Here is a 55,426-nt window from a genome sequence, read left to right on the forward strand (position 1 = left end):
TAAGAATTTCCAGAGTTTCTTACATTTAAATTAAGCAATCAGAAAAGACACAAAGTTACTAGAGCAAAGGAATTACATCAGGCTAAGGGGGAAATGAACTTTATTTTAAACAAATGCAGGAGTGAAAGACATTACATAGTAATTGAAAAATGACCATTTTATGAAAATGTTAAAAGAGTTCCCTGGAGAGAGCTATGCTCTGTAGAGGACTCAATTTGATTTTTTAGAAAACCATTCCCTTGTCAATAAAGCTTCAGGACAGCTCTTGTTGCTCCTAATGCCAATCCACTAGAATCATTAAAGGGCTTCCCAGGCGGTGTTAGTGGTACAGAATCTTCCTGCCAATGCAGGAGATGTAAGAGATGCAGTTTCGATCTCTGGGTCAGGAAGATCCCTTGGAGAAAGGCATGACAAGCCCTCCAGTATTCTTGCCTGGAGAATTCCATGGACAGAGGAGCCTAGCGGGCTATTGTCCACGGGGTTGCAAAGACTCAGATATGACTGAAGCAACTTAGCACTCAGCAGAGCCATTAAAGTCTCTCCTACATAGAAAATCCAGAGCTGCAACTGTCTTGATATATCAAATAATGTTCTAATAGTTTTTCAGTTGGAATTATCACTGCAGAATAGAAGTATGGTCTTATAATTGGTAATAAACTCTCGGTACAAGTGAAGGAGAGTTGTAATTTGACATGAGGACACACCAATCCAGGGGCAAATCCACGTTTGCCAAGACTTTGAAGGTTATGATGATTATAAATGTGAACACAAGTGCCTGCACTGAAATGTCACTGCATGACTTGATGGGGCCTCTGGCAGGCTACCCCGAATTGTCACTTTGGCATGTGGATGATTTCCAGTCGAAAACAATCAAGGCTCAACAGACTCAAGAAGAGCCTTTTATCCCTTCCTCTGCTGCATTAGAGAATTTAGATAGAGGGCTTGTACCAGAGAGAGAGAGAGAGAGACATTAGCAACACTAATTTTTTCATTGGGAGGCTTATCGCATGATTCAACAAATGTTTGTCTACCAAACATTTGCTCTTCCCATCTTTCTGCGAATTGCTGTCCTTCCCTTTCAAGTGCCAGACCCCTACACTCCTCTCCTTAGCTCAAAGTTGGCCTATAAGCCTCTATTCCCGGGCTGCATGGGAAGAGTCTCATATTTGGGGGTTTCTTGTATGTATGAAATTAAGTCTGTTCTTCTCCTGTTCATCTAAGTCAATACATTAGCCAGAGAACCTAAGAAGGATGTCAGTCTATCTAAACCTAGAAGCTATCTAAAATATGCTTCTATTACATCTTAAATATTATCTTTAAAATTAAAAAAAAAATTTAAAGTTCTCGAAGAAGATGTTCAGGCCTCTAAAAACAGGTTCACAGACTCTGAGGGTCTGTTCGAGAAACACTGAAATACTAGGGCAGAGGTTTGCACACACGTGTTTACTCAGCGCTCTCTCTTTTACTGTAGGGTCTTGGGCAAAGTGGCCTAACCTGTCTGAGGCAATTCCTTCACTTTGAAATTGAGAACAGCATGTGTCTCATGGGGCTGTTGGAATTAAACATAGCTATGCCACGCCTGGAACGATGATAGAGCAGTAATGCCAGGGTAATTTTTTTTTTTTTTGGCCATGCCATGTGGCATGTAGAATCTTCCCCAACCAGGGACAGAACCCACACCTCCTGCAGTGGAAGCGAGGAGCCATGACCGCTGGACCACCCGGGAAGTCCAGCACGTGGGATTCATAATAAGGAGAATAAAATCAGACCAGGCTTTGTACTTCTGGTTCATGTGACCGTGGGCAAGTGACAAAAGTGAAGTTTGTTGTCCTTTACCTGACTGAGGAGTGTAATCAGTCTCCTTGTTTTCCTTATCCCTGACTGAGGAGTGTAATCAGTCTCCACCCTAACTGGCTTGACAGCCGGTAGAAGTAACGCCCGGTGCTGTGCTTCTGCCAGATCCCCTCACCCTTCGCTTCTTCCCTGTCTCCCCACTTCTCTCTCTTTGCTCCCTCCAACCGCTTTACCCCTGCAAAATACACTTTCTGAGTGTTGCCTGGATTCCACACGAGCATTCAGTACTTTGTATCGATGGTGTTTTCCCTTCTTTTTTAAAGGTATTTTTTTGAGTGATAACTAGAACATTAACTACTTGACAGTTTTCTCACGGACAGTTGTCAACTACTCTAGCTGGTACACTAAGCTAAGGACATTGAACCCACTGGATGCCTGAAAGGAGAAAAAAGAAACAGGAAACTTCATTCTGCCTTTCCACTCCTAAATATATTGACATTTCACAACTTTTCCTTAGTCTATCATATTAAAAAAAAAATCACTATTACATACTTTCTTGTAAGTCACTTTGTAAACTAGTTATCTCTGTAAGTTTTGAATGTTTTAACACAATAAAGTACTCCTGCATTACTTGTTTCATTAAAAATACATCTTTAAAAAAATCTATTACAAAAGTTATGCCACATCTTTTTGGAAATCTGAAATGCCAACTTGAATAGTACCTGTTTATGAAAGGTAAATGTTGATGGGACTTCTCTGAAACACATAAAATAACAGAAATTAATGCCATTATTTAATATTTATCATTTTAAATCTATCATCTATCAAGGTTATATGTGAAATTCTTCTCATGTGATCAGCTTTCTGTTGAACTTTGGTTTTAAAAACAGAGACTGTTTCATGAAAGACAAATTTATGCGACAACTGTACTCTAGCATTTGGCAAACACACAGGACAAACAACATACTGCTTTTGCAATAAGGCCAAGAATCAATGGCCTTTGATTGCCTGTGTGTGACTCTAAAATGTGCAGCTAGGCTTCTTTCGTGCGTGGGGAAGTGGGAAGAAAAGTACACATCACCCAAAAGGAAAAATCTGGAGTGCGTAGCGCTGGGTTCCAGTCCTTGTTTCTAGCTAGTTTTGAATGCCGGATACACAGATATAATAATCCATGAGGACCTCAGTTATTTATTTTTTCCAGCCTGTTGAGGTATAATTGGCAAATAACAATTGCATATATGTAGGGTGTACACAGTGCTGATTTAATATGATTTAATGTATGTGTATGTTGTGAAATGAGCACCACACTCAAGCTAATCACATCACCTCACATAGTTGCCATTTCTCGTGCGTGATGAGAATACTGAAGGTCTACTCTTACAGCAAACTTCAAGTGTATTAACAGTATTATTAGCTGTCATCACAGTGCACACTAGATCTCCAGAATTTAATCATCTTATAATGAAGTTTGGATCCTTTGACCAACATTTCCTCACCTCCTCCACCCCCCAGCCCCTGGCAACCCCATGCTATGTTCCGGTTCTACGAGTTTGACTTTTTCAGATGCCACATGTCAGTGAGCTCATACAGTTTTTCCATGTCAGTGAGATCATACAGTTTTTGTCTTTCTGTGTCTGACTTGTTTCATTTAGCACAGTGTTCCCCAGGTTCATCCTTGTTGTTGGGAACAGCAGGATTTCCCTTTGCATGTGTATATGTGTGTGTTTATAAAGAGCTGATAATATTCTATTGTGTGTGTGTGTGCGCACACCATATTTTCTTTATCTACTCATCTGTCAACAGATATTTAGGTAATTTCCGTATCTCGACTGTTGTAAATAATGCTACAATAAATGTGAGACTGCAGATATCTCTTGGCGGTACTAATTTCAGTTCCTTTGGATGTATACCTAGAAGTGGGATTGCTGAATAATATGAGAGTTCTAGATTTAATATTTTGAGGAACCTCCATATTGTTTTCCATAATGGCGATACCAATTTACATTCCCACTAATAGAGTACAGGGGGTCCCTTTTCTCTACATCCTCTCCAACATGTACCGTCTCCTCTCTTTTTGATGGCCATCTTTAAAGGTACTAAGTGATATCTCTTTGTGGTTTTGATGTTCACTTCCCTGATGATTAGGGATGTGGAGGACCTCTTTATATTGTTGTTGTTTAGTCACTAAGTCGTGTCTGACTCTTGCAACCACATGGACTGTAGCGTGCAAAGCTCCTCTGTCCATGGGATTTCCCAGGCAAGAATACTGGAGTGGGTTGTCGTTTCCTTCTCCAGGGGATCTTCCTGATCCAGGGATTGATCCCCAGTATCCTGCATTGGCAGGTGGATTCTTCACCACTGAGCCACCAGGGAAGCCATCTCTTTGTATACCTGTTTGCTATTTGTAAGTTTTCTTTGGGGAGAAAAAAAAAATGTCTATTCAGGTCCTTTGCCCATTTTTAAATTTGCTTATTTGGGTTTTGTTTGTTTGTTTTTTGCTATTGAGTGGTAGGATTCCTTATGCGTTTTGGATTTTAACCCCTTATTTTAAAATTGCTAATGTGTAGAGGTTGGATTGTCACCCTGCTTATTTAACTTATATGCAGAGTACATCATGAGAAACACTGGGCTGGAAGAAGCACAAGCTGGAATCAAGATTGCCGGGAGAAATATCACTAACCTCAGATATGCAGATGATACCACCCTTATGGCAGAAAGTGAAGAGGGACTAAAAAGCCTCTTGATGAAAGTGAAAGAGGAGAGTGAAAAAGTTGGCTTAAAGCTCAACATTCAGAAAACGAAGATCATGGCATCTGGTCCCATCACTTCATGGGAAATAGATGGGGAAACAGTGGAAACAGTGTCAGACTTTATTTTGGGGGGCTCCAAAATCACTGCAGATGGTGATTGCAGCCATGAAATTAAAAGACGCTTACTCATTGGAAGGAAAGTTATGACCAACCTAGATAGCATATTCAAAAGCAGAGACATTACTTTTTCAACAAAGGTCCATCTAGTCAAGGCTATGGGTTTAACAGTGGTCATGTATGGATGTGAGAGTTGGACTGTGAAGAAAGCTGAGCACTCAAGAATTGATGCTTTTGAACTATGGTGTTGGAGAAGACTCTTGAGAGTCCCTTGGACTGCAAGGAGATCCAACCAGTCCATTCTGAAGATCAGGCCTGGGTGTTCTTTGGAAGGAATGATGCTAAAGCTGAAACTCCAGGACTTTGGCCACTTCATGTGAAGAGTTGACTCATTGGAAAAGACTATGATGATGGGAGGGATTGGGGGCAGGAGGAGAAGGGGTCGACAGAGGATGAGATGGCTGGATGGCATCACCGACTTGATGCACATGAGTTTGAGTGAACTCCGGGAGTTGGTGATGGACAGGGAGGCCTGGCGTGCTGTGATTCATGGGGTCGCAAGGAGTCAGACACGACTGAGTGGCTGAACTGAACTGAACTGAGAGGTTGGATAATTCCTTCCAACTCAGCCAGTTGTCTTTTCAGAACAGTGGGTTAACTAATTCCTGAAACTGTGATCTTGTTAACTTGAGAAAGATTAGAAGATAGGGTCGGTCCAAAGGGCAGGGACCATGATAATTTATAGATTACTGAACCCCAGAGCCTGTGTAGGTTTTATTGATACCCAATAAAAACCTGTTGAGTGTTAAACAGCTGAGGGCTTACCAGCAGGCAGATTTTTATTTTCAATTCAGAGCTAGCTCTACTGACAGTTCTAAAGCTATAAATCTAAAAATTAATAATTGGTGCACATTTGGGGGAACTACAAAGGGGACTAAATTCTTCAGTGACAGCTTTCATTCATGTAAGGGATGAGGATTTTAATATTCCAGCCTACCATCTACAGGTTAGATCGTTTTATGACTTATACCACAAGCTCCATACATTAAACAAAGGTCTTTTTTCAATGGAACAGATGTCTATAGTATTAAAGTTGCCCCTCCTAACAATAACTGACTTCTCCAGTGCATTCTGACACTCTTTCTTGCTCCTTCCCCCTGGCTCCTACTGCCATCACCACCTGCATGCCAGTGGCAGTTTCGGGGTTGGCGGGGGCGGGGGTGGGGGGGTCAGATATAAGACCAAGGCCCAGGAAGAATTAAGGAAAGGCAGGGATGTGTCCTTGGTCCACGCTACTCTCAGGCTGACAAAGTGCCGCCTCAGCTCCACCCCCCAGTGAGCCAGTTTAACTTGATGCTCTATAATAAAGCTGCCCAATGGGCTGGTCATGCTCCAGAAAGGGTGGGGAGAGTTACAAAAGCCAACGCTGCCCTTAGTTCAGCTCAGCCAGTAAGCAGTGGAGGGGTTGTTTTCCTAAACTCAGTTCTCAAAAATATGAGAACTTCTGCCATCAGTATTTAATAATACTGTTTTGTCCACAATTTTCTGTTTTAGAGCTTAAAACATTCATGTCAAATATCTTTGAGGTTGGTCACATATTTGCAATTCTTTCAGTTCCTAGCCAATGGAAGTTGGAAGCTATTGCTGTAATTTTCCCAAGAAGCTTACCTCATAATCACACCCTATCTTAAATGATGTTTGGCAGCATTGAGATTGAGAGTTCCAATATACTTACTGTTTTATCAAAAAGTAAGTCATAATTAGACATATTATAATTTTTTTCCTTCTTTATTTTCCTGATATGTGCCTTCAGAAGTGAGGTTCAACACCATGGAACTTGGCTTCCATGAGTATTAACCTGGACCTTACTCACATCTCATTAGCTATCTTCTGAAGTGACTCGAAGACAGCTATTATTTCTTTTCATAAACAAGTCACAAATTGAAGAATCTTGATATTAGTAATAGTCTTGGTTTTTCTGTTTGGATGTTTCACTTAGTAGACGTGGAAACCATATTCTAAAAAAGTTAAATACTGATTTACTGCAGACCACAATGCTAGGAGATGTCAGAAATAAAACCCAAGGATTTTGATTTCCAAATAAGAGTCCATTTTTCTTTACCAGTGATTCTCAATATGTGGTCCAGAAATTTCTGTTGATCCTTGAGGGCCCTGTCAGGGGGTCAATGAGGTTGAAATGATCTTAATAATACTAAGATGTCATTTGCCTTTTTCACTGTCATTTTCTCATGGGTGTACAGGGGAGTACTCCAAAATTTACATAATCTGATATTGCATCAGACGGCATGTAAAAGCAGATATGAGAATCCACTTGTCTTCTATACCAGACATTAAAGTATTTGCAAAAATGTAAAACATATTCTAATTTTTTGAAAATATGGTTATTTTTTACAACAATATGTCATTTACGTTAACATATATTGGGCTTATTGTTTTTATTTTAAAATAATATTTAAATATTTAAAATTTATCAGTTATAATTTCTAATCATATACACATATATATTTCCAACATTAACAAAAGAAAGCTCTTTGGAGTCCTCAGTAATTTTTAAACATGTAAATGGGTGCTAAGGTCAAAAGCTGGACACCATGCTGGTTGAATAAGTATTGAGCAATACAGGACTGTAATGTCTCCAGAAAGTATCCTTTTCTTTTTTTTCAGAAAGTGTCCTTTAAATTGAATCACATTGAAATAAGCCAGACAAAGACAAATATCATATGATAGTGTTTATATGGGGAATCTAAAACAAAATGATTCCAATGAATTTATTTACAAAACAGAAGTAGACTCACATAGAAAACAAACTGATGGCTACCAAAGGGGAAAGGGGAAAGGGATGGGGAGGGATAAATTAGAAGGTTGGGATTAATAGTCATACACTACTATATATAAAACAGAAAACCAATAAAGACCTACTGTATAGCACAGGGAAGTATACTCAATATTTTGTAATAACCTATATGGGAAAAGAACCTGAAAAAGGATATATATATATATATATATATATATATATATATATACATACACACATACATATATATATAAAGGACTTCCCTGGTGGCTCAGATGGTAAGGAGCCTGCCCGCAACTTGGGAGACCAGGGTTTGATCCCTGGGTGGGGAAGATCCCTGGGAGAAGGAAATGACAACCCACTCCAGTATTCTTGCCTGGAAAATGCCATGGATGGAGGAGCCTGGCAGGCTACAGTCCATGGGGTCGCAAAGAGCTGGACATGACTGAGTGACATATCACTCATATATATATCAATTATTTACATTACTTTTCTGTACACCTGAAAGTAATACAGCATTGTAAATCAACTGTGCTTGAATAAAAAAAAATTTAAAAATAAAATAAGATAAAATGCATCACATTGTTTTGCTTTTTATGAGTTGTATCAGTCAGAACCCCTGAAAAAAACAGCACACTCTGAAGGGACAACTGTGGAAATTTTCATGAAAGGAGTATATAAAAAGGGGGAAGCATCTGTGACTGCAAGCAGCCTGTGTGCCATTCTTGCTTCTGAAGAGGCAAAGAAAAAGAGTGGTTTTTGGAACCAATTATACCTATAGCTGTAGGACATGGCTGTTTCCAAGAAATCAAGGAATCATGGCAGGGTAGGCAGGCAGTGAGCTTGCTAAGAGTGGATCCCAATTTTGTGGGATTCGAAGCTTATATGTATAATTTTCACTATCTCTATAAGGAAAAGAAAACACACTTAAGTATAAAAATCAATCTTTGTTTACAATGGTAAAAAAAACCACAACTTACAAACTTGAATAATCAAAAAAGTACCACAAAAACATTACAAAATCCCCCCCTCCAAAGCATAATACTTTATTAACAGCCTGACATATCTCTAAAATACTTTTTTTTTTCATTTTGAGTGCATACTTTTTGATCACCAAAAGAGGTAAAAATTTTCAATAGAGAGAATAGAAAGGTAATTCAATCTTCCTTCTAGCATAGTTTTCCAAAAATCTGTGTTTGTTATTTATAGTTTAGAAAACTTTCATTTTGACTTTATACCTTACTACTGATAATGCCATTTAAAATTGATGAATTATAGGATATTCCCTGGTGATCGAGTAGTTAGGATTCCACACTTTCATTGCCGCAGCCTGGGTTCAATCCCTGGTCAGGGAACTAAGATCCTGAAAGCCATGCAGGAAGGCCAAAAAAAAAAAAAGAACCTTAGCTTAGTGGAGTGAGGACAGGTAAGGCAGTGATGGGAGATAAAACCAAGTGACAAGACAACAAAGTGCTGGAGTTTTATAGGCGAGGTGAGAAAAGAGGGTCAGATGTTGGCAAGAGGCTGAGCATGGGTTTCTGTGCATTAGAAAGAGAAATCAAAGGCTCAGTGATGCTCGCCAAACAGAGGAAAGGCTACAGAGATACTTGGTATCAGAGTCAGACATAAGTCTGCCATACTCTAGCTTGTGAAACTTTATGAACAATTACTAACTACACACGGAAGAGACTGCAAGTCAACTGTATTCCACTAAACTCAAGTAAATAATCTCCAACTCAATGTCTCCTTAGCAGGATGCCAAAAATAACCACAGTCACTCCAATGACACATGATAAGAAAGGTAAGGTGGTGAAGGGGAATTTGGATTTGAAAAGATGATGGTTATATCAATTGTGGTTAAATACCTCACTCATTTTATGAAGACTCACAAAAGTGCACATAAGCACTTTGTGAGGACTCCTCCCAAAAGTCTGGAAGGAACATGTGTAGGTGAGGAACTCTAAAATTAAGCTTCATTAACTTTGTGGTAAATCCAACTTTGGTGCTAATGTAACGAATAACTTGGTCCCTCTTTCTGCCTAAACTCTGATCTCACGCCAGCCCACCATTGGCTGAACTCAATAAGAAGGCCGGGTATTGTGGGGCCAAGCGGATGATAAAAATCAAAATTTCTGGAGTACAGATTAGAGTCAAGAAGGATGGAGAGTAAATCTGGAGTAGCAAACAAACAATCAAAATGCCTATTTTTCAAGAGAAGCAGATGAGCAAAGTGATGCCCTGGAGAGAGATTGCATTTGATCCAATTCCCAGTGAAAATGAGAAAGAATCAAAAGTCCTACCACTTTAAGACACTGTCCCTGGTTAGGGAGCTAAGGCCATGTGGTGCAGCCAAAAGAAAAAGAAAAGTCCTACCACTAAGCAGCTGAGGCCCAGGAAACAAAGGGCCTTTAACAAGGAGACACATAAATCAGCAGGTACAGGAGATAAGACCACTGGAGGAATCATGTACATCATTCCATAAATCATGTACATAAACACCTGAAAGTTCTCTATGGGTACTGTGTTTTCTTTTCTTCCTTAGGGTCTTTTAATAGGTCCAATGATCATAACGTGACTTGGCAATAAATTTTTGGTGGCCCTCCCTAGCTCCTTCTACTTAATTTAAGCTTGAAAGACTTATTCCCATGCAAATAATGTTATAGACAGTGGTTAGATTACCAGTTCTAACCACAAAAATCCTTTTTTCATACAAATGTGACTGAACTGGACTCCCCAAGAGTATGCGAACATTTCCAAGACCAAGCTCAAGTATAAAAAGTGATATGAACCGGAAGTAAAAGAAAAGAATGGCAGCCTATCTGGAATAAGGCAACTCCTGACCACAAGAGGATGGAAACGACTAGAGGAAGGGAAGATCCGAAGAACAAATGTTGATGCCCTATGAGTGGGAGGTTCACACAGAGGAAGAAAAGATCTATAACATGGCCTCAGGATGAGAAGTTGTAGGAGTACAGATCCCTGTTGAGGTCTGGGAGGACCATTTTCCCCCAGCTTTATTATGCCAAGTCTCAGACTTTGTAGACAATCTCTCTAGCTGGGTATAACCAAGTCTCTTTTCACACTTTACCTAATTTAAATGTCTTGACAAGAGTAAAACACCAATTGAAGGTATTTTCATAGAATAAGCCATTTTTGTACTGCTGAACTCCTGAGCAATTTTCTCTGGAATATCACAAAATATATTGTTATTTCACTTATTAAAATGCATTGCTCGAACACCTCAAAAATTAGTTACATTGTCTTAGGGAAGACATTTTCTAAACTCTAAGGCAGCATTTCTGTTAATAAATAGTGGGTTTGGACATCTTATTTAACTTAGTTAATTATTCTACATCAGGAGCAAGCCAACCTCTTCATGCTTGTTTATACTCTGTCATGATGGGGAGACTTCATTGACCTTTATATTCTTTTTGTTGTGAAGATTAAGTGGTAGAGTTTGGCAAAAATCAGCAGTGTCCAGTACAAAGCAGACACTCAAAAAGGGGAACTTCTAAACCAAAAAGGGAATCTAAAGGACTGAGTTTTTGTCCTACGTATTTTAGACTATTAAGATTTATAACTTGCAAATATTTCGCTTTTCTGTTTTTTATTTTTAAAAGCTTTTTATTTTATACAGGAGTGGATTTCTTTCTCTCTGTTTTTTAAGAGCTGAAAGCATGTTAACAGAGTTCAAAGCCCCACCCAGCAGGGCCTAAGCATTCCCTCAAAAAAACTGGCAGGCCACCAACCGCCACCTCCCAGGGCACCCTGAAGGATACTGATAAGCCGAGGAGACAGTCACATCTGGGTACGCTGGGTCCAACCCCAAATTAGTTAATCGGGCGTTTGCAGGTCGGAGGTGAGGAGGTGCCGTTCGTTTTCCTATCTCTTCCCAGCCTCTCCTCTCCCGGAGTCCCTGCTCCTCAGCCCCGCCCCTACTTGGCTTCCAATCCCATTCCGCCTGGAGTTCAAGCGGCCAATCAGGTGACGGTCCTGCCGAGGGGGCGGGACGAGGGGGGCGGAGCTGAGTGGCGGAGTCTGAAGTCGCCTATTTCAGCTGCGGCGCTGGAGACGCGTGAGCCGGGCCCACCTGCAAAGTTCTGCGTCGCCACTCAGACATCATGGCGGACAACCGGGATCCAGCCAGCGACCAGATGAAACACTGGAAGGAGCAGAGGGCCGCGCAGGTACACCCTGCGCTCTCCGAGCCGGCCCTACGGTCCGCGTAGGAAGCAGGGTGTTCTCGAGTAACGGCCCCTGCTGCCACAGCGCGGAGGTTCTGGGGAGGGAGGGCTGTACCACCGATCGCGCGGGGGCTAGGGGTGTTTGTGTGCTTCCTTTCGGTCTGGTTGGGCTGTTACATTCGCGGGCGGGAGGGGAGAGGGTTCTGGGCCCGGGGGCAGCGGTCCTGCAGGGTTTGTGGTAGGCTGTAGGTCGTGGATGGTTGGCTTACACTTTTGCGCCTTTGCCAGCTGGGACAGAGGTTGCAGTTTGAGGCAGCAGTGAAGGCTTATGGGGAAAGAGGCAGAGAGCTGCAGTTCAAGAAAGGAAGTGACGGGGGAAGTGGGAGCAGGCTCTAGCTTTGCCCTGGCTCAAACAATAACTACCAGCTTTCGTATTTGGGGTGGGGGGTGTCTTGGGGGCAGGGAACGACTTTTATCATCTCCATGTCCCCAGCATTGAACATAAAGCGTTGTTTGTGTGTTAGTTGCTCAGTCGTGTCCGACTCTCTGTAACCCCATGAACTATAGCCCACAGACAGACTGTTCTGTCCATGGAATTATCCAGGCAAGAATGCTGGAGTGGGTTGCCATTCCCTTCTCCAGGGGATCTTCCCGAACTAGGGATGTAACCCAGGTCTCCCGTGTTGCAGGCAGATTCTTTACCATCTGGGCCTCCAGGGAAGCGCAGATACAGCATTAAACAGCTAAATAAAAAGATTTGTACACCCATGATTTCTTTTGCACTTAAAAACATCGTCTAGCATTTTAGAGCTAAACGTGACCTTAGTGATTAATTAATGCATTTATTTACACCTATGCTTTGAGTGCCAGCATGTGCTAGGCACGGCGCTGGGGCAAGTGGAACAAATTCCAGTGAGGCTGAAAGCTCAAAGTCAAGTTTGGGAGACAAGACAGGTAAATAGATGGTTACCTTCCAACGTGGCCAGGGCACTAATATAGGTTATCTGCTGAATGTAAAGGGAGTGAATGTCCCAGTTGGCAGGCTTCTCAAAGCAGGTGACATCTGAACAAGAGCTTTACAGCTGAGTAGGAATTCAGCCCTATAGTGGTTGGCCAGTCATTCCTGGCCTGTACCCCTAGGATGTAGAGCATTCAAGGGCATCTCTGAGCAGGTTGGGTGGGATGGGAGCACTTCTGTTTTGAGTCTTCTTTTGTCAAATTGGCCTAGAGAGTGTTCGGGACTTGCCCAGTTCCCATGGCGGCTGGTTAATGGCAGAGAGAGGACTAGAGTCATGCTTTCTTCATCTTGTCTAGTGTGCTTTCTTCTTTTTAAAATTTATTTTTAATTGTAGGTTAATTGCTTTATGATATTGTGTTGGTTTCTACCATACATCAACATGAATCAGCCGTGGGCAAACATATGTCCCTTCCCTCCTGAACCTCCCTTCCACCTCATGCCACCTGTCTAGGTAGTGACAGAGTACTCGTTTAGTGCTCTTCCTTAAAACCGGGTTAGTGTTCATGAACTAGGATTAATGCTGAGTGCTCATGGATTACCTTGTAGTTCCCTGTTTGTGAGAAGGCTACCATTCTCTTTAAAGGGCCTGGAAAATCTCTTTTCTCATTTTGTTCCTTATTATGTGCTACTAGGGGATTTGGCTTTTCATGAGTTCTTAGTCAAAGTGAACCAGAGAGACTTAGCATCTTATCAGTCAAGGACAAGTGGCTAGTCAGTGGCAGAGTCAAGATTAGAACTCTGCTTCCTGGAGCCAGGATTCTCTGTACACCCAGTGGTTGCTGCATCTTGGTTCACATGGAGGTGTTCATGAATACTCGGTGAATTGGAAACAATATGGGCAAATGAGATTCTCATAAAACAAAATTCATTCTTTTGAAAGGACTCCTTTGAGACTAGCTTGCCTTGTCACTGTTTGGGAGAATTATTAACTGTTGTTAAATCATTAAGATCTTGCTGGTGACTTGCCCTACATGGTCACCCATGTGAGAAACAGCTGGCCTGCAAAGCTCATCTATAATCTGGGGACTCCTAGTTGAAATACTTCTGTCTCCTCTGCCCATGCATCTCAGTGCACTGTTTACATTGTCCTGATGGGCAGTCACATTGGCGTCTTGTTTTTCCTTACTTGAGCTGCTCTGAGTGGAAACTGCTTATTTTTATGAGGAGACTGCCCACTTCGCAAAGGAATTTTGCATCTGTCACATACCCTTTGTAATTTCCCAATGCTTTCTTTGGAAAATTTTCAAACATTCAGAAAAATGAGAAAAATTGTGTAGTATATGCCTATATACCCACGGCATTTTAAAAAATTTCTTTTAGCATGTTATTCCATATCTGTCTGTCCCTTCATACATCCCTTAACCTATGTTTTGGAGGGGCACTTCAGAGTATGTTGTAGACATCAGTAGACTTGATGCAAATTACCAGAATTCATTGTTTATTTATGTTTTTAAGGCAAAATTTATATACAAAAATATACAAATATGAAGTACACCAATCTGTGCTTTTTGATAAACACCTGTGAATCTGGTTCTTTTATCAAGATGTAGAAGATTCTCATCACCCTGGAATGTTCCCTCATGCTGTTTCCCATCTTTCCTGCTTCTCCTGCAGTCCTGCTCCAGGCAACCACTGATGATTTTGCTTTTTAACCATTGATTTAGGTACTTCTTGTGTTAACGCTGCTTTCATTCAGCAAATATGTTTTAAGATAAAAAAAAAATGTTTTAGGATTCATTCCTGTCATTGCATGTATTGCTGAGTAGTAATAGTACTAGTACTATTACTGATTAGAGCACCATTGTCTGATTAGAGCACTGTGTGCTTATCCTGTTGTTGGGCACCTGGACTATTCCCAGTGTGTGGCTGTTATGAATTAAGTTTCTATAAAGAGTCTTATACAAGTCTTTTTGTGCACATATGCTTTTATTTCTCTTAAAAAATACCTGTGAATAGAATTGGTGAGTAAGTGAATAAGGTAAGTGAATGTCTTATGAGAAATTCCTAAGCCTTCTTCTGATGTGGTTTACCATTTTACACTTCTGTCAACAGTGTTTGAGATTTACATTGGTCCACCTCCTGCCATCCTTTGGGATTGTCATTCTTTTTAAGTTTAGCCTTTCTGGTGAATAAGAAGTGATATTTGCATTGCTCTGATGACCAGAGATGCATCTTTTCATGTGCCTATTTGACCAGTGGTATACAGTATTTCTTCCCTGGTGGCTCAGATGCTAAAGACTCTGCCCACAATGCAGGAGACCTGGGTTCGATCCCTGGGTCAGGAAGATCCCCTGGAGGAGGAAAGGGCAACCCACTCCAGTATTCTTGCCTGGAGAATTCATGGACAGAGGAGTCTAGCAGGCTACAGTCCACGGAATCAGAAAGAGTCAGATATGACCAACACACGCATATGTATTTCTTTAATGGATTTGTTCAAATCTTTTGTCCTTTAAAACATTGGATTGTTTGTTTTACTATCCTTGATTCATAGCCCATGTTTTAAGTACAGTCGGCTACATGCTGTAATAATACATCCCAAAGTGTATAATGGCATAAACCTATAAGAAGTTTATTTCTGTCTTATGTGATTAGCCAAAATGGTTTGAGGTTGCAGAAGGAGGTAGTGAGTCCTCGGCAGCCCACAGTTCCCCAAGGCTGCAGGCTGCAGGAGGCTGCTCCTGTGGCAACACAGGGTTTCTTAATGTTGCCCTCCACATCACTGTCTAGTCACAGACGATGAAGAGCGTGGAGGACAGTATGTGGGAGGTTTAGATGCCAGGCTGGAAGTGGTGTATGTCACTTCTGCCTGCATTCCTTTGTCTAGAACCGTGTCACATGGCTGCACCCACTGTGAGCGAGGCTGGGCGACAGTCTCCCTCTACACCCAGGTCGCCAACCCTTCTACACCGTGTCCAAACATACTTTCAATATGGTGACAATATCTCTGGCCATTTTCTTCTGATGTGGTGATGGGCAAACAGGCATAATCTCTTTCAGAAGGGTATGTTGGACTTTTAAAATATTCTGTTAGAAATTTATGACAGTAAAGTATAGTTTTTGTTTTTTTTTTTTCAAATCTTCATTTGCTTGGCAAGTGCTTTTTAAAAAAATAAGCGGGCAGGTCTGCATCAGTATCTTGCCTTCCACCACCCACTTTGTTTATATTTGTTCTGGACTATGAGCACTTTAAGTTGTGGAACTGCTGCTGGAGGGCACCCTGCCATCTCCTCCCTCAAAAACCGGATGCTGAATGTCGTGCTGGGTGTCTCCTCCTTTGGAACCGAGTCAGCCAGCATGAAAACAATTTATGGAGCGTCTCTCCTTGTGGGCATATTTCATTGCTGACAAGTAAATTGGGACCTTTGTGAAATTTAACAGGAGAGTGACAAATCAAATACGTTCATAGATATGCCTTGGATCTTCTTAAAAATCTCTCTTTTTCTTTCTCTCAAAGTAGGTTTAGGGGAGGGAGGTGGTTCTCCAGGTTATTTCCAGTCCCTCTGAATGAAACTTGATGGAAACTTTTATTGCTTAGAATGCCATTGGCTCTTCCTGTGGGAAACTTAAAGTAATTAGTAGCCTCTGATCCCTTAAAAACTGGAGACTTTGAGCATTTCGAGACTTTCCTTTTTAAACAATTCCTAATTACTTGGAAGAGAAGTTGGGTTTTAGACCATCCATTCCTGTCAGTGAGTCACAAGACAGAACCTTTGAGGGTTTATGTATTTTTTAGGGTAAACTTGGTACTAGCTGCACTGACGTAACGTTGCCGACACTCGGGGGCTGGAGAGAGTTGACTGAATAACTTCTTGTGCATGTGTGTTTGCATTTCTTGTGGAGACCACCTTTTTTGTTCATTTTCCTTCTAGTACTGTGACTGCTGTCGTTTCTCCTGCTAAGAGTAAAGGAGTCTTTTACTTAGTGCATCGGTCATCCTTCATTTTTTGAGCCTTTGTCTCCTCTTACTCCCTACTTTTTTTTTGAAAAAGTAAAGGACTAGTGCAATTCTCAGTGCTGTCAGACTTATTTAGTAAAGTCATTTTCACAACAGAGAAAACCTCTTATTCAGTAGCCATTCCGTGTATTTTCAAGGCTTTATTCCCGGTAGGATTATTCTGTTTGCTGATTATTGAAAACCAGTAGCAGTGTATTTTCACCATATCTGGAAATATAGACAGCTCACCAAGAAGAAAAAAAAATGTGAGCAGCTACTGGGACGTGTACAAAATAATACAAAAGAACCTTGTTTGAAAAGCAGACATTTCCCATTAGGGTGAGGAAGGAGGTGTGTTCAATCAGTCTGTGCTTAGGGGTCCAACCATGTGACCTTGAAGTCTGACATTTATTTTCCTTGTTAAAGGCAACTTTTTTTTTTCTGGAATAAAAACTGTCCACTAGAATCTAAAAATAAATGATACAAATGAACTTATTTATAAAACAGAAATAGACTCACAGACATAGAAAGCAAATTTGCGGTTAACAAAGGGGAAAGTGGTGGGGGAGGGATAAATTGGGAGTTTGGGATTACATATACACACTAGTATAAATAAGACAGATAACCACCAAGAACCTACCGTACAGCATAAGGGAACTGTACACAATATCTTGTAATAATGAGTAATGGGAAGGAACCTAAAATATCTATCTGGATCACTTTGCTATGTACCTGAAACTAACACAACACTGTAAATCAGCTGTGTTTCAATAAATTTTGTTTAAAAAAAAAAAAAAGCTGATAGAGCTCATCCAGACCTACTTAAAAAAAAAAAAAAGTGATTACTAATAAAGTTGGATTAATATCTACAAAAAAGAACAACAACAAAAAAAACCCCACTAGTTGTCTTCCCTGGGATCCTTGGAATCACTTTTTACTTTTCTTCAGGCATTTGCTCCCTCTGCCCTCACAGGCTTCACTTTGACACCAACAGCCTTGTTTGTGAAATCGCTCGGTCTTGTCTGACTCTTTGCGACTCCATGGCTCTATCTATGGAATTCTCCAGGCAAGAATACTGGAGTGGGCTGCCATTCCCTTCTCCAGGCGATCTTCCTAACCCAGGGATCAAACCCAGGTCTCCTGCATTGCAGGTAGATTCTTTACCATCTGAGCTACCAGGGAAGGGCAATTCTTGGCTTGCTGGTGAGACCTTATTGTTCCTTGCCCAGGGCATTGTTGTCAGCCTGAGGCTATATTTCATAGCAGTTAGCACAGTGCTGACATGCCTATTGTCACTCACTGACACTTAAGTACACTTTGTTTAGTACCAACAGGGCCCATTTGGTTCTTAATGAAGAACATATTTTGATTTTTTCTTACATTTATTGGATTTCATTTTTTTCTATTATATATTATTCAATTTTTTTTTATTGAATGGCACTTCTAGAGGTGGATGGTATAGAATAACTTAGAAATGAGTAAAGTAGGACAGGAACTCATTCTTGCCTCTTGCACTTAGAATGACCAACGGTTCTTGACGTATACTGAGGCACCTGGTGGCTTAAGCATGAAGTCAGCTTACAAGATGAAGTATATCCTGGTGATGAAGTCACCACTTGGAGCCCAGAAAGCATAGTTTTTAGTCTTTAAGGCAGTCAGCAACGTTTCCCAGTGTTGTCAGGACACTGATTTTTGTGCTAGAGAACCCCCTCAGTGTGATGTGGTATTGAGGTGAGTCACTTTCTAATGCTTCCGATGTTTTAAGACGCAAAAAAAGCACATCTATTGAATTCAGAATTTATGAGTGAATGACCTGCATGGAAGTTAGGATTCTCGTTTTCTAGTGACAATCTCTGGGCAGGAGCCTGTGGCTCAGCAAAAAATCTGCCTGCAATGCAAGAGACATGGATTCGATCCATGGGTTGGGAAGATCCCCTGGAGAAGGGAATGGCTGCCCACTCCAGTGTTCTTGGAAAATCCCATGAACAGCCATCATGATAGGCTGCAGTCTGCAGGGTTGCAAGAGTCAGAGACAACTTAGTGACTGAATCACCACCAGGAAGAAGCCAGCGTTAATCACCTGGTTGGTCTGTTGTATATTTTGAGTACAGTGCTGAACTTGCCTGTCCTTTGTCTTGACCGAATGTGTTGATGTAGGAAGAGTATTTAACACAGAGCCTGCCCAGGGTAACCACTCATGCATGATGCAGCCCTTTATTTCTGTCCCTTGTTTCAACTTCTCCCTTACTTCTTTTGACATTGCTCTTTGATTCTTCATGGAAAAACAAAAAAACAAAAAACAACCCATACTTTATATTGTGGAAAATTTCAAACCGGAGCTGAACAGAAAAGATGGTATAATGAAGCTCCAAGCTTTTGTCTGTCAGCTTCAATAATGAATTTTTGTCACACCAGCTCTCCCCGCTAAGAGCTCCCCTACAGAACAGCAGTTCATGTGAGTTGCCACGACTTGCTGGGGTCATTAGGCATGTCTTGTGTGGCTCCACTGGCAGAGTTAAGGAGCCCCTTCTCCTTGCTTATTTTGCTTTGTATCTAAATGCCGTAATAAATGATGGTCTGAGGATGGCTAGATGCTGAGTTCTTTGAGTTCTAGAGAATCACGCGGGGGAGGTCTTGAGGAACCCTGACATTGTCTTTCTTTTTTTAACACTTTGTTCAAATCTAGATGCAAATAAGGTTCACACATGGCATTGATTGATATGTCTCTTAAGTCCATCTGTCTCTTCCTTAGGGTGGTTTTAAATGAAGTTTACAGTGATTTAGTAACCTGTGAAGGGTCAGGCTTTACAATCAAACAGGGTTCAACTTGAGGCTTGACCGCTGGGCAGATTACCTCACCTCCCTCCCCTTTCGTTTCTCATATTGAAAATGGGATAACAATTCTCCTTACCTTGCAGTATTGCTGTGAGAATTAATTTATATAAAACGTGTGTAAACCAACACATGTCAGTTACCCAGCCTGTAGAATATGTGCAGGAGATGTAAGCTGTGCTGTTCTGAGAAGCACTATAGTGTGTGCTTTTGGGTCCTTGAGCCAGTCTGCTTGGGTTCAAACTCTGCTTCTGCCCCATTTTAGGTGGGTAGCCTTGAGCCGGTTGTATAACTTCTCCACGCCTCAGTTTCCTCTTCTGTATAGTGGAGATTTTCACAGTCCTTACCTTGGAGAGGTGGACTAAATGTGATAACCTGAGTAGAGTGTAGAACAGTGCCCGCAGGGCAAGCTGATATTTGTTGTTCTGAAGCTTGAGTGTGTCTAGTAAGGCCTTTCACACCTAAACAGAGAGAGGAAGAAAGAATCAGTGGGATGACAGGAGATGCAGGCATCGTCTTCATTATAAGCTGAGGCTTAACTGGAGAATGTGGCTTAGGAGTTTGGGCAAAGAGGGCCTGCTGAGGCCATTTCCCTGATTTGAATTTATTTACGCCTTGTGTTTAGGCGACTCTGGAGACCACCAGAGGAGTCGATGCTACTGTGGCCACTGGCTTCCAAAGGGAAGAGCGTGGGCCCTGTGTAGGCCTGGGTCCCTTTCCCAAACTGCCCCACCAGGGGAAGTTTCCCCGCTTCCTTGCATCAGGGCAGGAGGCCCGGAACACCACCTCACTGTCATTCTAACCCCCCACCGAGAAACTCGAGGACCAAGGCAGTCTTTGGTTTTCTGAACGCGGTGTGTTGTAGGCACTGATATGCTAGAAGACGCTAGGTATATTCTGTACTGATCTCTGAGAATATAAAGCTGACATTATGACTCTATTGGGATTGAAAGCTGGGGACAGTTTGTATGACCCTCTTTTTCAGTTTAAAAAAAGAAGCCTACGATAGCGAGTTCTTGGAAATTCTGTGAGCAGAGGGCACTTACCAGTGGCAACTATGTTGACAAAATATTTCACCAGAGAAAGCCATCTTGACTGCTCCCAGGAAAATTTCTTCATCCCTGTCTTAGTTTGAGCCAAAAAATACAAACAGCAAAGCCAAAGTGGAATTTTACTTTGATCTCGAGCCTCTCTTTCTAATCATGGTGTTAGCCTTTAAACCAGGCCAAAATACTTCTTGCCAATTGCTGAAGCAATTTTTATGACAAGTTTGTTTCACGGTTTTTCATCAGAATTTGAAGTTACAGGACTTCCCTGGTGGTCCAGTGGTTAGGAATCCACCTGCCAATACAGGGGACGTGGCTTCCACCCCTCATCTGGGAAGATTCTACGTGCGACGAGGCAAATAAGCCTGTGTGCCACAACTCCTGAAGTCTGAACGCCGAGACCTTTCTCTGCCCCTAGAGAAGCCAAAGCAATGAGGAGCCTGCGTACCACAACTAGAGAGTCGTCCCCACTTGCCACAACTAGAGAAAGGCCCTGCACAGCAATGAAAACCCAGCATCACCTAAAAAAAAAAGAAAAGAATTTGAAGCTATAAATTCAGATATTTCCCTTTTGCTTTTTGGAGGGAAGTGCAGGGAGAGGCATGGGCTATTGTTACCTCCTCCTCCTTTTGAGAAATCATCTTTCTTGGCCATTTCATATCGGTCCACAGTTTAATTCATTCCCTTGTTGAATCCTCAGCCGTGATTGTGCACTTGTGGCAGGGCTCTAGATGCAGAAAGAGTATACTGTCTCGAGAGAAAAAACCACAAGGCACTAAGGCAATGAGATTATCTGTTCTGTGGGCCCAGGAAGATGCCCTTGGCCCAGCTTGTGGGGTGGCATGGGTGCGGCAGGAAGAGTGGTCCGGGAGAAGCATGTACGGTTGTCATGAGGAATTGGCAGCCAGAAAGATGTTAAACATATTAACAGGTAACTGATGCTGCTTTTCCAGAGCAGGAGCTCTCAGAATTGCCTATCAACAGAAGAGCTCTTCTGTCCTCAAAAATACTCTAGTTGTAAGTGGTCTTGCACTGAGTTAAAACAGGCCCTTCCCTGGCCGTCCAGTGGTTAAGACTCCTCGCTTCCAGTGCAGGGGACACAGGTTCAGTCCCTGTTGGGGAACTGAGATGCCACATGTCACGTGGAGTGGCCAAAAAATTTAAAAAACAAAACCCCTATAACCAGCAAGTTGGCAGACATATCTTTGCCCTTCCATACTTTCCTATGTGCTGCCACACAGAAATCTGCATAAAGTTACTTAAATACTCTGAGCATGTGGCATCGACCACTAAACAAGTAATGATATTCCTCTCACTGGTTGTGGAGAGGCTTGAAAGAAGATAGCTAGAAAAAAAAGCCTTGCATATGGCAAGTGCTCGAGAAATGGTATTTACAAAAGGAAATGAGAAACTAGGTACCGTTCCATCAACTGTGCTGAATCTGTGTGTTTGTCCTTTCTGATTAGCTTTGGACCAGTGGTAACCGTCCTCCATCATATCCCTAGAGAAAGCCCAGAGCTTGCGTCACGGGATGTTGGGGATGCTGTTTCTTTTGTTTGCTGCTGGTGAAAAACAGGGGCACGGGCTCCAGGGTGTGGTTATATTCTGGTTTTACTGGCACTCGCTGTCCTCAGGAGCCCTCTGTCTACCCTCCTCTGAGGGGGCAGACCTCTACCCTTGTGTGTGCAGGTCACAGGGATACATCCTGCCGGGCTCTGGTATGTGGGGACCGGGAGGACAGTGAATGAGTGACTTGAAATGAGTCACCTGGGGGGCCCTAGTGCTAAATCCACTCCCCCGCCGCCCCACGCCTGCCATCCAGCCTGCAGAGGGGTCCGCCATGGGGCTGTTGAACTAATGAGACCCAGGTGCACTGTGGCTGCTTCTTACGTCCTTGACCGACAGACAAGCTCCCACTTATTTTTCCCTCCTGCCCTGTCTTTCCCGGCCTCTGGCTGAAGTCCGCTGACTTGTTGCTCTCATCACCACTGCCAGACAGTTGCTGCCTCTGCCTTTGGTAGGCTTTTCATTTTTTCTCCCTTCTTTACCACTCCCCTCCCTTGTCATCACCTCTGCCTTCTCAGCACATGCAGGGAGTGGCTTCATCTGACTGTACTCGTTTAAACAGGTACCATCTTCCAGGTCTTGCTGTTCTGGGACATTTTTGTCATTGCTTGTAGCCCAGGAGGGCTGGTTTTCACTGCTTTCTACTTCAGTTTAGTCACTCAGTCATGTCCAAGTCTTTGCGGCCCCACGGACTGCAGCATGCCAGGCTTCCCTGTCCATCACCAACTCCCGGAGCTTGCTCAAACTCATGTCCATCAGGTCGGCGATGCCGTCCAACCATCTCATCCTCTGTCCTCCCTTTCTCCTCCTGCCTTTAATCTTTCCTAGCATCAGGTTCAAAATTATTCTAAATGTTTGAGAATGCTGGAAGTTTGATTTAAACAAAAATCAAAACAAATTGTATCTATTCTGGGGTTAATTGCAATGCTTACTGCATGGAACTGGCTTTTTTTCAGAAATGACTTTTAAAATTTTGCTTTTGATGGTCCATTTCCCAGCTCCACCTTCACTTACTTTATTTAGTAAAGCTTCATTGCATTAACTCTGTTAATTTTCACCATCTCAGTGAATATACTGTGTCCTTCTTTTCATCTAGTGATTACTCTCTGTCTTTGTTTAAATTCAGTATCTCTTATTTGATGTTGCCCTAAACACCGCCTGAAGTCAGGAGTCTTTTCCTCCCTGATCTTTGACCATGACCTCCATTCTGTCTTGCTGACTGTTGAATCTTTTCCTGCCACACTTGTTTTAAAGACATATTGCATATCCATTGGCTTGGAAAGGTGTTAAAAGAGAGGACAGTTGATCTATTAGACCAGGGAACTAGAAGAGAGGCTGAATGTTACTGACCTACAAACCCAGGTTTCATTTCTTGGGGGGATGGATGTCATGGAGGAGATTCCTGCACTGGGTGGGCAGGAGGCCCAGTGACGGCAGCGTTCCAGCATTGCCACACTAAGATTCCATGATTCATTGTCACGAGGCGAGACCATCTCATTCTTTAGTCCTTCAACTCGCTCATGCCCTCATCCAGCTGGCTCTGCATCTGCCTCCTCTGGGCGTAGGTTTTAGTCTTGACTTTATCACCCTGACCTGGTCCTGAGGAGGAGTCTTGGGATGTGGTCTCGTTAGTTTCTCAGCAGCAGCGCCTTTCTGTATTTGGGATGCAAAGATGGAAATGACCCTCTGACCCGTTTACCGTTCCTCTCACCGAGCTTGGTGTTCTCTCACATACTCTTCTCCCCCCACCACTGGCCCCCCTCCCCTGCCATTTTTATTGTTTTGCACATGAAAAGTTGACTAACTTGCTAGTAGCCAGGGGAGGACTGGGGAAGGTTGTGGGAGAGGCAGTTGGCTGCTGTCAAAAGCAGAATGTGACCACAGAGCAAGATGAAGCTGCCCGGGATCACGAGAGGCTTAAAAATGCTGCTCCCACCCTAGAGAAGGGACAGCTGAAGGGCTCCTGCTATAATAGAAATGGGAAAATTGGGTGGATCTAATTTTTAATTACAGTGAAACAACCTATCTCATCTCATAGACATTTGGCATCTTTCGAAAATTAATGCTGTAATCCATCTTACCAGTAACTGTTTATTTTCGGTGATGACAAAAGCCGGTGACTTCTTTTGGAATTGAGAAGAGATGCTGCAGATGGCTGAGTACTGCTTGAGAGCAGCGTACTGCACTGTACAGGGTCATTCGCCTTGACATGTCTGGTGGTCAGGAAGTATTTGGAAATCTGTGTAAAGCAGGTGGAGGCATAGCTTCCCTGGGGACCATCTCTCATTATGAGTTTGGATATTCAGTGTTAAACGCATATGACATATAATCCCTTTTAGGGGGATCTCTACCTGGGGTTTCCTGTGTGGAGCCTGGTGGCTATACCTAGACCAGAGGGGGAGCAAGTTGGTGAGTTATCTAGATATCGTCCTGCTCAGCATTTCATAGGATTTCTGTGACCCAATTAAAATTTCAGGCAGCTGCATATTTTGTAACATTTCAGTACTTTTCACACAGGAAATTTAAAAAGAGTTTGAGTAGCAGATGTAAAAATGCAAAATGATGTGCCCTGTGTCAGTGGAAATTGAAGGCGTGATTGACTCTCTTGCACTCTTTTCCTCTCGTGTTCACTTAGAAACCTGATGTCCTGACCACTGGAGGTGGTAATCCAGTAGGAGACAAACTCAATAGTCTGACAGTAGGGCCCCGAGGGCCCCTTCTCGTCCAGGATGTGGTTTTCACTGATGAAATGGCTCACTTTGACCGGGAGAGAATTCCTGAGAGAGTCGTGCACGCCAAAGGAGCAGGTGAGAGCTGTGTTCATTTGCTGTGAAAGGACTGTTTAATAACACCTGGGTTAAAAATTACTTCTCAAAGGATCAGAGTTCTTTAAGAGAAGTGCCAGATTTCCATTCCTTGGAGAAAGGCAAAACTGTCCATCAGTAGAGGAGTCAGTAATTAAATGATGGTTATTTCCCTGGATTGAACCTTCCATGTAAAATACTTTATTTTGCTAAAAATAAAAGTAATCTTCCTTTTATTCCATTATGCAGCTTAGTACAAAAAAATATGGAAATACACAGACATACTGTAATTATAACTGGATTAAGATGGTGCACTTAACTGGATAAACACTGGAATTAACTGTGCAAAGTCAATGACTGTGTAAATGTGCTGTAAATGTGCTGTAGTGATTTTTGTAGTGATTTTTCCTTTTTGTCCAAAACTTCTGTAAAACTTTTATCTTGCTTTTATTACAGAAACAAAAGATATAGATGGTATTTAAAAGAAAGCTAAAAACTCAAAAGGAGGGACTTCCCTGGCAGTCCAGTAGTTAGGACTCCAAGCTTCCAATGCAGGAGGTCTGGGTTCCGTCCCTGGTTGGGGAGCCAAGATCTCACAGGCTGCATGGCACAGCCGATAAATAAATAAATTACTTAAATATTGTGAATCTTTAAAAAAAAAAAAAAAAACTCAATAGGGAAAAGAAAGCTTGATAGAAAGGAAGAAGTTTTGTTGGACTCCCGTTTCAGTTCAGTTCAGTCGCTGTCCTGTCCGACTCTTTGCGACCCCATGAATCACAGCACGCCACGTCTCCTTGTCCATCGCCAACTCCCGGAGTTCACCCAAACTCATGTGCGTCGAGTCGGTGATGCCATCCAGCCATCTCACCCTCTGTCGTCCCCTTCTCCTCCTGCCCCCAATCCCTCCCAGCATCAGGGTCTTTTCCAGTGACTCAACTCTTCGCATGAGGTGGCCAAAGTATTGGACACAATTTCTTTATTTCCTGTTCTATCGTCTCCAGCTTTTTTGTGGGGTTTTTCCGTCATGCCTCTGATATGCTGTTCAGGTGGTTGGTTGGCTCTGTGGCGAGCTTCCTAAGTGCTCAGCCTTTCCGTGTGTTTTCTCCTCCTCTCTCCCCTGTTCTTTCTCTCCTAGATCCTACTTGTACCTGAAGGGCCTCTCAGACCCTGTGTTCTTCCAGCAACCCTGACTAGTTCCTTCTGGCTCCACTTCTCTTTGGCTCCGGCTCTGTAGCTCTCAGCTTAGCCCTGAGTGACGTAGGGCTTTGCATTTTGCTCTCATCATTTTATGTTTGGTTATCTCCCCTTCTCCCATCATTGGAAGCTCCCAGAAGGCCAGTGCTAAGTCACCGGTTTCTCTTGTCACCCAGATACCTGTTGCGGGCCTGGTGACCTGAGTGATAGTCTTGTGATGCCAATTTCTGTGTCTTCCTCCTTAGGGGCTTTTGGCTACTTTGAGGTCACACATGACATTACCAGATACTCCAAGGCGAAGGTGTTTGAGCATATTGGAAAGAGGACGCCCATTGCAGTTCGCTTCTCCACTGTTGGTAAGTTGCTCTGTTTGTATTACTGGTGTTGCTTGACTCAACTCTGTGTTTTATCTGAGGCATTTATAGCTTAGTTTGCAGAAAAAACTTACCAGACAATAGGAAACAAGCACTTCTCCAAAGTATAGCAACATTTTACAGTAGAAAAATTATTTTAAGACATGTAGAAAGTTACTTATAATTCTGTTTGTTGAGAGGTCTTAGGAAATCATGCTTGTGCAGAGCTCACGCCTGTGACTCTTGAGTTTTTCCTATGAGCGGTTGCCTCAGATGGAACATGAAGTGGTAGTGTTACTCCACAGCCATGAGAACAACTGCCCTTTATTGAGGGTTAACTCTGTGTCACCCATGGTTAGTGTTGTACTGATCCTGCTTATAATCTGTAGATGTATTAATGCTTTGCATGGTGGGGTTATTTCTGTTTCTGAGAGAGTGATTTTTCTCATGTTACAGAGCTAGTCAGAGATAGAGCTATCAAATTGCATCTCAGCATACCACAATGCCTGATTAATTCTGCCTCTGCATGAGTCTGTGTTTGTGCATTTTTATAATTGTGTGAAATGCAAAAGGAAATGAAATTGAGGATAAAAATTTCTGTCTTGACTCATTTTCTTAATATTAACCTCATAATTTTGACAACTTGCTTATTCTCTTTGTTCATTGCCTTAATCTTCATAATTATTCTCTTCCCTTATTTTACTTCAATTTTTAATTACCTGTTTGAACAAAGCTATCATCTCTTATTTTAATTTAAATTTTAATTACCTGTTTGAACAAAGCTATCTTATTATGTTAAATGGGTAATATTTTCAGCTGTTATTACATATACTTTCTTATTTCTCTCAGCTAATTTCTTTGTTTACTTTTTCAGTCTAAATTAGCTGGTGGGTAGTAGAAATAATAACCCAGGCACTTAAATACCTAATATGCTTCTAGAGCTTGGGAAGGGCAGACCCCAGTGTTTTTATGACTTGAGGCTTCCTGGATGCAGAGTACTGTTGTGAGGCTTCATTTTCCCCGTTTGAATCTTCCAGCTGGAGAATCGGGCTCAGCTGACACAGTTCGTGACCCTCGTGGCTTTGCAGTGAAATTTTACACAGAAGATGGTAATTGGGATCTTGTTGGAAATAATACCCCCATTTTCTTCATCAGGGATGCTCTATTGGTAGGTGATGAATTATTTCACACTCTGCAGATATTTGTTGATTTAAATTGATTTCAAATACTCCGTATAGATTGGCATTTGAGGAAAAGCCCTGGGAAGAGCAGAAAGAAGAGAACATCGATTGGGATTGGCTGGATTGCCTTTTACATTTTTTTCTGTATTTAGTATCTTTTTATGAGGTCAGATTACAACAATTATCATTAGTCTTAGTTTGGCATTTTGGGGTGCACTGACTTGATGGGAATGATCCAGTTTTCCTTGCAGCACTTGAAAGATGAATAAAAAGAGGCAGTCTGCTCAAAAACGTGTAGAGGGTAAATTTCATTTTAGGGTTTTGCAGCTTAAAATTTTTAAATTGTCTTGTTCAAAATGATAATCTGTAAACCTAATAATAGGCAATGAATTAAGACACCATAGGCCTGGCGTGCTATGGTTCATGGGGTCGCAAAGAATCAGACACAACTGAGCAACTGAACTGAACTGAATTGAAGACACCATAAGTCCTGTAAACTTAATTTTTGGATTTTTTCCCTCTCTTTTTCCATTTAGTTTCCATCCTTTATCCACAGCCAGAAGAGAAACCCTCAAACGCACCTGAAGGATCCGGACATGGTCTGGGACTTCTGGAGCCTGCGTCCTGAGTCTCTGCATCAGGTGGGAATGCCTCTTTTTTCCACAATGTCACCTGATAAGGAACTGTTAATTATGCCTCATATAGTTTTCTCCAGTTTTGGATATTTTATTGGAGTTGATTTTTGACTTTCTTTTGGAGAGCCTTCCTCAGATTTCTTGGTCCTTGAAGACTTTTATAATGACGATTTTATTCATCTTTCCCCATTCATGGACTTTACTTGATACTGAACCATTATCAATTGATATTGAACAGTATTAAGGATTAAAGTTTCTTGTAGGAAGTCAAGCTCTTTGTATTAGGGAAATGAAGGGAAAGTAGTACCAATCAAATTTTCTATTAAATTAGAATGTGAACAAGTTAGGCTAGTTTTCAGATTTGTTTTAGCTTTTCTTTATAGAATTTTGAGTCCGGACATTAGTGATTTATGTTTAATCTTTCTGCTTTGAAATTCTTCCGTTTGATATTTTTTTCAAATGGCAACCCTTCCTGTGAGCACTTGGCTAGTATGTTCCATGTCATTAAGAGATTTTTCTGGCAACTTAGGACTGTTTTAAAAATATGTTTTGATTTAAACTGAAGAATTTGACCCTTGATTTTTCTGTTCCTTAGGTTTCCTTCCTGTTCAGTGATCGAGGGATTCCAGATGGACACAGGCACATGAATGGATATGGATCGCATACTTTCAAGCTGGTTAATGCAAATGGAGAGGCAGTTTATTGCAAATTCCATTATAAGGTATAGGTCACCTTTGGCAGAGTGGGTGGAAGGCTCCTACTACCCACGTCTCCTTACTTCTCCTGAGGATTGGGCAAGGATCAAGGCCTGGCCTTTTCCACCTTTCCCTTACCTCCACCCCCAAGAATGACAAGTATCTATCTGGTTGATTAGGACCCTGATTATCTTATTGGCCACTGCCTGAGGCCCAGTTAGAACAAAGTAGTCTCTCTTTGGTCTCTTCATGTGGCTGATAGCACACAGCTGCTATCAGTAGTCAAGCTTTTTCTTTCTGGACCCTGGGAACTCTGCCATAAATATTCGGGCAAGTGCTCATTTTGTGCTGGCTCTCGGCATTTCTGGTGCTGGCAGGTGCAAATTGATACATATTTTTTTCCCCTGGAGAAGGAAGATCTAAGGTTTTAGATCAAAGATAAAGAGATTATAGAGGCCTCCCAGCTTGGTAAAAGGAAATTCCTACCTGGTTTAGCCTAGAGTTCTTTGTTGGAGTTTAGAGTCAGGTGTTAGCAAACAGTCACACGTTTGCTTTGCCTTCCGTTTGCCTTCCGTCACACGTTTGCTTTGCCTACAGATACTTTTGGGGTCCAGGAGGGCTTTAAGACAGAATTGGGACATTCTTGTTTGTAATAGCAATCTCATTCTCATTTTCAACATCTGATGCTATCTTTCCAAAAATATTTCTCCTCGCTTTTAAATTCATCCATCTATTTTTTTAAGGATTTATTATGATCACCACACATTAAAAAATCAGTTATAAATTTCAGGAAACAAAAATTGTTTCTTTCTTTCATAATTGAGATTTTTATTGGTTGTTTTGAGGATCAGTATACAGACATTTCAAGTTGTACACAATTGTAACATATGTACCAAAAATCTAAAAAAATCATGTAGTTGTGATTCTTTTCTAAACATTTCAGTGATTTTCTAGCTTAAAATTTGGAGGCAAATTTTCCTTGATGGTATATCAAGTATCAATATCTTCAAATGTTAATATGCTGTTATATCAAAAGTCCCACTAATTCACAATTTAATATCATATATACTACATACTTGAATTTTCAGTCATTCATAGCATGTTAACAAAGTTACTAGGAAGACTGGACTTCCACAACCAAAGATGTTACGGGGTGCATAAGGTTCTGACAAGGAGAGCCAACATCAAGCAGTGGTTTGCTTTATTTAGGGAACAGTTGTACCAAAAACAACATAGGAGAAGTGACTTAAAGTGTTCAAGACATTAAGTGTGCCACTAATTCCAAAGTGCTATGTAATATGCTTTGTTTTATAGGGTAGAAAAGCTATCCTCATTTATGGAGTTGTTAAGCTGACACCCAAGACAATCAAAGCCTCCCATATTCAGTACCCCACTACTTTATGGTTGTACCAAAAAATAACCAACCAGCAAATGATCTTATTTAAAAAAAAAAAAAAAAAAGCATTTACACTTAAAAAATTGGATAAGGTGGGATACTTTCCTTCTTTTTTTTTTTTTTTTAATATTTATTTACTTCTTTGGCTGTGCTGGGTCTTTGTGGTGGCAGATGGACTTAGTTGCCCCATGGCATGTGGGATCTTAGTTCCCTGATCAAGGGTTGAACCCACGTCCCCTGCATTGCGAGGTGAATTTTTAATTACTGGGCCACCAGGGAAGTCCCAAGATTCCCTCCTTCTTAAAACTGTTTCTAAAGCTACTAAGAAACTTGGATTTACCAAATAGTTGATTAAAAAAACATCCCTCTGGATTGTACAAGAAGGGAGACAGGGACCACTGATAGCACTGGGTGTGTGATACTGATCAGACTTGGCTTCTCTCTCTCCTGCTTCATCAGAGGCCGGGCTCCCTCGTTTCTTAGTGTCTCTGTTTTCTGCAGGTGATCATCTTTAATCCCTTGGTTAGCGACTTTGTCCTGTTTTCCTTTTGCTCCTCCCCGTTAGCCTTTTGTTGGCACGTTTTTGTCTGAAGATTTATCCTTTTCTGCTGCCTTTTGGGGCTTTATTTCCACTTTTGTGGAGCAGGTTTAGCTGACAGCCTTGCAGCTCTCTTTTTGGGCTCCTCATTCTCCCCACCTCCCCCAGCTTCTGAGCTGACCTTCCTCATGGCAGCAGTGGGAGCTGGGGAGGTATGCTGGGTCACCTGGCCGCTGCTGCTCCTCCAGCCTAAAATTTCTTTTTTTTTTTCATTTCCTTTCATACAATCAGATCAGTTACTTTTGGGGAACATTTTGAGAATCTTTTAATTGAGGTGTTCTCATGGGTTCTTTTAGTATGACTTTGGCATTGGTTAGAATAAGTAACATTGCCAGAGAACTCTAGAGGGTTATTTAAAAAACCTCTGGTTGCTTAAGAACTTGTTTCCAAATACTGCTGCTAAAATAAGCAGAGACAGAAGTGGACTCATGACGTATACAGGCTCCCACTTAATGGTATCCCAAGGACCTATTTTCTTCTGTCCTATTTGAAGCATTATCTGAACAACTTAGGTGGGTGTATCAAACAGGAAAACTGTTACCCCTGTTTATATCTATGACTTGGATCTATAACCTTTGGCAAGGAACAGTTACAGGAAACAGTTGACCCACTGGCTTGTAATTGCCAAAAGAAGAAGTGTAGTGTCACTTAGAGCAAGACTAAGTGATTGTATCTGGGACAACTAGTGTGGTCGTGGCTTTGTAGTTAGAACAATCTGAACTCCCATCTTCCCTCTTCTAGATAATTGTCTCTTGGCACATTATTAAAGGTTCTCTGAACTCCAGTTTAGTCATGGTGAAATAGTGCCAGCTGTTAGTGGCCCTGGAAAGATTGGGATGCTTACGGGTCTGTTCAGCCAAGGGCTCTGAGGTAGCGTGGGATCTAATAGACTCATCAGTCTGGATTATTCTAACCTAAGGTCATACCTTTCTAAACCCAGGGGCTTCAGTTAAAATCAGAAAGGTATTGCAATAATATTGTACAATTTAGTGTATTTGCTGGGTGATCTGCAGATGGTGACTTCCATATTCTAATTCTGAAGATCTAACAGGCTGAAAAAAATCTTGCCACTGGCTAGAGAGAGCTGGGATTTCTGTGCTAGACATCGGCCAGCCTTCTAGAGGTGACTTTTGTGAAGGAAATATTTATGTGGTGCCTGACTTATTTGGGCTCTTTCAAAATAAGATAGTGGTGGGAACTCTATTGAAGAGCAGGATGGGATGATAATAGGAGCTTTGGTGAAAGTGACTTAACGTCTTTGGGTTTTAATGGCTTGTTTGAAAGTCAGAATATTAATACTATTGGGTTGACCAAAAAGTTCAGTTGGGTTCATCTTATGGAAAAACTTGAATGAACTTTATGGCCAACCCAGTACTTTTGGTTGCTCATAGTTGGTGAACTGCTTGAGTAGCTATACCGAATTTCTTTTCAGCTCTATAAACCGTGAGTCTATGATTTCTTTAAAAAAAAGTTAAAAAAGGAAGAGAGTTGGGGTGGAGGAATACTAGCTGAGCACAATCTCAGTAGTTGATTTGAGATATTATAAGACAGGGAATTTAAAAAATTATTTCATGCTAAAAAAGGAGGAAAGTCCTTTAATTTTATTAACTATTTGCTTACTTTAAAAATATATTTTGATTTTTTTTTCTGATTGGAAATAGCATGAGTATAAACATTCAAATAGTAGCCACTCTGGAAAACACTTTTGAAATTCCTCAAGAAATTAACCATAGAATTACCATATGACTCAGCAAGTCCATTTTACAATATGTGCTCAGAAAAATCCACTGACTTGAACACTTGAAAACGGTTAAAATGATAAATTATATGTTATGTATACTTTATAGCAAAAATTGTTTTGGCTTTTCTGAAGACACTAATGTAGCATTTTCTAGATGAGCGAAAAATTGAAAGTGAACTCTATGTCAACAGTTTAAAAAATTCAAATAATGTGGAATCCATAAAGAGAAAGAAAGACTAATTTTAAATATAAAATGTGTAGACAGATTCCCTGGAGATTGAAAAGAATCAGGATAAGCAAACAGAATTTCTTACTGATAAATTCATACTTGTGTCAGATTTGAAGAGGGGAGTTACTGTTACAGGAAAATCCAGTCTTTGGATAGTGTCACTCACAATCCCTCAATGAATTACTGATTGAAGTTTGATAACTTTGCCAGTAAGTTTCAGGTTGAGCTTCTTTGTTTTCTCCTGTAGACTGATCAGGGCATCAAAAACCTTTCTGTTGAAGATGCAGCAAGACTTGCCCACGAAGATCCTGACTACGGCCTCCGCGATCTTTTCAATGCCATTGCCACAGGCAACTACCCCTCCTGGACTTTATACATCCAGGTCATGACATTTAGTGAGGCAGAAATTTTTCCATTTAATCCATTTGATCTTACCAAGGTGAGTCAGTTAACAACTAAGTTGTTTTCTTTTTAAAGTGTCTTCACACCTAATTAAAAAAAAATTGTAGTCAAGCATTTATAAGTCGTGTACAAAACAGTTGGAGCCACCTAAGAGTTTCCTAGCCTGTGAATGAGGGCTCACCAGCATCTCCCTTCCAGTTCCTGTTTGATAACTTTACTGAGTTCGTCTGGGTGGCCTGATATATTGTTGTTAGCAGGGAACAAATTTTGATGAGATGATGTACTTTTGCCCAGGGAAAATGTCAATATTTACTCCTGTTTGCTGTTGCAAAAGATTCAACCCATGCCCTCACCTTAAGTTCTTACCATTTTATTAGATTCAAAAATGTTATTTTCACTTACTATCATTGGCTTCAGTGTATTTGAAAGCTGATATTTTTATGAGTAATTTCCTTCTGTTGGTTGTCTGGTAATTGTGAATATGACATTATTTTTAGGTTTGGCCTCACGGCGACTATCCTCTTATTCCAGTTGGTAAATTGGTCTTAAACCGGAACCCAGTTAATTACTTTGCTGAGGTTGAACAGTTGGCTTTTGACCCAAGCAACATGCCGCCCGGCATCGAGCCCAGCCCTGACAAAATGCTCCAGGTAAACCCAGTTGATCGAGAGGTTCTGAGGCAGGAGTGTGTGTACATGCCTGTGTGCCCTTGCACGTGTGCGTGCGCACACACACACACACACACACACACAGAGTGTAATTTGGCTTGATCTTTATATGAAGAATTAACTAGGACATCACTTAAACCTTGGTTTGGGTCTTTAGTCCTGTGGGACTGAATGAAACATCCTTAAATGAGCGTTACAGGATAAAGCAAATTTCATAGTGAGTCCCTCAATATGGTAACTTTGATATTTAGGCTCTTAATTTAAAAGAAGTTATAGGAGAAATACCTTAGGTATTTGTGGGATATTCTTTTTCAGTCTCTAATCAAGGATGGGGAATACCATTAATTGATTATAACATTTGATCAGCATAACTGTATTCATTTTCTCTTTCATGTAAAGAGAAAATGATGGCACGTGTAAAAAGAGACCCAGAGGTGATTTTTACAAGCTCAGTTTATGTTTCCATTGATTAAAGGCAGTGGGTTTTACTGTTTGTTTTGGTAATGTTGCTGCTGCTGCTGCTAAGTCACTTCAGTCGTGTCCGACTCTTAGCGACCCCATGAACTGCAGCCTACCAGGCTCCTCTGTCCATGGGATTTTCCAGGCGAGAGTACTGGAATGGGTTGCCATTGCCTTCTCTGGTAATGTTCCTAGGCATTCAGTATTTTTTCACCTCTTTCTAGTATGTTTTTTCAAGAGTACAAAGAGTGAAAAATTCTTATCTGGATCAAAAATTAATGGGGAAATAACTGGCTTAATAATTATTGAGTAAATCAATCTTTTGTGTTCTTAGACTATGATCATGGTACAAAGGTTAAAGTTTTTACCCTAGATCAGACCACAGTGACTGACAGCTATTTCTTATGTAAGCGTCCAATTCCAGTTCAGGTATCGCCGTCCATGGAGGTGAACTAAGTTTCCTTTGTTTTTTTAAAATAACGATATTTTTGCTCTGACATTGGGAACATTTGAACCTTTTATAGAAAATAAATGTCTATTAATTTTTAATTTAATTTGACTTCTGTGGGTTGAATACCTGTCTACTGATAGACTGCCGTGGCTGCTATAGCAGGAGGCCATACAGCAGGGAAGAACCATTGTACTTGGTTAGCCTTTTGATGAGCATTGAGGAATTGTCCAGGGTTTTTTGAGTAGGTAAGTAGTAGAATCTGCATGGGGTCTTAGGAAGAGTCTTTTGGCAGGAATATTTAGGGTGACGTTGTTGGAAGAATGGCTTGGAAAAGGAGAGCCAGTGAGGAGGGCTTGGAAATTACTCTGATGGGAACTAACGCATGACCAGGTGGTAGTAGTTGTACGCTAATGGACAGTGTTTTCAACAATAATGTGGAAAGGCAACACGTTATTAAATTTTAAAACTTGGGGATACAAAGTGTAAACTGGACCATGGTGAAAAGCACTCAGTAGTGTAACGTGAGTCCCAGAGACTGTCCCCTGAGTGCCTGGTGATGCAGGGGCAGCCCTTCTTCCCTCCCGAGATTCACAGTTTATCAGGAGTGGAGAAGTCGACTGCTGGAGTGGGAGAGCTGTGCCCCGGCCCAGCAGGGAGGTCGGGCACAGGGCCCTGGGTAAGGAGCTTGGGCACAGGGCCCTGGGTAAGGCCTTCATTCAGGTGGGGTCAGGGTGCGACCTTGCTGTCTGCACTTCTGGGCCTTAACTTGGAAGGTCTCTACCTGCAGGTGGGGTGGGGACGCCTTATAAATACAAGGTGACCCCAAACCAGAACAATATGATGAGGCTCCATCCAGGGGCTGCTGGTGGCCAGCTGTACCTTCCGTCCTATTGGTATGGTTAGAGCACAGCTTAGTCCATTTTGGGCAGAAGGAGGCGACCAGCTCCAAACTGTAGGTGCTTTTGTTCATGGTTGCATGGCCAGTCATCTGAATATTACTCTATTTTTAATATTTTTAAAGATTTTCTTGATGTGGACCATTTTTAAAGTCTTTATTGAATTTGTTACAGTGTTGCTTCTGCATTATGTTTTGTTTTTTTTGGTCGAGAGGCATATCAGATCTTATTAGCTCCCTGCCCAGGGTTCAAACCTGCATCCTCTGCATTGGAAGATGAAGTCTTACCCACTAGACTGCTGGGGAAGTCCCTGAATATTACTTTAGACTCATGATTATGGGAGGTAGAGTCACTCAGCCAAGAGCAGATTATGGACAGAAGAGCAAGACTGGACTAAGCATGTTGGCCTGAGTGATTTGAACAAAATAATCACATCAGTTGCCCTATTCAACTTGATTTGTGTTTTGGCTGGCCCGTAGAATTAGTGATATAAGAATATTCTTTCAGGCTTCCCTGGTGGCTCAGATGATAAAGAATCTGCCTGTAATGCGGGAGGACCTAGGTTCGAGGCCTGGGTTGGGAAGATCCCGTGGAGAAGGGAATGGGTACCCACTCGTTTTCTTGCCTAGAGAATTCCATGGACAGAGGAGCCTGGCAGGCTCCAGTCCATGGGGTTGCAAAGAGTCACACATGACTAAAGTGACTTAGCACGCACGCACGCATGAATATTCTTTCAGATTCAAGGCCAATAATAAAGTCAATTAAAGAAAACTGCTTGTGAGTAGAGCTTTGAATAATGAGAATATTTAAATAATTGGATACTAAGATTTATATGGAGTTAATCATCAAGGTTTTTGTTTCAACACTAATTGAAAGAAATTGCACAATCTCCTGCCTTGGTAAATATGTGATTTAGTTTAATCTTGATTCAGGGCCTTGTGTCATCGTAGGGCCATCGTCCTATACCATGGCTTTCTTTGTGTAGTACTTTGTTAATATCTAGAAAGTCTCAGAGCTCAAAGTGTATCTGACATAAACCAGGCTGCAACACAAAAGGTGTTTTTTTTTTTTTTAATAATTTCCCATATAGTTGGTTTTGTAGAAATCTGCTTCTTTTTGTTAAGAGCAAATGGTTGACCCCTCCCCTGGAGTGAGAGAGTGGGGAGGAATGGAATTAGTTCATGACTCCAGTTAGTCGGGTTCTAGCAAGTTTGTTTTGCAATGTAATGTGTCCTTGGAAACAGAAATCATTTTTATTTCTTATTTTTTTTTTTTATATTTTGGCTGCACCACTTACTATGTGGGATCCTAGTTCCCCAATGAGGGGTCACACGTGTCCCCCTTGCATTGGAGTCTTAACCCCTGGGTTGCCAGGGAAGTCCCAGGAATAAGAAGGAATTCAAGCCTGGGCACTAACTTGTTATTTGAGAAAAAAAGGAGTTAAGATCTAGAAGAGATGTGAAGATTTGTGGCTCTTTGGCTGCATGATGTGGAAGATTAAGGCCCATTCAGTTAGGGAGCGCTCATTTGGTGAGAGAGAAGAAACTTTGGTCTTTACTGGGCGGACAGTCAGGGCTCTGTGGTGCTCTGTGTTCAACGCTTGCCAGTGAAGTTCACGGGCTGTTTCTCTCTTGTCTCTTACTGCACATTGTCAATGTCTGTTCCCTTATAACTGCAGGGCCGCCTTTTCGCCTATCCTGACACTCACCGCCACCGCCTGGGACCCAACTATCTCCAGATACCTGTGAACTGTCCCTACCGTGCTCGAGTGGCCAACTACCAGCGTGACGGCCCCATGTGCATGATGGACAATCAGGGTAAGCCTCAGAAGGTGGCTCGCTCTGAGGGTGCCGGGGGGCACTGCTGGGCAGGGGTTGGGGCGCCCCATCAGCCCACGGGTTTTCAGGCTGCCCCAGGGACCTCCTGCTCTGTGGAAGCCCCATATGGCTGCTTGTGCCCACCACGTATTTCTTGCCCAGCAATGAAGGTTTCAGCTGCCTGAGGACTCTTCTTACCTTTATCTATTTTATATGTTTTATTGAGAGTTCCCACCTCAGATTTTACTTTCTGTCCATCTCACAGTGAAAGGCAGGGAGAAAGATCTTTCACCCTGGCTGCTGCAGGATATCATCCAACTTAGGGAGCAGGTTTTTTTTTTTTTAAATTAATTTTATTACTGACATTGATTTTGCTGTATTTCTTGCCAGTCTCTCCTGTGAATATTTGTTACACATTTAAGATTAGCTTATATATATATAATTTTGTGCCTTGCATCTTGTTACGATTATTATCATTAAGCCTCTTCCAAGTATTCAACAAGTTAATATGCTCACTAACTGCGTGTATTGGGTGGTTGCAGTATTTCTGCTCTCTGAGGCTTGACGTGTTGGTGTATAATTGCCCAAAGTAATCGGTACTCCTCTATCTGTCTTCTGTGTTTTTATACTAAAGTTACTGTTTTTCATTAATAGTCCTTGATTCTTTTGTTGTTGAGACTGGCTGTATTAAGTGAAAGTTGTGCAGTTGTGTCCTACTCTTTGCATCCCCGTGGACTGTGCAGTCCGTGGAATTCTCCAGGCCAGAATACTGGAATGGGTAGCTTTTCTCTTCTCCAGGGGAATCTTCCCAACCCAGGGATCGAACCCAGGTCTCCCGCATTGCAGGTGGATTCTTTACCAGCTAAATCACAAGGGAAGCCCGAGAATACTGGAATGGGTTGCCTATCCCTTTTCCAGTGGATCTTCCCGACCCAGGACTCGAACTGGAGTCTCTTGCATTGCAGGCAGATTCTTTACTAACTGAGCTGTCAGGGAAGCCCGGCTGTATTAAAGTGGTTCATTATATATTTTGGGATGTCATTAATAAGTAATTGCTTTGTGTTTACCATTCTTGTTTACTATTATGGTGGCGTATGTGTGAAAAAACTACTTTGACACCCCTCTTGCCTAATTTTAAAAGTAGAAAGTTTGACCTGTTCCCTTGCAGTTCGGTGAAAAAGCTTAATCTTTCCCAGTAGTCAGTGACTTGAGGACAACTCCAACTTTGAGTAAAGGTCAGAGCTTATTTGGAAATAAAATTTTAAAGTTACTCCAACTGGTACATTTCAAAGAACTAATTCTTAGTACAGAAAATCACTGTGATGGCTTGTTATGGAGAACCTTGCTTTTCACATGGACGTGGCTGACCTGGAATGAATTTCTTGGGCTGGTAACTGGACTCCATAGGAGTATGGGGCCCCTGTCTTCCTACAAGCTTTTGGTTCCTTTGTCAGTGTGAGGTACAGTGTGATGTATCCACCCAGGATTGTCTATTCCAGCAGGGACCTGGGTAAAATTCTAAATCCAGACTGGTTTGTTCAAACCACTTGCTATGATTTTTCAAGCCATCCTTTCTGTTTAGGCAGCATGTACTCAGATAACACAAGCTTCTGTATACATCAGCTGAGGCAGAGCATAGTTGGGAAAATGAACATGCCAAAAGGAAAAAAAAAAAGCCTCAAAATTTATTCCAGAAGTCTTAATACATGTTTTGATTGCATTTGTCATTATTTTTCCTAAGTCCAGAGAAATCAGTGGTGACATATTAGAAATATCAAAGTTAAAAAAATATTAAAAAAATGTATCTGTAGAGAGAAGCAAAAGTGAAGCTGTTGGGTTGGTTGGCCAAAACGTTCGTTTGGGTTTTTTTGGCCAGCCCAATAGAATTAAATAAAGTCGTAGTCAATAAAGGAAAGAAACCCCAAGCGTCTTAAACACCTTTAAGAAATAGTGAAGTAGAGTCCCGTGATGGGAATCTAGTATGTGCTGGAATGGAAAAGTCAAAAATGCCGGATTCAGGATCCAGCACTGACCGCTACACCACCCTGCAGCAGTCAGTGAGTGTCTCAGGGCTCAGTCCATGTGTCTGGTGACTGAAAGAGCAGAGCTAGAACTTTGAGCTCCCAGGAATCCCATGATTGCATGTTTGAACTGCACCCAGGCCCAACTGAAACCCTCCAATTTGAAATGTGTCTTTGGGTGTCATCTTCTATGGGGGCCAAACCAAACTTATATAAATATATTTGTCCTGGTAAACATGAGAAGATTGTAGAGATGGGACCATCTGAGTGTTCAAAGGGAACTTGAGATCTCTCCTGTAAGACGCAGAGGGAGACAGACATGCGAGCAGATGACGGTATTCTTTAAGAATCTGGGTGCTGTTTATAGCTAAATATGGGGAGTTAAAAATAATATGTGCATGGCATCTGCACACATGCGCGTGTGTGCACACATGTATCATTGTCCCTTGAATTTATTTTTTATTTCGTTGACTATTTGTAGACTTACTTCATTTTTCATCTCCCCAAGTGAATGTATGTGGTTTTCCTTTAAAGGTGGGGCTCCAAATTACTACCCCAATAGCTTTAGTGCTCCCGAGCATCAGCCTTCTGCCCTGGAACACAGGACCCACTTCTCTGGGGATGTACAGCGCTTCAACAGTGCCAACGATGACAATGTCACTCAGGTAATGGCTCCTTTGTCTTCTGTGAGAGTTGCTTGGTCATTCTTCTCAATGTCTGCATATATTCCCCTTTTAAAGTGTCTGCTGCTGCTGCTGCTAAGTCGCTTCAGTCATGTCCGACTCTGTGCGACCCCATAGATGGCAGCCCACCAGGCTCCTCTGTCCATGGGATTCTCCAGGCAAGAACACTGGAGTGGGTTGCCATTTCCTCCTCCAATGCATGAAAGTGAAAACTCAAAGTGAAGTCACTCAGTCGTGTCTGACTCTTAGCGACCCCATGGACTGCAGCCTACCAGGCTCCTCCATCCATGGGATTTTCCATGGAGTGGGGTGCCATTGCCTTCTCCATTTAAAGTGTCTAATATGTCTCAAATTGAATTCAGGGACGACATCTTTATTCATAACTCAGTTCCCATATTAGATGGAGTTGAAAATAGAGTCTCAGATTATCTCTTTATTTTTCATATGCAAATATCCAGCATTTAGTAAGTACTAAATTATCAGGCATACCCAACACTTAAGCCCTTATATCTGAAAAATCAAGAGGGAGAAAAAAACAAAACAAAATTGGCAATAGAAGCAAACCTACTGGAGATCCAGATAGTGAAATTGTCAGATACAGGTTTTAAAATAACTGCAAATAATATTTTTAGGAAAATAGAAAAGAGATGACAGCATGGAGCATTATTAAGAACTTTAATCTATAAAAAAAGAATTGAGAGAACATGCCTAGCAGTCCAGTAGTTAAGACTGCGTTTCTACTGCAGGGGGGTGTCCCTGGTTGGGGAACTAAGATCCCTCAAGCTGTGCAGTGTGGCCAATAAAATTTAAAAAATTGAATGGACATACTGAGCTGGAAAATGAACAACTTAAGCATTTAGTAAATGAGTTTAAAAAGGTGATTAAACATAAGAGAGGATTACTGAACTGGTAGAGCAGTAGATGTTATCAAGACTCAGTCATGAAGAGAGAGAGAAAAAGAACTCCCCTTCATGATGAGAAACCACTCAGAGCCTGAGAACGCAAGCCACGGTTTGCTTTCCTCTAAATAACAAACAACACACATACAGTACGTATAAAGAACTCCCACACAGCAGTAAGAAAAAGTCAGACAAATGAATATGAAAAAAACGGGCAAAAGACTCGAATAGGCACTTTGTAAAAGAAGTATCCAAATGACTGGAAAACATACGAAAGTTCATGTATTTCACTAGCCATCAGGAATATACAAAATAAAACTGAAAAGAGGCACTTCTACAAATGCACAGGAATGACGAGACTTAAAAAGACTGTGTAGCAAGTGTTTGTAAAATGAGAAACAGCTCTCACATAAGTGTAAATTGGTTCAGGTGTTTTGGAGACCTGGTTGTCAGTATCCACCGAAGCTAAACATGTACGTGCCTTTTGACTAGTAAGTGCACTCTTAAGCATAGATTCCACATAGAAACGTGTACGTGTGAGCAGCAGAAGACAGGTACAACAGTTTCTTCATATCATCCAAGTGTTCATCAACGAAAGCTTGGATAAATAAACCATAGTATATTCCCACTGCTGCTGCTGCTAAGTCGCTTCAGTCGTGTCCAACACTGTGCGACCCCATAGATGGCAGCCCACCAGGCTCCCCCGTCCCTGGGATTCTCCAGGCAAGAACACTGGAGTGGGTTGACATTTCCTTCTCCAAGGCGTGAAAGTGAACAGTGAAAGTGAAGTCGCTCAGTTGTGTCCAACTCTTAGCGACCCCATGGACTGCAGCCTACCAGGCTCTCATGGGGATTTTCCAGGCAAGAGTATTGGAGTGGGTTCCCATCGCCTTCTCCAATATTCCCACAGTGTACAGCATTGAAAACTAATGAAGTATCCCAACAAGCAGTAACACAGATGAATCTTACAAATATGAAATTGAACAATAGAAGGAGAATATAGACCACATGATTCCATTTGTGTACATTTCCAAGAGAAGTAAAGAAAGACATTTATAATAATAGAAGTAAAAACAATTGGGGGGTCAGTTGGAGAAAGGGGACTGGGAGGAGGGGTATGGTAGGGGCATTTCTGAGATGTGAGTGATGTTTCTCTCTTGATCTGGGTGGTTGTGACACGAGTGTCCCCTGAAAAATCACCGTGAACTTCACACTTAACATTTGGTACCCTTACTGCAGACATATTACACTTAAAAAAAGAGTTCTTCTCTCACTTTGTATAGACTATTAAAAATGTCACTTTTTCGTGAATAGGAATTTGGTCCTGCTCTTAAAGGTCTGTGGTTAACGTGTTGGAGTGGGTAGATTAGCTCAGCATCCTCATCTGGTGATAAAATGGAACCGCTGTCCCATTTGTGGAGTCCGTGCCCTCCTGTAGTGAGCAGCCGAGCTGTGTGTGATTGGTGGTTGTTAGCCAGGCATGTGCTGTGCTGCGCTTAGTCGCTCAGTCATGTCCGACTCTGCAACCCCACAGGCTACAGACCACCAGGCTCCTTTGTCCATGGGATTCTCCGGGCAGGAATACTGGAGTGGGTTGCCATTTGCTACTCCAGGGGATCTTCTCGGCCCAGGGATCGAAGCCGGGTCTCCCGTGTTGCAGGCAGATTCTTTACTGTCTGAGCCACTAGAGTTTATGATATGGCCATTCAGACTGGAGTGGGGTGATACTTCATTGTAGTTTTGATTTGTATTTCTCTAATAATTAGCAATGTTCAGCATTTTTTTCATGTCTTTTGGCCATCTGTATATCTTCTTTAAAGAAATGTCTATTTAGATCTTCCCACATGCAGTACTTTGATTGGATTATGTTAATACCTCAAAGTATAAAGATTTTTAAACTTTAATATCAGATTTAAAGTTTGCTCAAATTTTAAAAGTAGTATTATATTCTGATATTTGATAACTTATAAAAACTGTAAAGTTTTGATATTTTATAAATTTGCTACCTTGGGTAATTTGATGTTTTACGACTGAGCAACTTCACTTTCACTTTTCACTTTCATACATTGGAGAAGGAAATGGCAACCCACTCCAGTGTTCTTGCCTGGAGAATCCCAGGGACGGGGGGTGCCTGGTGGGCTGCCGTCTATGGGGTCGCACAGAGTCGGAGTCGGACATGACTGAAGCGACTTAGCAGCAGCAGCAGCAGCAGCAGCAGAACAGTACATAGAATAGGGTCTGGTGCATTATAGGTATGTGAGTAATAAATATTTGCTCAACGAATGAATGAATAAAATGTTGCATAGAGTCAGAGCGATGCCTGAGAAATGGCTGATTTCAGAAATAAGCAGAGGCTGTTAGGACTCATATGTGTATTACTTTGCTCTTACTTTTTAATTTTAACCTTTTGATATTCATTTTAGAAGTAAACTCAGTGCTGTAAGCAAAATACCACTATTAACATCTGTCTTCTCTAAGAAATCTTGGCTTCCGAGTAGCTAAGAGCCTAATTAATGAGCTAGGGTGTGTGCTCTCTGGTTCTGGGTGAACTGAGCAAAGGTTGTCTTGTGCTAAGCTTGCATTTGATGATGGCACATTCTGCACTTGTCAGTAGTAAGGTGTGGTGGCATTTTTAATTGTAGGCTACACTGCCTTTTATTTATAAGAGATTTGTAAGCAGTGACCACAAAAGACATTGTTAAAAAGAAGTTATGAGCTATTATCTTCCTTTTTTTTTTTTTGCTTATGCCCCCAATGGTATGTGGGGGTCTCAGTTCCCTGACCAGGGATTGAACCCATGCTTCCCACATTGGAAGCGTGGCGTCTTAACCACTGGATGGCCAGCGAAGTCCCCGTTATCTTCCTGTTTGACTTAAAACAAAAAGTGAGGAACTCAACACGTGACAGTTTCATCTATAAATTATTCTTAAATTGCAAAGCCTTTTTTCATTCTTACAGCAATGAGAAATCTTGCGTCTTCATTTCAAAAGTGGGGTTTGGGTCAGTTTTGTTCGTGATAAAATAGTTATCTGATTCCCTGCCTTCTGTTTTCAATGAGCAGGTGCGGACTTTCTATTTGAAAGTGCTGAATGAGGAGCAGAGGAAACGCCTGTGTGAGAACATTGCGGGCCATCTGAAAGACGCACAGCTTTTTATCCAGAAGAAAGCGGTGAGTGATACTTTGTAAGCCGAACAGTGACACCTGCTGGCAGGATGGGAGAGTGCAGCTGTGGGAGAAAGACCTTCAAAAGAAGTGTCATTTCTATTTTACTTGAGTTAAGCAAACTTAAAAAAAAAATGAGTATGAATCCCCAATCAACCTCTGATTCTTTTCTTTCTATGGCTTACCTCCAGTAGATACACTATATCCATCAGTCCTTTACTCTTTGTCCAGTGTGTAATAATTTAGTTTAAGGCAAATCGTCTCCTAATGCTATTCAATCTGACTGTAGCCAAGTTCCATGTTAAGAGAGTAATATCCAGTATGAAAATGTGGGTCCTGCCACAATTTTGCTTAGACTTTAGATGATAAGAAATACAGATTACGTCTTTGTGGTTTGAAGTCTGCCTGACTACTCGACATTATGATACCCAATCTGCCTTCAGAAGCAAATAGAAACATGCTGTTTTCTGGGGTAAAAACTGAGCTGCTTCCAAAGCTCAGGCTGACCTTTTGAGCAAAGGTGTCCCAGGGCATTTCTGATGGTCGCTCGTTGTGCTGTTTGCTCACTGTTGGTTTCCTGGCTGCCCCAGGGTCAGCCTCTCATAAATTTAGGAACCGCTGCCCCTCTCTTATCTCTTGGCTGCTGCTTCTCTGTTCATAAGGGCAGCTGTCTGGAGTATGTTCTAAGGTCTGGAGATAAGTACCTTGCAGGCTGCGTGCTTTCTCTGCAGGCAGAGCTCTATAAACTGTGTTTGATGAGTGTGTATATGAAAGATAACCCTTTGATTCCCTGGACACTAGTACTTCTTGCTGTTTACTCAGGCAGAGAGCCTGACTGTTGCTCTGTGAGAGAGGTGGGGTGGGTTTTTTCTCATCTTTCTTAGAAAAATGAGTGAGACTGTTTGTAAGCAGAGAATTGGGCCCAAACTCTTGGCCTTCTCCTCTTACGTACGCTAAAGCTGCCTGGCCTCCGTGGGTTCTTGATGTCCTACCTCTTGCTGTCTGCTGGGGATCGGCCCCTGGTCAGGAATTCCTTCTAGAAGTGTGCAGAGTTGCCCAACATAGGCCAGTGTTTGTACACCTCACTTTATTTTTTAATTGGTGTGTAATTGCTCTACAACGTTGCGTTACTTTCTGCTGTACAACAAAGTGAATCAAGTATGTGTATACATATATCCCCTCCTTCTTGGGCCCTTCAACCCAACCCCCGCCCCCATCCTACCCGTCTAGGTCACCACCGAGCTAAGCTCCCTCTGCTGGACAGCAGCTTCCCACCAGCTATCTATTTTACCCATGGGGTATACGCTAACTGTAAATTCAGGCAGTGTTGGGGCCCGTTTCTTAATACAAATCACTGTAGCTTGCATTCCTCCTAGGTCAGCTCTTTACCAGCTGTAAGTGGAGCTCACCTCCTAATGCATTTTTCTCACAATACTCTGCAAGGTTGATTTAATCGACTCATTTGTTTTTATGGGAGTGGATATTGAACTCTATGAGGGAGATTTGATTGTCGCACCTATTCCATGAGGAGTGGGTATTGAAGCTCAGGCGAATGACTTATCCAGGGTTGCTCAGCCAGTATACACCCAGGACCTGAGTCCTGCTCCCTGTTGTTAAATGCTGTGTCTCTGCCTCCTGTGGACGTGTCCCTCCTCCCCTCTGGAGGAAATCCCGTGGAGCAGACACTAGGGACTGGCACGGTAGGGGCCTAGGGTGATGCTCTCATGGTCTTCATTTGGTTTCAGGTTAAGAACTTCAGCGATGTCCATCCTGAATATGGCTCCCGCATCCAGGCTCTTTTGGACAAATACAATGAGGAGAAACCTAAGGTGAGCCCAGAGCAGCCCAGCTGTGGCAGAGGGTGTATGTCATGGATAGGCACAGTGGGTTTTCTCTTCAGTGATTCTCCTCAGGGACAGCTATTCAGTTTCTTAAGCAGGTGTTCACAATCTCAGTTGAGATTTAAAGATCTCACCTGGAAAGCGCAACCTCTTCATTTAAGCCCTGGGCCATATAAGACTCTGGGATGTGTGGGTGTGTGTGTGTGTGTGGGTGTGTGATGCCCTGGGCCATGTAAGACTCTGGGGGGTGTGTGTGTGTGTGTGTGAGAGAGAGAGAGAGAGAGAGAGAGAGAGAGAGTGAGACGTCCAACTCTTTGCAACCCCACCAGGCTCCTCTGTCCATGGGATTCTCCAGGCAAGGGTACTGGAGTGGGTTGTCATTTCCTCCTCCACAGGGGCTATAGTCCATAGGGTCGCAAAGAGCTGGACACAACTGAAGCGACTTAGCACATACGGTTATAAGACAATCTAAGGTGGACAAATTCTGCATTGTTATTTTCATTTGAGCATAGATGAAAGCAGAAATACGTACTGAGTCTCTGCCCAAGTGAGTTAATTAACCTGCTGCTCTTGCCCTTTTGAAACAGAACGCAGTTCACACCTATGTGCAGCATGGGTCTCACTTGTCTGCAAGGGAGAAAGCTAATCTCTGAGGGTCGGGGGCCTGGCCCTGCACCACGTTGCCGTCCGCCTGTGAAGCAGAGCATGGTGTTCACACCTGTACCCACGGATCGCTGGATGGAAGATTCTCCTGCACTAGACATGCAAATGCAAGTTTGTGTCTGTAAAATGATAATCCAGATTTCTATAGCAAATGATGTAATAATGGCTTTTAATCCTACTTTCCTGTGGGTGAATGAAGGTTAAGGCTTAACAATCATTTAAAAGAAACATGTATTTGCTTTTGACAGCTGATTATTCACTTAAAATGACTAGAATGAAAGTTTCTAGCAGAAATATGATTTTATTTGACCAGAAAAAGTCTTAGTGACATTTATGTTTACATATCATCTCATGGCCTATTTTTTAAAAATATCACTGTAATTATATAAGAAGAAAAGATAAAGATAATTTACTGAGAAATTTAAATTTTTCTCAGTTCCCATGAGGAAGAACACATTGCTGTCTTTTGAAAATAACTTCAGCACCATCATGGCTTGATGTTTATTCCTGCTTTGAATTAATCAGGTTTTTTAAAACTTGCAATTACATTTATCCTAATACAGCACTGATTTGCAGTAGACTGATTTGTAATTGCTTTCCTTTTTCCAATAAAATAATCTGTAAATAAAAATAGAAGACTGGTGTTTGATTTCTTTAGTCTCCATATGTAACTTGAAATGTCTCAAGATTCTTAATCTGAATATCATGTTATTAGATTGTTGTTGTTTAATTGCTTAGCCATGTCCAACTCTTTTGCGACCCCATGGACTGTAGCCAGTCAGGTTCCTCTGTCCATGGGATTTCCCAGGCAAGAATACTGGAATGGGTTGCCATTTCCTTCTCCAGGGGATCTTCCTGACCCAGGAATTGAATCTGTGTCTCCTGCATTGGCAGGCAGATTCTTTACTGCTGAGCCACTAGGAAAGCCCCCTGTTATCAGATACTTACCCTTAAAATTGAAAATACTGGTTTCACAAGGATAGTATATTATTTGTTTAAACCAATAGCCTTTATACACAACTTCTGAGATACAGGGGACCAGAACTTTATTCTATTGGGAAAACAGCAAATTTCCCAGTTTTGAAAGTTACTTAGATCTCTTGTTCATTAGCTTGCTTCTTTTTATCTGATTATGAGTTTTAACTTCTTTGAATTTTATTTTTCCCTTTTTTTCTTTCCAGTTTTATCGATATGTAATTGGCACACAGCACTGTATAAATTTTATGTGTACAGTATAATGATTCAACTCACATAAATCCTGAAATGGTTATCACAATAAGTTTAATTGGGCAGTCCAGTGGTTAGCACTTGGTGCTCTAGTCACGGGCCCAGGTTTGATCCTTGGTTGGGAAACTAAGATTCCATACACTGTGTGGTGAGGTCAAAATAATAATATTACATTAGTGCAAATGTAACTGGTTTTTGCATTGTTGAAATTTGCTGTTTGATTTTGGGATACATTCTAAATGTGATTATGTTATACAACTTTTTAATGTGCATTTCTCATTTATGTTTTTTGATAATGATTTATTACTTGCTGTTTATTTTATATTTACATTCACTTCAGTTCAGTCTCTCATTCGTGTCTGACTCTTTGCAACCCCATGAATCACAGCACGCCAGGCCTCCCTGTCCATCACAAACTCCTGGAGTTCACTCAGACTCATGTCCATCGAGTCAGTGATGCCATCTAGCCATCTCATCCTCTGGCATCCCCTTCTCCTCCTGACCCCAATCCCTCCCAGCATCAGAGTCTTTTCCAATGAGTCAACTCTTCGCATGAGGTGGCCAAAGTACTGGAGTTTCAGCTTTAGCATCATTCCTTCCAAAGAACACCCAGGCCCGATCTCTTTTAGAATGGACTGGTTGGATCTCCTTGCAGTCCAAGGGACTCTCAAGAGTCTTCTCCAAGACCACAGTTCAAAAGCATCAATTCTTCGGTGCTCAGCTTTCTTCACAGTCCAACTCTCACATCCATACATGACCACAGGAAAAACCATAGCCTTGACTAGACAGACCTTTGTTGGCAAAGTAATGTCTCTGCTTTTCAATATGCTATCTAGGTTAGTCATAACTTTTCTTCCAAGGAGTAAGCATCTTTTAATTTCATGGCTGCAGTCACTATCTGCAGTGATTTTGGAGCCCCCCAAAAATAAAGTCTGACACTGTTTCCACTGTTTCCCCATCTATTTCCCATGAAGTGATGGGACCAGATGCCATGATCTTCGTCTTCTGAATGTTGAGCTTTAAGCCAACTTTTTCACTCTCCACTTTTACTTTCATCAAGAGGCTTTTTAGTTCCTCGTCACTTTCTGCTATAAGGTTGGTGTCATCTGCATGCTGCTGCTAAGTCACTTCAGTGTCCGACTCTGTGTGACCCCATAGATGGCAGCCCACCAGGCTCCCCCATCCCTGGGATTCTCCAGGCAAGAACACTGGAGTGGGTTGCCATTTCCTTCTCCAATGCATGAAAGTGAAAAGTGAAAGTGAAGTCGCTCAGTCGTGTCCGACCCTCAGCGACCCCATGGACTGCAGCCTACCAGGCTCCTCTGTCCATGGGATTTTCCAGGCAGGAGTACTAGAGTGGGGTGCCGTTGCCTTCTCCGGTTATCTGCATATCTGAGGTTATTGATATTTCTCCCGGCAATCTTGATTCCAGCTTGTGCTTCTTCCAGCCCAGCGTTTCTCATGATGTACTCTGCATATAAGTTAAATAAGCAGGGTGACAATATACAGCCTTGATGTTCTCCTTTTCCTTATATTTACATTAGACTATGGAAATAATGTTAGGCAAAAAGCAAATTTGAGCTATTTTCTTATTTGAATTCAAAATGGGTTGTAAAGCAGCAGAGACAGCTTGTAAGATGAGTAATGCGCTTGACCCAGGAACTGCTAGCGAAGTACAGTGCAGTAGTGGTTTTGCAAAGTTTTGCAAAGGAGATGAGAGCTTTGAAGATGATCGTAGCGGCCAGCCATCAGAAGTTGACAGCGACCAATTGGAAGGATCATCGAAGCTGATCCTCTTGAGAAGTTGCTGAAGAACTCAACGTCAGCCATGCTGTGGTTGTTCAGCATTGAAGCAAATTAGAAAGGTAAAAAAGCCTAATTAATAAGAGGGTGCCTCATGAAGTGACTGAAAAAAAAAATCGTCATTTTGAAGTGTCATCTTCTGTTATTCTTCGCAACAACAGACCATTCCTGGATCGGACTGTGATGTGGCAAAAAGTGGAATTTATATGACAGCCAGTGACAAACAACCAGCTCAGTGGTTGGACCAGGAAGCAGCTTTAAATCACTTCCCAAAGCCAAGTGAAAAGTGAAAGTTAAGTCCCTCAGTCGTGTCTGACTCTTTGCGACCCCGTGGACTGTAGCCCACCAGGCTCCTCCCTCCATGGGATTCTCCAGGCAAGAATACTGGAGTGGGTTGCCATTTCCTTCTCCAGGGGATCTTCCCGACCCAGGGATTGAACCCAGGTCTCCCGCATTGCAGGCAGACGCTTTAACCTCTGAGCCACCGGGGAAGCCACATCCCAAAGCCAAACTTGTACCAAAAAAAAAGGTCACTGGTGGTCTGCTGCTGGACTGATCCACTACAGCTTTCTGAATCCCAGCAAAACCATTACATCTGAGTATGCTCAGCAAATTGATGAGATGCAGTGAAATCTCCATTTTGCAGGGACAACTTTTTGCAGGGAAAATGCTTCCGTAGCCAGCAGGATGCAGAAAATGTTTTCCAAGAGTTTGTTGAATCCTGTAGCATGGATTTTTACATTACAGGAAGAAGCAAACATTTCTTATTGGCAAAAATGTGTTGATTGTAGTGGTTCCTATTTTGATTAATAAAGATGTGTTTGAGGCTGATTATAATGATTTAAAAATCACAGTACGAAACCACAGTTACGTTTGCACCAACCTAATAATTTTCGTTAACATTCGTCATCTCATATAGATACAACACTAAAGAAATAGAAAAAAAAATTTTTTTCTCATGAGGAGAGCTCTTAGGATTTACTCTCAACAGCTTTCATATATAACATACAGCAGTGTTAATGATATTTATTGTTATTGTTCCCTTTATTCTGCTCCCTTTTATTGAAAAAATGTCTTTTAAGAACTGCCTTTACTTGCTATCTTCACTCTCTCTGTCCTTTCTTTGAACCTACAAGCAGACTGCCCTTGTTAAGGTCACCAGTGACTTCCATGCCACTAAAATCCAGTGGTCCCATCAAGGAGTCCCACTTCTGGGTATATCCCCAAAAGGGGTGGAAGCAGGGACTTGAAGAGATGTGTGCCGTGTGAAGCATTATTCATCAGAGTCAAAAGGTGAAACAACTTCAGGGTTCATTAATAGGTGAATGGATAAACAAGATGTATATCCAGATAATGGAATATTATTCAGCCTTAGGAAGGAAGGAAATTCTGACACATGCTGCAACATGACTGAATCTTGAAGACATGCTAAGTGAAGTAAGTCTGATACAGATGGGCAAGTATGGTATGATTCCACTTATATGAGGTACCTAGAACAGTGAAATACACAAAGACAAAGTAGAATGGTGGTTGCCAAGGGCTGGGGGAGGGGGAGTGGGGAATTCTTATTTAATAGGTATAGAGTTTCATTTGGAAGATGAGAAAGTTCTGGAGGTGGATGGTGGTGATGGTAACATAACAGCGTGAATATATTTGCCACTGAACTGTATACTTAAAAGCAGTTAAAAAATGGTCAATTTTATGTATGTTTTTGCCACACACACACGTACACACACAAGCCCAAAGCTCAAAGTCCATTCTCGTCCTTACCTTAACGTGGCCTTTCGGCAGTGTTTGACACAGTTGATCATTGACACTTTCTTTCAAAAAAGAAACCAGCTGTTTTTTGATGATAGACTTCACATACCATAAAATCCATCCATTTGAAGTGTATGGTTCAATGGTTTTTAGCATATGCACGGAGTTGTACAGTCAACACCACAATTTCAGAACATCTCTGTCACCCCCTAAAAATCTCTGTACTCATTAGCAGTCATGCACCAGCCCCCCTGCCCCCGCCCAATTTAATCCTGCCCAGTAACCCTTGGCCATTAGGGATCTGTCTATAGATTTGCCTACATTGCACATTTTATCTAAATGGAATCATAACAACATGTGATCTTCATTGACTGGCTTCTTTGACTTAGTATAATGTTATCAAGATTCTTACATGTTTTATCAGGTATCTGTACTTCATTGCCTTCTGTTGCTAAATAATATCCCGTTGTATGGATAAGCTGTTTTTTAGTGATCCATTCATCAGTTGACAGACATTTGGGTGGTTTACACTTTTTTGGCTACTATGAATAATGCTGCTATGAACATTTGTGTGTGTGTTTTTGTGTGGACATGTCTTTTCGTTTCTCACATTCTTACCTTCTTAAAAGACATTTTCACTTACCTTCTAGCACACCACTCTCTAAAAATCTACTGGTATTTTATTTTTTTATTTTTTCTAATACAATGTTCTTTATTTTTTTTTCTTTTATTTATTTATTTTTTTATGTTTTAGTTTTTCTTTCTTTTTTTTTTAAATTTTATTTTTAAACTTTACAAAATTGTATTGGTTCTGTTATTTACTGTTCTAAAAGGAGGGTCGGTCTGGACTTAGGGAAACATTGAAGAATCATCTTGTTGCTTTCAAATTCAATGTCAGAATTTTAGTTTAAAGCACATTAATTTTTTCCCTTCCCCAGGTAAAAGGGCATGACTCTAATTTGTAATCCCTGCTACAGAAATAAGTTTTCAAAATTTCTTAGCACTTGCTTTTCTGAAAGAAAAACAGTGGGCAAGCTTCTTGGCCATTTCTTTGCCTCTTATTTCATGATAAAGGCAAAGGGCCAGATTCTATTTTAAATGATCCTACAGGGCACACTGAAGGCTTTAAAATTCTCATCAGAGCTTTTAAAGATGTGAAAGGTTAATAGATGTGAACTCAAAAAGTTCTGTATACTTTTGAGTTTTTGAGAATTTTAATCACTCACATGTTGAAAGCTCTACTGTGGTCTTTTTCTTTCTTTCTTTTTTTTTTTTTTTTACAAAAGAAATACTTATTCTATCATTTGGCTGTTTGATAAGTGATTTTTGCATTGTCATTTTAATTTTTGTTGTTTTGCTTTTTTATTGTTTGTTTAAATGTGGTATTTTAAATAATCCTTGTGTTTTCTGATCTGGAATGAATTATATTATGAAAATCTATGTTTAAGTAAAACTCACATTTTAAGGAGTATAGTGGATTGCATGATGGTCTAAAATAATATATCCATATCCTAACCTCTGGAACCTGGGAAGGTGACTTTATTTGGAGAAAAAGTTTTTGCAAATATCTCCAGATGAGATCTGGCTTCCCAGGTGGCACAGCGTAAAGAATCTGCCTACAATGCAGGAGACGTAAGAGACTCCTCTTATGTGGGTTCGATTCCTGGGTCAGGAAGATCCCTTGGAGAAGGAAATGGCAATGCACTCCAGTATTCTTGCCTGGAGAATCCCATGGACAGAGGAGCCTGGGGGGCTACTGTCCATGGGGTCACAAAGAGTCAGACACGACTGAGCGCGCATGCATGGCATGGCCAGGTGAGGTCATCCTGGACTGGGTCCTAAACTCCAAGGTCAGCTTTTAAGAGACTGAAGGAGAGGAGAATGGGCAATTCCTATGTAGATGGAGGCAGAGATTGAATTTTTACAACCACAAGTGAAGGAACCACTCGAGACTCTAGAAGCTGGAAGGGGCAAGGAAGGGGTCTTCCTTAGAGCTTATGGAGGTTGCGTCGCCCTGCTGATGCCTTAATTTTGGACTCATCCCCCAGAATTGTTATAGAATGAATTTCTGTGGTTTTAAGTCACCGAATTTGGTAACTTCTTTTGGGTAGCCTTGGAAACTCATACAGAGACAGAGCTAGTTTAATGGTTTTACAGAAGGAGAACTTTTTGAGTAGCAGAGGGATTCATTTTTTTGTTCTTTGAATTGCCTGACGCCCACCTCCGGCGGGGGACAGCATCTCTTAGGTGGTGAGTGTACAGTCCACTGCTGCTTGCCCGGCCCCCACCTCAGTCCCTGCCATTCCCCAGAGCTGCTTGGTTCTGCTTTTTCACTGCCAAGCTGACAGCCTGAAAGCTCCCAGCTCCCCTCCTGTTAGATAATTGCCAATTTCCTGGACAGTCTCTTCTTTCAACTGGACTGTGAGATTTGATCCAGTGCATCAACATGGTACTTCCCTCTTCACCTGGCTTGGACAGGGGTCCCAATTTCAAAATGTAAAACCATTCTGGTTATATGAAAAAAAAAAAAAAAAAAAGTGAATTGGTGCAGCCATCATGGAAAATAGTATGGAGGCTTCTCAAAAAAACAAAACAAAAAATAAGAAAACCACCATGTGACCCAGCAATTCCACTGCTACATATATATCTGAAAAAGCAAAAACACTGGCTCGAAAAGACGCATGTGCCTCAGTGTTGAAAGCAGCATTGTTTGCCAACATATGGAAGAAAGCTAAGCATCCATGGAAAGAAGATTGGATAAAGATGTGGTGCATATATATAAAATGGAATATTACTCAGCAACAAAAAGAATGAAATTTTGCCATTAGCAGCAACATGGATGGCCCTGGAGGTCATTATGCTTAGTGAAATAAGTCAGAGAATGACAAACACTGTATGATATCACTTGCTTGTGGAATCTAAATAATGCGACCAACTAGTGAATATAATAAGAAGCAGACTTACAGAGCGAGAGAACAGACTAGTGGGTGCCAGTCGGGGAGGGGGCAAAATAGAGGTGGAGGAATGGGAAGCACAAGCTCCTGAGTGTAAAGTAGGGTACACAGATGTATCGTACAACATGGGGAATATAGTCAGCATTTTGTAATAACTGTAAATGGAATGTAACCTTTAAAAATTGTATTGAAAAAAAAAAAAAAAAAAAAAACCACCACCTCAAACTAAACACAACAGGGTACAAACAAAGTTCAAGGTATGAGGCAGCAAGAAGTGACCAAATGCTCTTCCACCCAGTCCAGGAAATTCCTGCCACAGCACTGAGAGACTAGTGATGCCAGATCTGACTTTTAAAAACAAAGTGGTGATCTGGATTTGCCTGTACATCTCCTGATTTTCAAATAAGGCAACTAATTCACAGGAAAAAACAAAACACCACCTCATACACAAGCCATAAAAATGTGTGTTTGTTTGCAAACCAAACAAAAACATACCTGTAGGCCCCACTGGTCCATGCACTCCATCTTGTGAGAACTCTGTCTTCAGAAGGAAAGGTGGTGGGGTAGATCACTCCCCTATATCTCTTACATCTTTGGGACTCTCTAGGAATCTCCATCTCCTAAATGGTAGGAAATATTAATAGAAGGGTCATCCAAGGTCCATATAGTCAAAGTTCTGGTTTTTCCAGCAGACATGTATGGATGTGAGAGTTGAACCGTTGAAACATAAAGAAGGCTGAGCGCCCAAGAATTGATGCTTTTGGACTGTGGTGCTGGAAAAGACTCTTGAGAGCCCCTTGGACAGCAAGGAGATCAAACCAGTCAATCCTAAAGGAAAT

General features: G+C 41.6%; 1 protein-coding gene across 1 annotated transcript; it reads left to right on the forward strand.

The window, feature by feature from the left end:
• The first annotated feature begins 11,514 nt into the window (after positions 1-11,514).
• On the forward strand, positions 11,515-47,481 carry CAT (catalase). Its single transcript, XM_019975085.2, has 13 exons — positions 11,515-11,663; positions 24,692-24,863; positions 26,300-26,410; positions 27,445-27,575; positions 28,125-28,229; positions 28,819-28,944; positions 33,130-33,321; positions 33,782-33,934; positions 37,437-37,575; positions 40,131-40,261; positions 44,240-44,347; positions 46,087-46,170; positions 46,770-47,481. Exons 1-13 carry the CDS (start codon positions 11,598-11,600, stop codon positions 46,833-46,835), a joined length of 1,584 nt encoding a protein of 527 aa, XP_019830644.2. The 5' UTR covers positions 11,515-11,597; the 3' UTR covers positions 46,836-47,481.
• Positions 47,482-55,426: the final 7,945 nt, after the last annotated feature.

This window comes from Bos indicus, chromosome 15 (assembly GCF_029378745.1).
Source record: "Bos indicus isolate NIAB-ARS_2022 breed Sahiwal x Tharparkar chromosome 15, NIAB-ARS_B.indTharparkar_mat_pri_1.0, whole genome shotgun sequence".
NCBI lineage: Eukaryota > Metazoa > Chordata > Mammalia > Artiodactyla > Bovidae > Bos > Bos indicus.

Bases quoted from the DNA above. Each gene is read 5' to 3' on its own strand.
- CAT (XM_019975085.2), top strand. From the start codon at position 11,598: ATGGCGGACAACCGGGATCCAGCCAGCGACCAGATGAAACACTGGAAG. The intron at 11,664-24,691 runs GTACACCCTGCG...GTGTTCACTTAG, and splicing joins AGGAGCAGAGGGCCGCGCAG to AAACCTGATGTCCTGACCAC. The intron at 28,945-33,129 runs GTATAGGTCACC...TTTCTCCTGTAG, and splicing joins ATTGCAAATTCCATTATAAG to ACTGATCAGGGCATCAAAAA.